This window comes from Protopterus annectens, chromosome 3.part1 (genome assembly GCF_019279795.1).
Source record: "Protopterus annectens isolate FY-2018-M chromosome 3.part1, PAN1.0, whole genome shotgun sequence".
NCBI classification, from domain to species: Eukaryota; Metazoa; Chordata; order Ceratodontiformes; family Protopteridae; genus Protopterus; species Protopterus annectens.
In genome coordinates, this window is record NC_056732.1 from 1,314,481,844 (window position 1) to 1,314,553,932 (window position 72,089).

Here is a 72,089-nt window from a genome sequence, read left to right on the forward strand (position 1 = left end):
GGCTTACCGTATAGCCTCCGTGCCGCATGCTATAACTGCTATAGTGTGACACACTAGTTATGTCAGATTTCCAATTCCAGGTATGGAAACTGTGAAACTCTGTGTGTTTGTGGGGATCTATGCTTTTGAGGCCATTTGACAGTCACTACACCTCACATTGACCTACTTTAGCAAGGATGCTGATGTCATTCACCTTGACATATACCTTTGGAGAAGGGCTAACTCTTTAAGCTCCATTGCGTATGCTAGAATAGCATAGTATGATGGTGTAATGTACCAGTTAGGTAGGAGTTTTTATCCCAGACATGGCACCTGTGAAACTCTGGGTGTGTAGGGATCAATGTTTTTGAGGCCATTCACAGTTACTACACTTCTATTGCCCTACTTTAGCAAGGCTGCTGAGGACATTCACCTTGACATACACATTTGGAGAAGGGCTACTACTATACGCTCCATGTCACATGCTATAACTGTGTATTGCTACGGTGTGATGTACTAATTAGGTAGGGGTTCTAATCCTTGACATGGCAACTAACTCTGTGTGCATGTGTGTTTATAGTGATCAATGTTTTTTAGGCCATTTACAGTTACTATACCTCCCTTTGCCCTACTTTAGCAAGGCTGCTGATATCGTCTACCTTTAAATATGCCTTTGGAGAAGGGGTAGCCCTATAAGCTCTGTGTTGAGTACCATAAATGTGGAACAATGTAGTAGCAATAGCTACACAGCTATGGGTTTTAATCTCATCTGTGGCAAGTGTTTGTGTGTGTACTTCAAAGTTTTTGTCCATATTTACAGTATATACACATCTCTGTCCCTGACTTTAGCAGTCCTGGAGATATCACCAACCTTAACGAAACACCACAAGAAAAAAAATCTCAGAAAAACTCCAACACGTAGCAGAAAGTAAACGCCAACCACAGAGATGGAAAGCCACAACACTTTATTCACATGTCCTGGTACCTCGGCAATTCACCTTCAGTGGAACAATACATCAAATGAAACCCATCTCCTTAAATACAAACACATAAACTCATTATTCTATCAACCAATTATAAAATAATTGATAGAAACTTTTCCCCCCTTTTTACTTAATTACTTTACAAAACATTTAAATACATTTTTTCATAGAAATACCCATAAATTTGCTGTTTAAATACTAATTTATCAATAATCCACATTATCCAACATTTAAACTATTCAATATAAATAAATAAATAAATAAGTAAATGGATATAAATAAATGAATAAATAGTAAAGACTACTCCAAACATTTGATGTTATACACAAAACAGCATTAAATAATGCTGAATATTTTAAATACAAAATATCAAATGCAAAACTTTCTCATAAAGCAAGACAATTCATAAAACATCATATGATATTTCATAAAGATAAACCTACATCTAAATTCAAGCCCCCCGGATGTAAAGTGTGATAATTGAGAGTCAACTTATGTTCTAACTTGTTAAGTTCTGTCTTAAAATTACCACCATCAAAATGTGGTCTGGCTAAAACACTGAAAATAAATCCTTCAGTGTTGCCATTATGAACCTTAACAAAATGGAAAGCCACAGGACTGTCCATATTCTCCCATCTCACATCTCCCAAATGTTCCAAAATGCAAACCTTGAACTTTCTGGTAGTTTGACCAATATACCATAATGGTTGAACACAATCGCACCCCAAAACATAAACCACCCCTTGTGATGAACAATTAAATTTTTCAAACGCCCTATATCTCTTCCCATTAATTTTCATTCTGTCTAAATTTCTAACCAAATGACATACAGAACACCTACCACATCTCTCCATACCTACATTTTCTCCATCAACAGAATGTTCTAGTTTTTTATTTAATAACTCCTTCAAGTTACCAAATCTTCTGTAAGAAAAACTGATATGAGTAGGAAACAAACTCCCCACAATCATATCATCACAAACCACACTCCAAAACTGTCTAACAATCTTCTCTATGCTTTGAGAAAAATCTGAATATCTTGAAACAAAAAATAATTTCTCCTCCTTATCAGCAACTGTATAATGTGTACTAAACTCACTTCTTACTTTCCTTCCACCACACAATCTGCTTTTTAAGCCTGATAGAATTTCTGCTGAATACCCTCTACTCAGAAGTCTATAAACCACTTCATCTAATGTCTCATCCCATAAATTGGGATCAGAAGTGTTTCTCAGAATTCTTTTAAATTCCTGTTCAGGCAAAGCATTGATTAAATGGGGAGGATGCATGCTGCTAGCATGTAAGAAATTATTCACCGAAGTTGGTTTCCTGAAAGGTCTAAATTGTACCTTATAGTTCTCCCCCACATAGAATTCAACATCCAAAAATGAAATTCTTGATCTAGAACATTCAGACACAAAATAAAGCCCATGTACATTCATATTTAAGTCCTGCATGAAATCATCAAACTCGGAAAATTCCCCCTTACACACAAAAATGAGATAATCTAGGTATCTCTTGTAAAAAATAACATTATTTTAAAAAACTTTTTGTGAAACATAAATTCTTTCTCAAATTCCCCCATGTAAATAACTGCATACGTAGGAGCAAACGCTGCACCCATTGCCGTTCCTTTCACCTGAAGATAAAATTCTTTATTCCAAATGAAATAATTATGTGTAAGACTAAACTCTAACAAAGATAACAAAAATGAAGTTCTTGGTCCTTCCCCCATTATTTTTCTCATAGCTTCCAATCCCCACTGTTTATCAATGTTAGTGTACAAAGAAGAGATGTCCACCGTGGCCCAATAAAATTCATGGTTCCATGACATACCCCTTAATGCTCCACACACATCCTGAGTATTTCTAACATGAGAAGACACTCTGGATAAATATGTCTTAAGATGAAAATCAATAAATGTATTGGTTTTCTCAATATAAGAACCTACCCCTGAAATAATGGGTCTTCCCGGAGGGTTAACCAAATCCTTATGAACTTTAGGAATCGCATAAATATAAGGGTGCCTAGGTTCCTTTACCAACAACTTATTAACAACACCACAAGACAAAACGCCAAGCCTCTCCCCTCTTTCAAGTAATTCAACCAATTCATCAGAATAGTGCTTTAATGGGTTAAAACCTAATTTTTCATAGGAATCTTCTCTACGTAATACCTCAACACTGCCTGCGTATTTTTCACTATTCATGACAACCCAATTGCCCCCTTTATCAGTAGGTCTTATAACCACTTCATCTAAAGTGGTTCTAAATTCTTTAAGTGCAAGCCATTCTGCCTTAGAAAGATTAAATGGTCTTTTCTGCCTACAAAAATCCAAATATTCTTTTTCAATTCTACCACAAACCACATTTTCAAAAACATTAATGGCAACAGATCGCTTCGGGGGCAAAAAAGAGCTGTCATTAGACAAGTACGGCATACTTAAACGAGTATAACCCATACCAAAAAGCCCATCATCCTGATTGTCTTCACAAACATTTTCATTTTCAAAAAACAAATCATCGGGGATGTCATAAATGCTCATATTGAGTAACTCATCATCTTCTTGTACATTTATCAAGTTATCATGATCATCAGAAAAATCCTTACGACCATGAACATTGCGTTCAGAAAAAAACACTTTTAAATTTAGCTTGCGAACAAACCTTTTAACCTCCAAAAGAACATCAGATAACATAGGCAGTTTTGTCGGAATAAACTTAGTACCCCTACCTAAAACATTACACATTTCAAAAGACAAACTAACATCAGAAAGATTTACAATATTCATACTATCTGAACATAAGGAAAAACTATTATCAGCTTGAGGTTTCAAAAAATGCACATTAGGAACTGTTATTTCATCTGAATTCAAAGTCCGGGTTGCACTTACAGTTAATTTTTGTGAAAAAAAGATGTTTTCCCCTGATTCTTTTTAGAACGGGTCTGAACATTTGACTTGCTTGCATTTAGATCAGTCTTGCTAATTCCAACCCGTTTGGTAGAACTATCTCTTCCGGCTTCTTCAAATGACACGCTCTTGCGACTGCCAACGGTCTCCATAGAGGAACAAGATGATCTGTCTTCACTTCTGGGCATATGCATCTTACTATTCCGACGTTGACGCTGCTGATGACCCTTACGTGGCCAATCGAAAATCTCATTTCTTTCATAGTCTCTAATGTCTCTGTTGAGCTTGGATCTCTTCCTCCCAATAACATAATTTTCCACCTTACTGATCTTTTCATTTATGACTTTAAAAGTACCTTGGAAACGTTAGGAGAAGTCTTATCCATCAACTCATGTTGTAATTTAATTATTTCTTTACGCAAACTTTCAACAGTTCTGTTGTTTCTCTTAATGAGTATTTTCAACCACCCAAGAGTACAGTCTTGTGCTACCTGCCTCCATTCTGAAAGTAAATCACTTTCATCCTCAACAAAACCACCGGCAGGTAACCTGTCGATGCACAGTCCTCTAGGGGTGATATTTAGTGAAACATATTTTTCCAACAACTTGGAATCATAAAACACAGTTACCTCCTTATACATTAATCTCTCTAGCCGGGCGAAGTCATCCGAACAGGATTCGGTAGCATTATTAACCCACAAGTCAGAAGTAGCAAACTTTCTTTCTCTTTCCTTAAGAAATTCAGTAAACAAAAATTTGTCATCATTAGCGTTGCCTTCTGCCACGACACGATCCATAACGGAACACCACAAGAAAAAAAATCTCAGAAAAACTCCAACACGTAGCAGAAAGTAAACGCCAACCACAGAGATGGAAAGCCACAACACTTTATTCACATGTCCTGGTACCTCGGCAATTCGCCTTCAGTGGAACAATACATCAAATGAAACCCATCTCCTTAAATACAGACACATAAACTCATTATTCTATCAACCAATTATAAAATAATTGATAGAACCCCCCCCCCCTTTTTACTTAATTACTTTACAAAACATTTAAATACCATTTTTCATAGAAATACCCATAAATATGCTGTTTAAATACTAATTTATCAATAATCCACATTATCCAACATTTAAACTATTCAATATAAATAAATAAATAAGTAAATGAATATAAATAAATGAATAAATAGTAAAGACTACTCCAAACATTTGATGTTATACACAAAACAGCATTAAATAATGCTGAATATTTTAAATACAAAATATCAAATGCAAAACTTTCTCATAAAGCAAGACAATTCATAAAACATCATATGATATTTCATAAAGATAAACCTACATCTAAATTCAAGCCCCCCGGATGTAAAGTGTGATAATTGAGAATCAACTTATGTTCTAACTTTTTAAGTTCTGTCTTAAAATTACCACCATCAAAATGTGGTCTGGCTAAAACACTGAAAATAAATCCTTCAGTGTTGCCATTATGAACCTTAACAAAATTGAAAGCCACAATTTAGATTGAATTTAGATGTAGGTTTATCTTTATGAAATATCATATGATGTTTTATGAATTGTCTTGCTTTATGAGAAAGTTTTGCATTTGATATTTTGTATTTAAAATATTCAGCATTATTTAATGCTGTTTTGTGTATAACATCAAATGTTTGGAGTAGTCTTTACTATTTATTCATTTATTTATATTCATTTATTTATTTATTTATTTATATTGAATAGTTTAAATGTTGGATAATGTGGATTATTGATAAATTAGTATTTAAACAGCATATTTATGGGTATTTCTATGAAAAATTGTATTTAAATGTTTTGTAAAGTAATTAAGTAAAAAGGGGGGAAAAGTTTCTATCAATTATTTTTTAATTGGTTGATAGAATAATGAGTTTATGTGTTTGTATTTAAGGAGATGGGTTTCATTTGATGTATTGTTCCACTGAAGGCGAATTGCCGAGGTACCAGGACATGTGAATAAAGTGTTGTGGCTTTCTATCTCTGTGGTTGGCGTTTACTTTCTGCTACGTGTTGGAGTTTTTCTGAGATATCACCAACCTTACAAGTATCTGTTGTGAAACGTATACCATGTCAAGTCAGTGGTGCATGTGGAAAATGTGTAACATAATCGTCCATAAAGGTGGTTAGATAGAGGTTTGAACCTCACCCTTGCATATATAAATGTGCGATTAGGGTGACAATATTTTTGGGATCTCTCACCCACTACTTCACCCAATGCTAGTATTTACAAGGGCTGGTGATGTTCCTCACCATAGGAGTTCCTTGGGACAACATCCCCTCTATCCAATAAGCTCCACTGTGCATGTGATAATTGAGGTGCACTGTAGTAGCAATACATAGCTAGGTAGGGGGTTGAATCTCAGTACTGGCAAGTGTGTGTTGTTTTGTGTGTGTGTGTGTGTGTGTGTGTGTGTGTGTGTGTGTGTGTGTGTGTGTGTGTGTGTGTGTGTGTGTGTGTGTGTGTGTGTGTTGTCAGTATCCTGTGTGGAGGTTGCTGTGATTGTGTAATGACAGGATTCATTGTGGTGTGGGTTTTGCTAAATTCTTATATTGAGGACCTACTATATATCACAATGTCCACCTTAAAGTACAACAGATGTCAAACAGCAGAGAGGCTGGTGTAGACACTTAATAGCCCTACATGTGACATTATGGATCGTGAATAATATAGGCAACCCTTGTATTACCAGAGAACACTCTCAACCCATGTCTCATACACAAACACACTTGGCTAGGCAACAACCACTATATTGGTAGTTCCCTGCATACTGCCCACATATAGTAACCATGGTGTGATTGCAGTGGACTACATGCCTGTTCACCACAACACTGCCACTGAGATTGGAAAGGACTGTGATGTGTAACATCTCCTGACTGTGTGTTATCCAGCAAGTAAAAGGACATGGCACCCTGTTCCATCCCTACAATAGACAAATAATTGCTTACAGTGGTCCTTTGCTATGTTCCCCACTGGACACCTGCAACAACTGTAGAGTCTGCAAATGTAACCCACAAAGGGAATACCATGCCTTATACACACACCCTGTATGGACAGATGCCACTAACTCCACTGAATACCTGTATCATGCTGTCAGTGTAGGTGCAGGCACGACCTCAGTTCCATAGCCAGTTCTCACCACATGAGGTCAGGAATGCCACATCAGATGATAACAATCTGTCCACACAACATGTCCCAGAGACCCCAGGTACACTTCCACATTTCACAGAACATGGATGTGGGACATGTGCACAACCCAGGCACTGTCCATGTTATGGAATATAGATCACATATATGGTAAGCATTGCACAGCACTGGCCACCCACAATAGTAACCCAGATGAGTGGATGGGGAATACAATACCCACCTGTGTGGACCAATCCAGGGACTACACCATTGAGCCACACTGGAGACCATTGTCATGTGGCCTGATGTCAAGGTGTACCCTTTGCCTAGCCTTGTACAGCCTTCTGGCACAGTCAACTACTACACACCTGTGAAGCAATGAACCCATGCATGTCAGTATTGGCAAGTGTGTGTGTGCGTGTGTGTGTGTGCGTGTGTGTGCATGTGTGTGCGTGTGTGTGCGTGTGTGTGTGTGTGTGTGTGTGTGTGTGTGTGTGTGTGTGTGTGTGTGTGCACGGAGATTAATTATTTTGAAGCCATTCACACTCACTACACCTTTCATTGCCCTACTGTAGCATTCCTTCTGATGCCAGCCACCTTGAAGTAACCCTTTGGCCATATATCAGCCTGACAAGCTTTGTGGCGCATGTAATACCTGCGTAATACTGTAGTGTAGCAAACTAGTTAGTTAGGAGTTCGAATCCTGACCCTGCCAACTGTGATAATGTGGGTGAGTCCCCAAGACAGTGTGGTTGTGTCTTCCTTTGACAGCTGCTTTTGTGGACAGACATGTACTATACTTCCCTTATCCCTCCTTTATCACTGTTGCTGTCACTCGCCTTCAAAGATACCTTTGGACATAAGCTCTGTGGTGTGTGCAATAACTGCATAACAATGTAATAGCAATACATAGTCAGGTAGGGATTTGAAACCCACTACTGGTAAGTGTGTGATTGTGTGTATTATCAGTGTCCTGTGTGGGTGTTGGGGTGATTGTGTAATGACAGGGTCCACTGCAGTGTGAGTTTTGCCACATCATCATATTGAGGAGTTACGTGTCCCATTGTCAACATTACAAGGCCAACATTTTCCAAACATTGTAGAGATTCTAGTTGACAGTCCTTGGCCATAAATGTGTACAGCCATGTGCAATTACCATGTGACAGCATGGATTAGTACACAATATAGGGAACCGTCATAATGCCCAGATACCACTCTCCACCCATGGATCATACACAAACATGCTTAGCTCTTACTTTCCTACTCCCTTCATTTTTTACTTTGTCTCTGTCTCTCTCACTCCCTGTCTGGTGGGTTGTGGAAAAGTACACCTGCTTTGCTTAGGCAGCAGCTTGTGTTTTGTAAGTGATACATCCATGATCAGCTGATGGCCTGTGCATGAACTGCAGTCCCTCACTAGCTGATCAGATGTGGTATCATTCCTATAGCCAATTGCATGGAAACACACTCATATAACTAAGCACTTCATGTGGGTGTTGGCCCTTTTCATTTACTGTGAGCAGAACTTCATGTGGGCGTTTGACAAACAGGGTAGTTGGATATACCTCTTACAGCAAACACTGTGGAGACAGGCCAACAAACAGGAGGGGGATGTTCCAGACATGAGGACAGAATGTAAGTATTGTTCTTCTACATTTGAAGTAATGTTGGTTTAACATGGTTTGTGTGGATATGGTTGTTCTACATGATTTAATATCTGTCATGACAGTGTTATGTGGTTGGGGAAACTCTCACCTGTACGGCCATCTGCAGACTGACCAGTGTTTGGAGTCTTACATGTGCTGTGTTACTCACACATTTCCTATCTTTAGAAATGCAGTAGCATACTCTGACGAGTGCAGTCAGTACATGGTGACAGCCATGAGAGTTACTGACTTCATATCCCTCAGTAGACATATGTCACAACAAACCCTGTTACACCATGGGTTTACCACATATTTATATATGGGTTTATTACAGCAACATGCCAATACTGACCCTGTGTTTGTGCCTCCAGCCACAACTCTGTCAACCTTTGTACATATGTCATGCAGTAAGAGGTGAATATGTTCAGTACATCATTATTTACTGACATCATACCTGATAACAAGCCAGTGAGATATCAGACTGCTAGACATGTTATGTATAGTAGGCCATATATTTGAGGACAAAACCTGGACATTCTGTTGTAGTGTGTACAGTAGTGAGGTCTGTGTAGCTATGGTAATTGTCGACAGAGTGTGTAATGTGAATATGTACCTTGGTCTGTGTATAGACTCTGGTAGATGTCATTGTTCTTGGTCCTGTTCTATGTGATGTTGCATGCTGCTGCAGTGTATGGTACCCTATCCATGTAAATGTTTGTAGGGCCAGACTGACACATGTCCCATACCACAGTCAGGCATCAGAATACACTGTGTATTGGCCCAGTATATATAGGGTTAGTGTTTGAGTCGTACATATGAGGATGGTGTTGTTTACACAGTCCATACACTGTAATATTAAGTATGCTTGCCGTATGTGACTGTGGCTGTGTTCAGATTGGTTGTGGGTATGCACTTCCACACAAGTGTCTGTTACTCCATGCTGTTACATGCCTGTAAAGCCTGCTATACTTGCAGGTACATTTGTATTCCCCCATAAGAAATGTAGGCCAGTGTTGTGGCAGTCTGCCTGTAGTTTGCACAGTGCTTTGTGACATGCCCAGCAGCTCAGTGTATTTACCCAGTGTGATGTTATGTCTAGATATTTGTCAGATGTACTGTTGCCGGGCCTCCATAACTGTTGTGTATTTCTGACAAAGCAGTGGGATGCTGTACAGATGTATGTCACTAACTAGTGGGTAGTATGTGGGCTAGTGACCTCTGCTCCACCAGTTATTGTGTGTCAGGAGAGACAGGAGTGTGTGAATGCATAAACTGTGTGAATTTATCTATTCCAGTATTTTCGTGATATCCCCATTTACATGGCTGCAAACATCCAGTTTGTCAGGCTTGGTCCACACGTCTTGCACTAAGGGGTGCTGTGTATACTTCTGGACTGACCAGAGTGTGTCAGACTATCCACATTTATTGGTCATATCTCTCCTATATTCCACAGGCTCATTACTGTGATTTGTGTGGTACTGTACTATGATGATCTTATGATGTCTGTCAGTAACTGATGACGTACATATCAATATCAGATGCGACTTCCCACACAACATTCTGTTAAGACAACCCCTGTTACAGTCTACATGTATACCTGCAATAGTTACATGACATCCCCTTGCACTAAAAGATTGTGACTTTTGGTGCTGAGGTATGACTCCACTACATGTTATGTTATGGACATATGTTATACATATATGTGTATATATATATATATATATATATATATATATACATATATATATATATATATATATATATATATAAATATATATATATTAATATATATATATATACACACACACACACACACACACACACACACATACACATATATATATATATATATATATATATATATATATATATATATATATATATATATATATATATATATATATATATATACACACACACACACACATATATATATATAGAAGTATATATCTTTATATATATATATATATATATATATATATATATATATATATATATATATATATATATATATATATATATATATATATATATATATATATATATATATATACATATATATATATATGTATATGTATATATATATATATACATATATAGATATACATATAGATATATACATATATACGTATACATTTATACACACAAACACACACACATATATATATATATATATATATATATATATATATGCACATATATCCGGATTCACTTTAGAAGCTTGAAATACTGAAATATCGAAATTCAGTATTTCAAGCCCATAAAGTGGAATCCTGAAACAGCGAAAGCTCAGAAGCGTGAAATTCAAAACCTCGAATACCAGCGTTGTGTGTGTGTGTGTGCAGTAGTAGCACGAAAATTCAAAATCTCCGGTGTGCGAGATTTTGAATTTCGCACTTCTGAGTTTTCTATGTTTCAAAAATTCAACTTTATAGCTTCGAAATATGGAATTTCGACATTTCAGTATTTCGAGGATATAAAGTGAATCCATATATATCCATATCCTGGTTATGTGTAAACATGACTGCTGCATATACCTTCCCTGGTGTATCCCACCGTATTTATCTGATATATGTATATTTAAATACAACATACTTTATTCAACACTAATATCACTAACAAGTACTACACAATTATAGAAGTCAAAGCAGTTGTTCACTACTATTCAGTATGTGTACTGACAGATATATTGGAAAAAAATCAGGCTTTTTCACAGCTGTGATGGCTTACTAGTTAAGTGCTGTGACTGTACTGTACAGGGTCCTGGGTTCAAGACCTGCAAGGGCTGTTTATTTTGCTGCTAGGCAGAACAATGGCTGTTGGATACAGAGTGGCTTTGGCAGTTTTGAGCAGCTTGATCACATTCCAGTCTGATGAAATAGCAGGGTAATGACATTTTTAATAAGTGTATTTAATTCCATGTACATAACATGCGTCTATGTGCTATCATTACAGTAGCAAGAGGTGTGACTCTACTGTCTGGGACACCTGAGTATATATGGTTTGTACAACACTCTTTTCCATTTGAATGTGTTACATACATGGGTACTATACCAGGTTATATGCAGTCACACTGGCATGTAGTGTATCACTACGTTACTACTGTTGACAGTGCTTTCCCAAGTAAGAGTAGATTGCAGATTGTAGTACTGGAACCAAACATGCCTGCATGGAGAGATGGACTCTGAGTCCTCACTGTCGTGTTCTTGGTGTGTGAGCTGTGTGTCATTAAGTGTTTCCTACTGAATATTGGTCTGACATGTGGATACTAACTGTAGACTACTGTGTGTATAGGACATGTCATTGAGGGATGCTGTCATGTAGTAATGGCATACCTATCAGTGTCAGACATCCATCTGTCAACACAGTCATCCTAATACATAACCAGTTGGCTAGCTGATGTCTCTCTGTCCTCTGTACAGATGTGCAGATGTCAGGTATCCTTCTTGACTGCTTACAGGCAGTTTATGCTTGAGTGACACTGTCATGTTTGCCCAGCTGTGTTATGAATGCCACAGCTAGGAATTCCCATTCTGTATGCATCACATAGGTTCATAGCTTCATAGGTTGGTACTGGGCTATCTGCCCTAAGGCATATATTAGCCCAACCACATTGTGCGGTATTCACCTCCCCTTTAGTAGTTCCCTAGACCCTTGTACTAGCAGCTAGTACCCTTGGCCCCTATCTAGTAGTGCTATTGGTGTGACCCCCGGTGTGAACTTTCTGTCACCCATCCACTCATCAAGGTTCCTCTTGAAGAGTAATAGTGAGGGGCTCTGTCTTATGTATGCCATGGATACCTCAACTACACTACCACAGTCAACAGAACATGCTTGGGTACAGGTCTCCAAGACAGACACTGACCATGTTATGTAGTATGTGTTGCAAACATGTCAACTGGAGCACACCAATGGCCCTCTGCAAGAGGCAACCAGATGATTGGATGTTGCATTTAACTTTCACCCTGAGGATCACTCCCATTGCATTAGTTGATAGATGGCCTGCTGGCAAATGGCAGGTAGCATGGTACCACTGTACACACATCCCCTACTCTTCCTATCTCTCCACAGACAATATCCTGGTACACACCAATGAACACCTGCACCTATGGACCCCAGTACTGACAAATGTGTCAGTGTGCATTACTAAGAATAACAGTGTCTGTGTGTTTGTAGACCTGTAGCTGATAATACCCTGAGGCCCTTTGCACCCACCGCAACCCCCATTTCCATAGTTAGATATGACTGCTGCTGTAATGGGCATTACAAGTACCTTGTTACACTCTTTACTCTATGGGCTACCCGAAGCTTGCAGTACCCGCACAGCACTGTTGTACAAATGGGTAGATAGGCATGGGTTACCCTCTGAGTTCTGGTAAGTGTCTGTATGTGTGCGTGTATATTTGTAGGATACAGCATTCTGAGGCCACATTCTCCTAATACAATACACCTTGCCACACAGTATAAGGGATAGTGATGTTGCTGACCGTAGGAGAGCCATGACAATGCATCACCTTACGATCCCTGTGGCATGTGCAATAAATGCATATCCCTGTAGTAACACTCTTGAGGTAGACAAGGGGTTGTATTGCAGTCCTGGTCAATGTGTGATGGTGGGTATGTCAGAATATTATCATGGGTTTCAGAGAGTACAATATCCACTGTGAGGTGTGGGTGCTGTGTACATTGTCTTTACACCATGGTAACCCCAGTACATGTCCCAAGGTCCACTGTATGGGGACCACTGTCACCATCAACCATACAGGTAACTGATTACACTATCCAGCCCAGTGATGCATGTGCTGTGTGCAACTTATCTGTAACAGAATGGACACACTGACAAGGTAGTTAGCACTGATAAACCCAGGTCTCTCAGATGTGTGTATGACTGTTATGTGTTTGTAAATGTGTATATGACAGTATGTCACACTATGTATTGTTCATAAACAACCAGTACACCCCCATTACCATACTGTACAGGGCCTGGTGATGTTCATCACTTAACATGTAACCTGGAACACACCTCATCCTAAAAGCTGTGTGGTGTGTGCAATTAAGACCACACACATTAGTAGCACTACGTACCTAGATATGGGTTCTAGTTCCAGTGTTGTCAAGTAAGAGTGTGTGTGTATGTGAAGGGATCTACTTCAGTTTGCAGAATATACATGTCCCAGGAGGTCATCTGTCTGAGAACTGATTGACAAATACTAACATTTCACAGGTATCATCCTGTGGAAAATCATTCCATCACAACTAGTAGAAGATGTGTAAATGCTCTCTTCCCCACTGTATAGCTGTACAGCAATACTGGGGTTGGTATATATAGCTGTGTGTGGATCTTGTGGACACAACCACCATCAGTGCGGTTATTGTTGAGTGTATCCCCCACTTAGTTGAATGTAATACTGTACAGTTCATCTTAACAGGTTAAGTAGTTGTCAACCACACTATCTGCGGTTACATACCACCCCACACCCTCCAAAGGGTCGGGCTGTGCCACCCACACCAGCACACCTATGTTTACCAAGTTGAGGATTGCACTACATCGGGGAAGGGGACATATATCCTGCCAGTACCATTGTCAATGACATTAAACTAGCAGACTGATTATCTCCCAGTGTGTTATTGTGCCTATTCTGTCTTGGTGGAATTACATAGGCTAAAATGGGTTCCTTGCAAAAGTACATACATCTATGTGTACAGTATTCTCTGTGTATTGCATCAACACCAAAGCCTCTGTGTGTGTGTGTGTGTGTGTGTGTGTGTGTGTGTGTGTGTGTGTGTGTGTGTGTGTGTGTGTGTGTGTTATACACAAACATGTGGTGTGTACCACCCAGTACACTTACCATTGTCCACTGTAGAAGGGCTGCTGACATCAGCCACCATTCACTCACCTGTATATTCCCCTCAGACCTATCAGACATGTGGCACATGCAGTAACTGTTATACAGACCTGTGACTTGTGTTCAGCTGTACCCAGGATATGGCACAGTCAAGGTGTCACCACATTGTCATACCCCTGGTAGGAAACAACAGCAGACCAACATCCTGCTGACACATGGACATCTACAATGCAAATGGAATACATTATGGAGACCACAATCACTCAGTGTTAATAACAGCTATAATGCATCATGGCTGGACAGCTACATATCCTGACATGTAAGCATTAAACTTTAGTGCTGAAAACATGTCACACAGCATTACATTGGTACACCATAGTACAGTCACCCTGTGTATCAGAAACATATTGGCCTGTCCCTGCATCGATGTTATGGATGACAGGGATGTGGCACACGTATCATCATATGCACAGGGTGTGTTGTTGGTTTGCCAGAGACCTAGGCTGAGCCATTCATTTGACATCATGTGTGTGTGTTAGGGGGTTCATTATTAATTGGGCTGTTGCAATGTGGCGAGTGTAGGTATGGGGATGCCCTAGCTGTGTTGGTGATGTGTGTGTGTGTGTGTGTGTGTGTGTATGCACAAAATTCTGCCATGTGGCTACCCTATACAGAGCTTTGTTGGACAGTTGCAGACCATACCTGGCAGGGTGTGCAGTTCACCATCTCTGGTCACGGACGTGAGAACTGTGCCTGCCAGGGATTCCACAGGCACCACCAGGTACAAGGCAATGTATTGTACTCTCCACTGATGATGACATATGTCATCTGGATCTGGGTCCCTCTTGGGATCATCCAGGGCAATGTGCGCATGGCCTGCTATGTTGTGATGTAGACAGTGGCCCCCTCTGCAGTGCTGGGGCTGGTACTGCCACTACAGGAGCAGCTCTGACTTCTTGCATGTCCACATCAACCTCCACCTGTTGGTGTTGCTGGCCTATGTCCATGTGGCCATCACATTACTCCCACCAGATGCTCAAGCACAGACATTCCACGGTTGAGGATTCCCACCATCTTACCCTAACATCTATCCAGGACCTCTGCAAAATAACGTTGGGCACCTGCAAGATCATGGATGTTGTCAATAACAGCTAAATGAGTAGCCCTCTGCAGCCTCAGACCCTGTCTGGTATACCATTCTATACATGCATGCACCTCCATGACAGCTTGAAACATGTGTCTGGTGACACCAGCTGTGACAGTTCTGCCAGGGGCATGATGAGTGGTACCTTGCCGGGCATCTGGATATGGCTGCTGTGTCCAGACACACGTGCCATAGACACCACACTGTACTGTTGCATGCCACCACTCACCAACTGTCCCTCCTCTATGCCCACTGGTGATGGGATATGTAGAGGCAATGTGACTGTGTGCTGGGATGGGGTGGATAACAGTGGGATGTCAAACAATGGCACAGCTTCAGCACCTGACAATCCTGCCTGTGCCTCAATACACCTATCATTATTGTCATTGTCTGTATGGACACTAACATCAGTTTGCCTGCAGGAGGGACCCTGACCCATCTCACCACCTGTGAGGGGAAAACAAGAAATGCACTTTAAGACCCATACATCATTGCTTAACTGTACACACATACACACACACACACACACACACACACACACACACACACACACACACACACACACTTACAGGTGAGGTTGCACAAAGATATTACACACAGACCTCTCATTACCCATCTGTCAACATGCATGACATATGGCATTCAACAGTATGCACTGCAGCTGTAGTCAATCAGTGTTACCAACATTATACATCTCTGTGATGCATGGGTTGCGGTAGTAGCTGATGCTGCTTCCCCTGGAACACACTCTACCAATGTACACAGTATTGCTGTGCACCTGTTCAGCACCTTGGCATGTACTGTGCACCATACCTCACAAGTGTGCACACCATTGCTGAATGTGTATATGTGTGTCAGTTATGTTTGCTCTGCTGCTCACAGCCTTTATGTATTTCTCCGACACATACCTAGGATGATATGTGGACAGATGTCATTAGTGAATGCCTGATGTCTGATTTGCAGATCTCATTATCATCAGTGCATGTATAACCAATAAAATACAATTATACTGATAACCTTCAAACCTTAGTGTGGCTATGAGGAGTGTACACACCCTTATTGACATGGCACCCTCTTCCCTGATATGCCATGGGGCCACAATACTGCATATGTTAACATTACTCAAACCTGATATGTGACATATGACCTGTGCAATCAAATGCAGTATCAAACAAATGTGTTATTTGTGCAGATGCTGATTGAGATGCATGCAATTTGTGGGTGCATAAGTGTGCACACCCTTAACATGATCATTTGTTGCACCAACTGTTAAGTGTACTACAGCAGTCACTATTCCTGGAAGGGGAATACTAGCATGGGCCATCTGCATTTGCCAGTATTAGGTCACTCTGCCCTACAATTTTATCTGCTTTTACTGTATTTGTGTTTCTTCCTACTTTATTTTGCTTTTGCGTCATCTTAAAAGTACTCAATTGTATTTATTACTGCTTGGTGTAACTCATTCTAAGCCTTTTAGTTTAAGCACTTGGGCTTCAGACCAGTTGTTTTACATTAAGAAGGTTTGTGGCCTGCACTGTGGTGGCAGGACAGGTAGCTTACATCCTTCTAAGTTGGGAACTGCTGATTGAGGGCTCAGTGTCTGTTATTCTAAAAGTGTATTAGTTCTGGTTTCAGGATAGTTATTTTACATTAAGAAGGTTTGTGGTCTGCACTCTTGTGGGAGGAGAGGCTGGACTCTGCCCTTCTGAGCTGGGAATTTCTGGTTAAAGGCTTATAGTGCCTGCATATTTGAACTGTTTCTTACCGAAATTGGTACACCTTGTTTGCTGTAGCATAGACTAGATCCAGGCCTGCTGAATCTAGCTTTGTTTGTATGTTTGTTGTTTGTTTGCTTATTTCCCTGAAATGCTAATTTCACCTAAAACGCAGCTTTTCAGCACTTCTGTGGATCCCTAGTGATATCTGCATTGCTTACTGTACTTATTTCCTTGTTTCACTTGAAAGAAAGTTACTGTTTGTCGTTTTTGCATTTAAGTTACCTGTAACACATTGCATTTAAGTTACCTGACACTTGCTCACTAAGTCAGCACTAAAAAATTAAAAGCACTACACCCTCACAAACTCCCCTTGAGTACCTTGTTCCCCATTGGCCCTTTTTTCAATTATAAAGGAATTCCCAATACTATTCTAGCATGTCCAAAAGTCAGTTGTCAATCTCCTCTCCGGTCCAGCTGGTGAATCTGGGAATCTTGAGGCAATGTTACAACTGCCTCATGTACACAGACAACCCTCTCCTCCTCCCAACAAATTTCAACACATGTGAGAGATGCAATCATATAGCCAAACTGGAGGCTAAGCTCTCTCAACTCAGTACTGGCGTAACCAGTCAGGAGGAGAAGGAAACCACACTCACTACAATTCCAGTCTCACATAGACCTACCACAACAGCAAACCAAACACATAAACACACAAAAACATACTCGGAGGCTCTAAATAAAAATCTGCCTAAGCAGCAGAGACCTCCAAAGCAGACACCCAAGCAACGGCTACCCCAAAACAAAACACGTGCAACACATAGCTCACAAAGCCAGTGTGCCAAACAGTCACAGCCAACAACACACCTGATACACTTGTAATAGGTGACTCTATCATCAGGCACACTGACTTCCTGCTCACCAGGCTGAACAAGGAGAAGGTCACGGTGAGCTGCCTGTAGGGTGTTAGGATCTGCCACATAACACAAGCACTCAGGTCACTCCAAGGCAAGTACAAATATGACTCAGTCATTGTACATGCTGGTGTGAATGACCTGAGACGTACCTCCCTGGACTACATGAAAAGAGACATAAAGGAGCTCTCTGAGCATGTAGCCCAGGCCGGTATGACCCTGACCTTGAGCAGCATCTTAACCTCACCAAGAATGATGCCACAATCTGAAGACAAGATGATCAATTTCAACAATTGGCTTAAGTATTGGTGTCATTCAAAGGGGATCCAATGCCTGTCAGCCTGGGATGACATGCTCGACAAGCCACGATGCTTCGCTAGGGACAGCTTGCACCTGTCACCCCTGGGCTTTTGGATATTGGCAAAGGCTCTTGCTACCCCCATAGTGCCTTTTTTAGGCAAGGCTCAAAAGACAAACCCACCTCCATAGGTATCACAAGGGATAAGAAACTAAGAGTAATGCTACTCAATGCCAGAAGTCTAAACCTCAATATGCACACACTCAAAACTCTCCTTAGCATGGAGAACATTGATATCTGTGCAGTAACAGAAACCTGGTTCAAGGCTCCCGAGAGCACCCCAGCACTACCAGGTTATACCTCATACCGTGCTTTTCGGCCCCAAAACTTGGACCGAACCACAAAAGGAGGGGGAGTATCAATATTCGTCAAAGATACACACACCTCCAGGTTGGTGGCACAGCACGAAGCATCAGAGACTATCCATGTGCAACTAACTGTGGGTAAAACTGCCTTCCAGTTTATAGCCTGATACAGACCACCCTCCCAAACCCAGGAACCCCACTCGGCCTTCCTGAGAACACTGGAAAATATGAAGGTCTCTCCAAACAATATTATATTGGGTGACTTCAACTACCCAAACATAGACTGGGAGCATTACTCTAGCTCCAACACCCTAGCCCAAAGGTTCCTAGAATTTATAAACTCAAATGCTATGGAACAACTTGTTACCACTCCCACAAGAGGGGAAAACATACTGGACCTGATCATCACCAACATAGGGACTTTATGCTCCAGACCAGAAGTGTATCCCTCACTGGTAAGATCAGACCATAAACTAATCTCACTGGATATTCACATCCCGACCCCACCCCCTGCCCAGAAAACCACAGTGAAAAACTTCTCTAAAGCAAATTTCACACTCCTCAAAACCGAGGTGGAATCCTTCAAAGCCCCCGGGCCTGTGGAAAATACGGCCCAGACTGTAGAATCCTTTATAAACGCATTCTATGAACGCCTTCAGGAATGCATGGATCTTGCAATCCCAAATAAACCCAAGACCCAATCCTCCAAAGGCAGACGTCCTGTCTGGTGGACCCCAGCCATAAACAAACTATACAATAGAAGGAGGAAGCTACTACATGATAGAGCAAAATCCCAAAAAGGGAAGGCATCTCTGATCAGTATTAGCAAAAAACTATGGGCACTCATAAAATCGTCTAAGGCCAGCTTCGAGAGAAAAATTGCACAGGACACTAAGGATAATCACAAGGCTTTCTTTAGTTATGTTAGGAACCTGGGTGGGAATTCCCAGATATGCTCAGAATTAGTCCAAAATGACAAAAAATACACCGAACACACAGACATTGTCAACATCCTAGCTGACAGGTTCAGCACAAACTTCTCCCCCCCTCCCCACCAAAAGGGCAAATATCTATCCCAGCAGAGTGCTGCCCCCCCCCCTGACATCTCAGATGCTCAGGTAAGAGCCACCCTCTCCAAAGCAAAAAACACAGCATCAACGGGACCAGAAGGTGTCCCGGGCTGCGTCCTACATGAACTCCAAGAAGAGCTAAACCCAAACATAAAACTACTGTTCAGTCTCAGCCTTACCACAGGGTTGGGAGGGTGGCCTAATGGTTAAGGTGTTTGCCTTACAAACACAAGGTACAGGGTTTGAATCTCACAGGGGATAATTGGCTAGGCTTAAAATGGCTCACAAGGGCAGGTAGCATAGTACTAATCTATGAACCTATGAATCTATATGTACCCAAAGACTGGTGTACAGCAACAGTGGTCCCTCTCCACAAAGGTGGTGCCTCAACGGATCCTGGAAACTATCGCCCCATAAGCCTGACTAGCTTGGTCTGCAAAGCTATGGAAAGGATCATCATGGACCTCATAAATAAAGATATTGGGGACCTACAGACACTGGATCCTACCCAGTTCGGCTTTGTTAAGGGCAGATCCTGCCTCTTAAACCTGGTCAATTTCTTTGAAACAGTCACCAAGGCCATTGACGAGGGGAAGGTGGTCCACACAGCCTACCTGGACCTCAAAGCCTTCGATACAATACCCCACTGGCATTATAGATAAGCTCACCAGCTTAAATATAAACCCCTATGTCACTAGATGGGTTGCAAACTGGCTCAAGGACAGAACCCACATGGTTAGAATTGCTGGAGCCATGTCAGACTCCAAACCAGTTACAAGTGGCATCCCACAAGGCTCAGTCCTGGGACCTCTCTTGTTCGGTATATATTTCTCGGAGGTACAGGCCAACACGGAAGGACTGTGGCTGACCAAGTTCGCAGATGACTGCAAACTGGGCACCATAATCGACTCTCCAGCTGACACAAGCATCCTCCAAAAGGGCCTCATAGAAACAGACAACTGGTGCCAGAGCCATGGCCTCAAGCTAAACGCCAAAAAGTGTATAGTCATCCCCTTTGGCAAAAACAAAGTGCCCACAAATTACCACATAGGTAGCCAAAGTGGTTAGAAGAACGTTTTATATAGCCCACCTAATCATGAAGGGATTCACATCTAGATCAGGGGAGGTCATCGTGCCTCTTTACTCATCCCTCAAAAGGCCTATAATTGAGTACAATGCCCCTTTTGGGATGTACCTTACCAGACACCTGCAGCAACTGGAAAGACCCCAAAAGTACCTCACCAAGAGGATCAAAGGGCTCAAACAGATGCCATATGCTGCCCGGTTAAAGAAACTCCAGCTCTACTCAGTGGCATACCGCCTGCTCAGAGGTGATCTGTGCCTGACGTATAAAGCCATGTCCAACCCGGAATTAATGGACATGCTGCACCTCAGAAAATCCAAATCCCATCGAGCTACGGCCGAGAGACTTGAACCTCAGCACTGAAATAAATAGGACATGCTGGAGGGACAGATTCATAACCCAGAGGCTCCCTTCACTCTGGAATAAAATCCCAGTCCAGTTTAGGCAGAGTCTCTCATTGACTCTCTTCAAGAGGAATCTTGATGAGTGGATGGGAGATCGTAGGTTTACCCCAGGTATCACTTCTGTGTCACTGTTAGACAGAGGCACAGTATACTAACCTTGAAAAAGGGCATAGCAAGATTAATTTAAAATGGGTGGCGAAAGCCAAACACACTCTGGCTAGGCTTATAAATGCCCTAGGGCAGATAGCCTAGTATGAACCTATGAGCCTATGAAATGTCCCCCAACTCTGCAAGATTGCAAGGTCAACTCATGTGCACAGCCCTTGGAGGTCACACAGTGCCTTCACTATTGCTGTGGAGTCAGGGTTATGTCTGCCACAATTCATGACCTTGACTGTGTGCAGATACGGCCATTCTTACTGAGCTTTGGATGTCTGCTTCAGTTCACTGTTGTGTTTAAGGATGACACCCCTCCCCATCCTCAGCCTTTTTGCAGATGCTTGACAACTATGGGCTACACGAGTGTAATTTTGCAGTGCCCCAAATTCAGAACACCATGTGTATCGGCCTAGTCCCTGCTAATGAATGGCAAACATACAGGTGTACACTGGCACCAGCAAGGTACATATGGGGATGGTGGGCCTGAGGTGGGGTGAGGTGTTGCTTGTGCAGCACATGTATCTTAATTGATACTGTCTGTAGGTTTACAACTTGGTCTTGGTACACCATTACACATTGCAACACATGCCTTTGGGGGACATTTAATGTTATGCATATGCTACCTGTAGAGAGCCCTGGCTGATGTTTCCTGTGGAACAACTGTCCCATCTGAATACCCTAATCAATGTACCATGCCGATTGTTGCCACAGGTACTGCAGAGCAATTACTTGCTAGACATACCTGCAACTCCATCAGTGTTGCAGCATGTTACTAGGCAGCCTGCATGACCAGTTTGCAACATGTGTCATCATCTGTCTTGGATGGCCATCTGTTTATTTTCTACATTAATGTTGTCCCATACATCCTTGTCACATACATGACTGTCTGCACTGTTTGCCATGGTATATGCAATGGTGAGATAAGGCTACATGTCCAACTCCTGCATGCTAGCTGTTGGGTATGGGATCCATTCCATGGCTTGTAAGATGTGTGCAAGCCACGGCTGCTTCTGTTGCAGGTGAGTGGGCACATTTGATGGACAAACGTCTTGGATAGCGGACCATTACTTGGTGTGACATTGAGGACCTGTACTTGCTGGAAGGTGCATAGTCATGAAGAGTGAATGCTGTCAGTACCTTAAAAGCTGCTCCCACAATATGTTATTTGGAGTGTATGCATACATATGCTTCCAGTGTTTGTTAAGGTATGTATTCCCTATATTTACTGTTCTAACATAGGATTCTATATTACACATTCATTGCTCACATTAAGACCACATTACAGGTTGTAAGGGTTGTGGAATGCAGTATTCTGATATGCCGTTGTATAGATCTGTAACAGTTGCCATTGTAATAATGGTATATACACTGTTATAACACTGTATAAGGGTAATGTTTCAGACGTGTTCCTACTGTAGGCCATTTGTCCTACCATTATGTTTATCTCTGTGCACACATCTTGCAATGACAGGTTGTTAGCTATATTGCAGGACTCTTACATACCCATCAGATATGCCACCATGGTGACCACTATGATGCAGTGCAGTTAACAGCAACAATAAGTGAATATGTACAGCATGCATTATGGGTAGGTGTGTTAAATGTGTGCGTGGCAAATACCATGGCCATAACATGGCCGGTATATTGGCAAACCTGAAAAAACAACACCATACTCACCAGCTACAGGCTGCTGCCCCTGAGGTATACCAGAGCGACCTACACAGTTGTGTGAGAGATGTGATGTCAGTAGCCACACCTGTGGCTTTGGTACATGGTGGGAGCAGCATTACAGTACATCAGCAGTACAAACCCACAATACTACAGATTATGCACATCTGTTTATTACTACAACGTGGCAACAGTCTATATATATTTTATCTCACATATGCATGACTAAACTCTACAGATGCAGATAAATAAGCAACAGTGGTCTACTGATGTGCTCTGGGGCCTTACCTGCATGCTCCTCGTCCATTGTGTGGGTAGCACCCACCTCCACAATGTTATTTGCAGGGTCTTGTCTTTGCGGGTGGGCAGGTGCCCCGAGGCTGGCAAGGAGCTCCTCAGCATGTGTCTGGGGGGGCTGGATGGCATGACCCCCCCCTGTGGCTAGCTGGTCCCTCCTAACTGCAGCAGCACGCTGACCGGCAAGGCAGAGTAGGTCAGTGCAACAATGTCGGACCTGCTTAAAACTGCAGTTATGCAGGCCATCATTGTTTACCCTGTGGATGAGCTCGTTCCACAGGGTGGTCTTCTCCTGCAGATCATGGGCTTTACAGCCAAGCAGGGTGTGGTAGTGCTGCACCAGGTGCTGTAAAATAACCTCATTCTCCTGGGGGGAACAGACTGGCAAGCACTGTCTTAACATGGCGCCTGAAAGACATAAAAAGGAAAAAAGGTCTGAGGACTTTATACTGCAAGGATATAATAGTTGCTAATTCACATCTCTGTCTCCCCCACACCATGTCTGCAGCAATAATCTGAACACACAACTCAACGGGTACGTTTACAACAAACCTACTGTTGGGACATATATCGTATTGTACAACAAATCGTGCACTGTGTATCTAGTCATGTTCCATTTTGAAACACTATCATTGGTGGCCTGTTGCGAAATGTCATCTGCATGCCATGGTAAGGGTCCCAGTGGTTCCATAAATGCATGTGTTCTTTTTGCTATGTGACTGCTCCAAATCTGGTGTTTTGTGTTAATGGGGATATCTGTGCATGTTGTTAGACATAATCCTGGAATGTGTGGACTATTATTACCCACATATGTTCTATAACTGTGACACAATAGCATGTTTGGAAAGCCAGTTCCCAGCAGAACCACCTCTACCACCGACTCTGGCCATATTACCAGGCCACAGCACATCTGGGACCCACCCCGGGACCTCATCATCTGCCGGTCCTGCACTATCTTCAGGTGGAACCACCTCAGGGGATGGTGTTCATCCCCCACCCCCCAGGAGCACACACAGACAAGATCCTGTCACCTGAAGTCAGATCCAGGCTCTAGTGCATAGGGAGCCCCACAGAGACTTGGGGGATGTGCTACACCACCTTCAGGCCCTCGGTACAAAATTACAGGGTCTACATGCTCCTCCTGCTCAGCCCCCATCCCAGGCATCTTCAGGGCCATGAAGGTGTAATTGTGACTGCCCATGGGTGAGAACCTTGGTCCCATTCTTTCCATTTGGGGGCTCATGGGCTTCCACATTCCAAACACCACTCCCTATCCAAGGTGTTTACCCACCACATGTGTCAAACTGCCCCTGAATGCTGTCTTCTCTCCCTAAATATACCTACTATCTTTCCCCAACATACCAATCTCACCTTCACAAACAAGGGCAATGTGTTCCCAACATGGATTTCACACCAGACATAACTGTCCATTTTGCACCCCCTTACTACTGTATATATCTATGTGTATAGATGGGTCTAGGACTGTTGTATGAAAGCACTTTTTACCACATTGTGAATGGGCGGGCAAACTTATACGAAAATGCTTTTCACAGAAGCAGCATTTTCACGTAAGTATGCCTGTTGTGCCAGTCGTACTACAGTACGGATAAGGGAAAATTCCCTTTTCCCCACTGTAGTGTGATCTCGGAGTGAAAATATTAAAGTAGGGGTGTGTGGGGGGCACAGTAGATTTCATGTTTTTTTTTTTAACACACTTTAGTGAAAGTGCTTTTTTGGTGAAAGCATTTTCGTTAAAGTGTGTTCGGTGATAGTGGATTCGGACTGTTGAACTTTCGTTCAACAGTCCTAGATCCGTATAGATATGTGTGATGTTTTCTCACACATATCATGCAGCACTGTCATTCAACAGTAGGGGAAATGTATTTTTATATATATATATATATATATATATATATATATATATATATATATATATATGGATCAACTACTTTTGATCAACAGCACATTTGATCGAAACTCATTTGATCGACAGCACATTTGATCAAAAACCAGTATTCATGGCAATTAACAGGGATTTGTTCCCCTCCCCAAAGTCATGCGACCCTGGACTTGATATATAAAGGTAGGGGAGGGTGGGGGCACAGCCCCTCACATTGGAGAGGTGTACGGGTGAAGCCCCCCACCTAATTTCCATTAAAAGAAGAAAATAAAATAAAATGTATATATTTTAAATGAAAATAGGTGGGGAGCTTCGCCCCCCACACCCCCCAATGTGGGGGGTTGTGCCCCCTACATTTATATATCAACTCCAGGGTCACACGACTTTGGAGAGCCGGACAAATCCCTGTTAATTGCCATGAATACTGGTTTTTGATCAAATGTACTGTTGATCAAATGAGTTTCGATCAAATGTGCTGTCGATCAAAAGTAGTAGATCCATATATATATATATATATATATATATATATATATATATATATATATATATATACATATATATTTGTGTGTGCGTGTTTGTATATATGTAGATAACATACACGTGTGTGTGTGTATATATATATATAGATATATAGATATACACACACACACACACACACACACATATATATATATATATATATATATATATATATATATATATATATATATATATATATATATATATATATATATACATATATATATACATATATATATATATATATATATATATATATATATATATGGGGTGCAGTCATACACCAGGTCCACACTTTCTAACTCTCCTTCCTCCACAGCTGCACTGTTCTGCCTTGCTACAAAACACACAGGTGTCACATTTGGACACGGACTAACATTAGGGGGGTTTATATAGGGACAGATTGCAGGTAAGCCTATTACAAACCTATGGCATTGTTGCATGATACATTTCATGTTAACATAACTGTTCTGCAGGTGGTGAGGTCTGAAACTCATGTGTCTATCATAACATCATTACTTCCACCACTAGCTATTTGCCACACTAATATACATGTCTTGAGGCACAGAACACACACTATAATGGCTTACATCTTGTCATTCAGTGCTGATCTGCACAGTTGACAGGTATGGCCGACTGCCCACAGGGCCAGACGGTATGTCCATAGCAGTTGTTCAGCAGGACATCATTACAACAACTCTTGATGGCACATGTAAATCTTTCCACATCATCTATCCCATTATTACAGACCAAGTACTACATTCAATTACATGCATATATGTTTCATATATCTGTTGTAGTATTGTCCTCTCTTCTAGGTACACTTTTATGTGTCACCTGTGTTATATGGGTTTGGTTTGTAGTTTTAGTTGTTTTATTTTATTTTTTCCTCTCTTTCTCTTTCTCTCTTTCTCTCTTTCTCTCTCTCTCTCTCTCTCTCTCTCTCCACTACAGGGATTGAGTTGCTTTGAATAGGTTGCAACATGGATTTTGTAGGTGATGCTCATGATCAGGTGATGGCCTCTGCACCAGTCAGGGTTCAGCTCTTGCTAAATGCATGCAGCCAGCTGTGTAGTACTTCCACTTATCACTGTCATGGCAACCCACTACTATAAATCACTACATCATGTTGGCGTTGTCCCTTTACCTTTCCTGTATGGAAAACAGTTATTTATTTATTTATTTTTATTTATTTATTTTACGTTTGTTAATCAGGTTAGTCTGGCTGAGCTTTTGGCTCATTTTCAGCAGAGACCTGGGGAGAAAAGCTCCTCAGGACTAGAAAACAATTTATTAAATTTTAGTAACATAGTAGTAACAATCAGCTATAGGATCTTACAAGCAGAGACCTGGAAAGAAAAAAGGCTCCTCAGGCAATTCAGTTATACAGACTATTAACAATTGGTAGACAAGTATGTGAGTTGTTACAAACAAGGTTTTAAACAATTAGCAGAAGAAAATTTGACTAGTTACAATATTATTTAAGCTGCTTAGAGGAAAATGAGTTAATAGTTAGGCAGATGCTTATTTAAAGTGGGTAGGATCTAGTTGTATAGGAGTTTGGAAACAAGAAAGGAAAGTAAGAATGGCTAGTAGGAGATGTAGGGGAGGTAGAGTAGAGGAGACAGACTAGACAGGTAGGTTGTTTTAAGACTGTAAGAATTAAGAGTGGCTGGAGCTAGAGGAAGGGAAGAGGTAGAAGAGGCAGGGGAATAGTGTTAGAGATACATTGAGTGAGGTGGTAAAATAGGTGAAAGGATGGTGGTTTAAGGGTGATTGGCTACAGTGGCAAGACCACTTTCTTTTCAGGTATTTCCTTGTGGCTAATTTGAAACTTTTGCTATGCTTGAGGGATTTTATTTCTGAGGGGAGTTGGTTCCAGGATGTAGCTGGGTTATAGTTATAGAGAAGGCAGCCTATTTTGGTTTTGGGTTTGTATATGTGTAATAATTCTTGATTTGAGCTGCATAGTGTCCTAGCAGGGGAATATTTGGATACAATAGTGGAGAGGCTGGGGCAGAAGGAGGGTAGATAGAGGATAGAGTGGATGATTTGTAGTTGGTATAGTTGGAGCAGCTGAGGGAATTCTAGCCAGTCTAGTTGCTGTAGTGCTAAGCAGTGGTGTGACTTGTAGGTTTGGTTAGCTGCAAATCTGGTGGTCTTATTATAGGTAGTTTCAAGCTTGGAAATACGTGTAGAATTTAGGTTTGTGAATATGTGGCAGCTGTACAGGAGTGTTGGGAGTAATAAGGCCTGGGAGAGGGTTATTCGGGCAGTGTTAGTTAAGTATTTCTTGCTACGGAAAAGGTGTCCTAGTTTCTGATGAGTTCTTTTTACAGACTTAATAATATGGAGATCAAACTTAAGCTGAATATCTATTGTACCACCTAGCAATTTAGTACTAGATTCAGCTGAGATGATAGTGTTGTTGCAGGATAAGATGGTAAATGTACTTTTGAGTGTGGTGATGTTTTTAGGGAGGAAGAGTAGGAGCTTAGTTTTTTTTGGATTAAGTATTAGTTTGTTATCACTAAGCCAAGTCTCAATGGTGTGGAAGGATGGCTGAGTAGTTGAGTGGAGGTCAGTTGGGTTGTCAGCAATGGTTATAACAGTTGAGTCATCAGCATATTGCACAAGAGATGGCTGGGGACAAGAGGAGTAGAGCAAGTTGGTGAAAATATTAAAGAGTAGTGGTCCAAGTATGGACCTTTGGGGGACTCCCATTTGTACAGCGAGAGGGGAGGATGGTGCAGAGAGCCATTAACTGATTGCTGGTGGGTAGAGAGATAGCTGGAGAACCAGGGGATAGTAGGGGGCAAGAAATGTAAGTTAGTGAGTTTATCTAGAAGGCGTGGGTGAGAGACAGTGTTAAAGGCTTTAGAAAGGTCAAGGAATAGGCATGAGACAAGTTTATTGTTATCACGAGCTAGGGAGACTATGTTGATGAATGATATGAGTGCAGTAGTTGTACTATGCTTGGGACGGAAACCATGCTGTGTGGGTGTGAGAAGGTTTTCCTGGTGAAGGTAATGCATTACATGCTTGTGAATGCATTTATCTAGGATTTTTGAGAGTGGAGAGAGTATGGCAATCAGTCTGAAGTTGGATATGTCTGAGGAGTTGTCTCCTTTGTGAATGGGTAGAGTAAAGAAATTCTTCCATACAATGGGGACATAGGATTCAGAAATGGATCAGTTGATTAAGATGGATACAGGATAGGCAAGAGGTTCAGAGGCAATCTGCAGGAAGTAAGAGGGTAGCTTGTCAATAGATGGGGAGCAAGGTTTAAGTTTAGAGAGTAATGACTTTACATAGTTAGTTGATACTGCTTTTAGAGAGAAGGAGTTAGGAGGGTCTCTCTCTCTCTCTCTCTCTCTCTCTCTCTTTCTCTCTCTCTCTCTCCTGTTTGTGGGCAGCAGTGTTACAGACAGCAGGTAGCACTACTTCTTACAACAGGACTTGCACACACAGGCCAACTGCATATTTGTATAAGATTCTAGATCTACGGACAGTGTGAGTATTGTTGTTATATGCATTGTATACCACTAGTTTTACAGGGTTTGTGTGTACATGCGAGTTTAGCATGGAATGCAGTGTGTCTGCATAGCTCTCAAATGTAGGACTATCCACATGATGGCCAGAGGATTGGCTGTTATGTTTTGTCTGTTAACCACACAGGTCTTGTCTCTGAGGGTAATGCTATTCAATGCTGGAAGTCTAAACCTTAAAATGCATGCACTTGAGGCATTCCTCAGTATGGAGAAAATTGATATATGTGCAATAAAAAAAAATGGTTTAAGTCTCCAGAGAGCACCCCAGAACTACAAGGCTACAACTCATACCATACATTTTGGCCACAGAACCCGGACCAAAATACAAAAGGCAGGGACGTATCCATATTCATCAAGGATACCCACACCTCCAGGATAGTGGCACAGCACGATGCTTCAGAGATCATCCATGTGCAACTAATAACAGGAAAACTGCAATTCAAATTGTAGCTTGCTACAGATCACCCACCATGTCCCAGGACCCCCATTCCACATTTCTGGAAACACTGGGAAAAATAAGGATCCTATCAAATACCCTAATATTGGGTGATTTCAATTACTCAAACATTAACTGGGAGAACTACTCAAGTACTAACTCTCTTGCCCAACATTTCCTAGAATTTATAAACTCAAATGCCCTGGATCAACTGGTCAACACTCCCACCAGAGGTGACAACATATTGGATATGGTCATTACCAACATGGGCGACCGGTGTTCCACACCGAAGGTCAACCCCTCAGTGATAAGATCTGACCATAAACAAATCACTCTGGATATCCACATTCCACCCCCACCCTGGTCAAGTAAACCACTGTGAAAAACTTTTCAAAAGCAAACTTCACGTTATTTAAGATGGAGGTGTAAAGTTTCAAAGCCCCTATGCTAAATGATAATGCTGTCCAAGCTGCAAAATCCTTTACTAATGCATTCTATGGGCACCTACAAGAATGCATGGATCGTGCTATCCCAAGCAAAACCAAGAATCACTCTTCCAAGAAAAGGAAACCAGTCTGGTGGACCCCTACCATAAACAAGCTATACAATAGAAGGAGGAAACTAGTATAGAAAAGAATAAAATCCCAAGAAGGGAAGACATCCCTGATCAGTATCAGCAAGAAACTATGACCCTTCATAAAATCATCCAAGGCCAGCTTTGAAAGAAAAATTGCCAAGGACTCCAATGATAACCACAAGGCATTCTTTAGCTATGTCAAGAATCTAAGTGTCAATGCTCAGATCTGCTAGGAGGTAGTGCAGAATGGCACAAAATACACTGAACTGACCAATATTGCCAACAACCTGGCAGACAGGTTCAGTGCAACTTCACCCCCCTCTCACCCCCAATGTAGAGCCCCTGAAATCACAGACACTCAGGTTAAAACAGCCCTTTCCAAAGCCAAAAACACAGCATCAATGGGACTGGATGGTATCCCAGGCTGCATCCTACATGAGCTCAAAGACGAACTAACCCCTCTCCTAAACACAATGTTCAAACTCAGCCTCTCCACAGGCTACATACCCAGAGAGTGGCACACAGCAATGGTTATTCTGCTCCACAAAGGTGGAGCCACAACAGACCCTGAGAACTATCACCCTAAAAGGCTGACTAGCTTGGTCTGCAAGGCTATGGAGCGCATCATCATGGAACTCATTAACAGAGACAGTGGGGACATCCAAATACTAGACCCTACCCAGTTTGGCTTTGTTAAGGGCAGATCATGCCTCCTAAACCTGGTGGACTTCTTTGAGACAGTGACCAAGGCTATAGACAAGGGAAAGGTGATATACACAGCCTACCTAGACCTCGCAAAGGCCTTCAACACCATTCCCCATTCTGGTATTATAGACATGCTCACCAGCCTGAACATAAACCCCTGTGTCACAACATGGGTTGCCAACTGGCTTATGGACAGAACCCACATGGTGAGAGTTGCAGGAGCTAGGTCCAACTCTAAACCAGTTACAAGTGGCATTCCCCAGGGCTCAGTCCTAGGATCTCTCCTGTTTGGCATATACTTCTCAGAGGTACAGGCAAGTACAGGAGGACTATGGCTGACCAAGTTTGCAGATGACTGTAAACTAGGGGCTATAATTGACTATCTGTCTGACACAGACATCTTCCAAAAGGGTCTCACTTAGATGGATACCTGGTGTCAAAATCATGGCCTCAAGCTAAATGCCAAAAAGTGCCTAGTCATCCCCTTTGGAAAAACAAAGTACCCACAAACTAATATATAGGTGGTAGTCCCCTAAATACGGAAGACGTAATAAGGGATCTGGGGACCCAAGTAGATAGTAATCTCTCCTTTGATAATCACATTGCCAAAGTGGTTAGAAAATCCTTCTGTGGCCCACCTAATCACAAAAGGGTTCACATCCAGATCAAAAGAGGTCATTGTGCCCCTCTACTCATCACTCATCATTCCCATCATAGAGTACAACACCCCATTTGGGATGTACCTTACAAGACACCTGCAACAACTGGAAAGATCAAAGAAGTACCTCACCAAGAAAATCACTGGCCTCAAACAGATGCCCTATGCAGCTCGTCTGAAGAATCTCCAGCTGTACTCGGTTGTATATCGCCACTCAGAGATGATTTCTGCGTGACATACTAAGACATGTCTAACCCAGAATTGATGAACATGCTCCACCTAAAGAAAACCATATCCCCTCAAGCCACATGCTCTAGGGATTTAAACCTCACCACAACAATAAATAGGATGTGCTGGAGGGATAGATTCCTGTCCCAGAGACTTCCCATGCTTTGGAAAAAGATTCCAATCTACATTAGGCAGAGCTCCTTGTTAACACTCTTCAAGAGAAACCTTGATGAGTGGCTGGGAAACAGAAAGTTTACCCCAGGGATCACTTCAGTGGCTCTGCTGAACAGAATCACAGGGAACTAATCTAAGGGGGCAACGCAAGCCAACACATTCTGGCTAGGCTTATAAATGCCTTCAGGCACATATCCTAGTACCTATCTATGAACCTATGAACCTATATATTAGTGGAATTCTGTCTGGTGAGTGCTATCAGTACATGGTTACATCCATTTGTGTTTCTGACTTCATATTCCTGAGTAAGGGTATGTTGCAACCAATCCTGTAACACCAGCAACCTTCACAGTGTATAACACTAATATTGCAAATATGGCCCTGTGTTCCAGCCTTTGTCCTCCACCTATATACCAGGCTTTGTCCATATGTCATGTAGTAATAGGTTGTTAAGTAGTGGCTAATCATTATGTAGTGCTGGTATTCCTGCCATCATTCCAGTGATGTCATGGACTCCCACACATATTGCAGCTCTGCATTTCTTTGGCAGCAACAGCTGCTTTCAATGTGGGCAATTTAGAATTTGGAGCCTCAAACCCTACAGGGGAGGTGTGTGGGCATCATACAATATGGATGATTGGTAGGATTAGATTGTGTGAAGGGTACATGTCTCTAGGCAAAATGCAGAGCTATGTATGGGAAGTGATTCTTTTGTGGGACAGATACCCCCCTTTTTTTTAAGATGAGAGCGGGATGTTAAGGAAGGATTATTGGTAAGTGTGGTATGGGAGGTTCGGTAGGAGAGGCTGCATTTGCAGACAGACAAGACAGACAAGACAGCATACAGGGGTGGTGTATGACACATGGGGGTAAACACCTTGATGGGGAGGGTGGTTGGGAATCTAAGGCTCATGAGCCCCCCAGATGGTAGTAGTGGCACTGAGGTCCCCACCCTATGGCAGTCATCACTACTCCTTCACAGCCCCGAAGGTGGCTGTGCTGGGGGCTGGGCTGGAGGGACCACCTGCCCCTCTAGCTGTGACAGCCTGCCCTCCACCCAGTGCAAGCGGTCATCCAGCTCCATCTGGAGGACATTGCACACCATGCCACAGACCTCATCCCAGGTGACAACATCCTCACCGTGCCCACTTGCAGGGGGGAGTGAGCCCCATCCCCTGCAGCGGTTCCACCAGAGGGTGGTGCAGGACCAGCAGATGAGGGAGGTCTGGGTTGGGACCCAGACATGCTGGGACCCGGTGCCTCAGCCAGGTGGGGTGGGAGAGGCAGATCCGCTGGGATCTGCCTTCCCATATGTGGTACGGTGTGGAAATTAACAATGAATATTGGTTAGTCATGCACAACACATTACAACATTAGTCAAAACAGCATGCATGGATATTCCCATTTACCCAAAACAGTGCAATTATAGCAGTGCCATAGCAAACAGAACCCATGCATATATGGAATGGCATTCAGGGTTGCAACAGCATGCCAGTTAGTGGTATGTCAGGCAGGCAATAAGATGATTATTCGACAGGGAATATTAGCATGCACACAGTTTAAGCAATGACAAAACAAATGGAACAATGGTCCCAACAATAGGGGTTTGTTTAGGCACATACCCATGTTGGTTTCAGTGTGATGGTTGGATCGGTTGAGTGGTGGGGGAAGGGAACAGATTCAATTGGCAACTGCTATCAAGTATATTTGTCAGTACGCTACTATTCACTACTCTACATTCTGACCACACTTACACTCTACCTGGGCCATGGGCTGCTACAACACACCAACAGCTGTAGATATCAACAGAGCAATTTTACCTTTATTTTAGTTATACACATCAGACCTGTTTCTATACCAATTTCTTTACCTGTGGGCATGTGCAGATGAACTGTGTGCACATTGCATTGCTGTTTCTACACATATTTCAGATTCACATATTAGTTGCAGGCCCTGGAGTGTGTGTCGTGTCTTTCACATACATCTACTGTGACATTTTTTGTGTTCATGTTTCTTGTCAACTGGAGAAACTATCCACAACAGGGTAACACTTGAGGGGTTTGAATGGGCTAGACTTCAGAGTGTGGATGTCTAGCTTGCATCTATTTGTAGGACTGGGGCTGATCAACACAGCAATTGTACACCCTTCATAGTTATACACATCATACTAGTATTTCTATTCAGATTTCTTTACCTGTGTGCCCTGTATGGAAAATGTATGTGTTGCAGTACATTATTTTTCTATTCAGATTTAAAACTGTACAAACAGACTGAGATGTTAGTGGTGGTCCCTGGATTTGAGCCGTGCTGTGTGTGCAAAATTGAACTACAGGCCTAGTCCTTATCAGACTGAGCTACTGGGGAGGTGTTGTTTCTTGCTTGTGACATTTCTATCTAGTACATATTTTGTGCACAGTAGTTTTATTATGACATGTTGCATTATTTGTTTCCCATTTTCAGTACAAATTGTGCATACACAACAGACATTGGTGTCACTGTTTGTGAAACATGTGCACATTAGCTGGATTGCACATTTGACTGTTTTACAACTACATACTGCAATTTAGATTCCTCAGTATGCAGTGTAGGTTTTAGGTCTGCACCTGTTAGCCTTATACATTTTTCAGTACATTCACAGCTGCATACAGCTGGAATTGAAATGTTAACACAGGACAATGCTGGCAGACAAACAAGTAAAACACATTCTGATGGGAATGTGTACTGTTGTTTTTTTCCAATTATTTGACATGCCCATTCTAAAGTATTTAGATAAGCAGTGCTAAATCAGTTCACCTCAGTTAATGCATTCTGCAGGACATACACATTTCTATTTATCAGGTGCAAGTGAGATGACACACACCAGTGTTTGGGATCACCTTTATTAGTTTTGACATACATATATGTGTATGACTCAGAACTCCAAAATTACTATTCCTGCATGATCTGCACAGTGGAATGCTTTTCATTTCTAACTGTTACAGTAGCCCTGACATGGCGCATTCTTGGCAGGTTCACTCAGACACACTCATACATATTCTAATACTTCTCTCCTGCATATTGTACCTTGTTTGCTACTGATATCTGTATTACACAACAGCTGGGAATACTCTACTGTAACACTGGCAGCCTGACACAGGCATTTATTCCTGACTTTTACAGCACAATTATATATACAGGCAGTACTACAATTACTATAATTTTGATTTATTACTGCTAATAGTAGGGGGCATTCTGTACTCACCATACTGCCAACACAGCCAGGCCAGTTGCTAGGCATGAGCCTGCACATTCTGGGACCTCTCTGCAGCAGCTGTATAGGGAGATATCACACATTAATCACACCTGCACAGTCACAAGTTGAACTTTTCCATACTTAGTGATACATAATACTGCATACTTACAGACAAGTGGGACATCCTGCACTCGGGCTTCTTGGATCCACTGGTCCAAGAGTGCACCCCTCCTCTGCTTCAGGTTATTATGGTGATGATGTACCTGCTCACCAGTGCAGGGTATGTCAGTGGAACTGGTGAGATCCCATGCAAGCTAGTCCCAGGCCTCCGCTTTGTACTGCGAGCCCTGGTACTGGCCCTGCATATATATGCCTGCCGTCATGGTTTTTAACTAGGACCCCAACCATGACCCTGGATGTCTGGATGCCCCAATGTTGTGCTCGTAAGTGCACACCTTCTCCAACACCAGCCATTTTGGTCCTGCTGTGTGCAATCCCAAATGTTTATGGCTGTATTCTTGCCTGTGCGGTTTAAATAGAGCAGTTTTCCCACACTTTTTCTTGATTGGCCAATTTTAATATGCTGCACAATGCTTAGCTCCACGCAAATCAGCATAGCAATGCTTACACCAGCTAAGCAGAGCTGACAGCAGGTAAGCAATGCTTACACTAGCAAAGCATTGCTTAAATCTATTTTTTTCATTAAATTTATAAATAATTTTTTACATTTATATTTTACATATTTCCACCCCTACTGTGCTATACGTGAGCCATACATTTGACATCTATCATTCACATTCCTTAAAAGTTTATTAAATAAGTAGCCAGAGGGGGGATTTGAAAGGAGCATGTTCTACATGATATACCATGGTAGTACCACTACGCTACAGCAGCTTGATGACATTTTCTATCACAATAGCACTTGTCTATCATTTTCAGGATTTCAGCCAGGCTAAGAATAGCAGTGCACTGCACAAACAAGCTGCACGATGCTTAAACATCGTATTTATTTCATGAAAAAAATTATTACTTTTTATTTTTATTCCTTTCTTCATGCCCTACTGCTTCCATGCATGCAGGGCAAGAGTGCATACATTTGGGGGTGTGCACTTGAAGGCTGCTGTCTTCTAGGTGTTTGTGGTTTTTATTTTTTTTTCAGTGTCCGTGGACACTGAAATGTTAACTATTTACATTTCAGTGTCTGCAGACACTCGTTTACTATATAATGTTAGAGCCAGGCTCTAGTATTATATAGTTTGACACTCATCTGTGTCAGAAAGTGCTGTACAGCACTTTCAGAGTGAAGGGGTGTGTTTCAGGTGCAGGCACTGCTGACACATGCCCCCTGTGCTCATTCCTGGTTCATGTCCATTTAGTTTAGATAGCAGCATGCCTTTATGCATATGCAAGGTGTACTGCTATCCTAAATTGAGACGAACCACTCCATGCAAGAATAGCCTTATTCTTGCACAGAGCTTCATGAATCCAGGGGAATATCTTCTTTCAGCAGGAGCAGAGACAGGAATTGAGTCAGTTATTTCCGCATTAATACAAGGCATAATTATTCTTACTAGGAACCCTTGTAATACACCTATTTTACCTGCACAAAAAAAAGGTAAGAACACTTATAGATTTGTCCAAGGTCTGAGAGCTGTAAATGCAGTCGTTATGCCTGTTTTTCCTGAAGTACCTAACTCGGCAACTATCCTTAGCTCAATATCTCCTTCTGCTACCACCCTTTTGGTAATAGATATTTCCCCAGTTTTCTTTTCTATCGCAATACACTCTCATAGTCAATATTTGTTTGCATTTACTTATAAAGGGCAGAAATACACTTGGATGAATTTACTCCAGGGATACATAGAATCACCTACTTTATTTTCAAGAGAAATGAAAAACCAGTTCGATAAAGTACAATTACCTTGTAAATCTACATTAATACAGTGCACAGATGATCTTCCCATAGCTTCCAATTCTTATATTGACTGTCAGACTGATACTATTTTCCTACTAACTAAATTAGCTGAATTAGGATTTAAAGTAAACCAATCTAAACTTCAGCTTTGGCAATCACAAGTCCAGTATCTAGACATCCACTTTCTGAAAATTCATGACATATTATATCCTCCCATATTACAGCTATTCAGATGAAACCCAGATCTACTACTTTAAAACAGCTTAGGACATTTCTTGGTCTAACTGGCTATTGTAGACAGTGGATATCCAATTGTGCTGAGACAATTAACCCCCTACTAGAACTACTAAAAAAGGATACACCCAAATCCCTTACATGACAGCCATGTCATGAACAAGCTTTTACTCCATTAAAATCACTTCTTTTAAATCCTCTGGCATTAGGACTGCCAGATTATTCAAAGGTTTTCTTTTTTTTCTGATGCAAACATAATAAGGTAGCATTAGGATAATTAGCACAGAAGAGAAATGATGGCTTTAGGCCAGTTGCTTATTACAGTACAAATCTTGATCCAATAGCAGATGCACTTCCCACTTCATAGGATCATAGAAGGTTACTAGGCTATTGGCCCTGAGGCCCTTACAAGCCTAGCCAAGAATTTAGCCCATGTTCCAACAAGTCAGCACCCTGTGTCACTGTCAAGCAGGGACACAGATAGAAGCCCAGGGGTGTATCTTCTGTTCCCCATCCAGTTATTAAGGTTGTGCTTAAAAAGGTTTAATGAGGTACTCTGCTTTATGTGGAAAGAGAGTCTATTCCACAAAAGGGAGGGGGGGGTCTCTGGGACACATATCTGTCCCACCAACAAGTCCTATTCATGTCACAGACTAGCTTGAGGTCACGCATGTGGGTTACTCGAGTGGAGCTTCACTTGCGGATATGCAACAGTCCCATCAGGGCGGGGTCTGAGATTGCTTTGCATGCCAGACAGATGTCCCCTCTGAGGAGTCTGTAGGAGACTGAGTAGTGGGACAGGGCTTTTAGCCTATCTGTGTAGGTAGATGTTTGAGGCCTTGGATTCTCTGGATGAGGGACCTCTGTGGTTTCTCCAGTTGCTGCATGTGCGTTGTGAGTTACATGCCAAAAGGGGCATTGTACTCAATAATGGGTCTTATAAGGGAAGAATACAGGGATGTTATGACGACCTTGTCCCTGGATGAGATACCCTTACTACTGTTGGGCCATGTAGAAAACTTTCTGTACAATGGAGGCAATATGATGGTCAAAAGTCAGTTTGCTATGAACCTAGGTGCCCATGTCTCTCACGACTGATTGCGTGCTTAGTGCCTTATTATCACTGTGATAATTTGTGGAGATGTCATTCTCCTCAAAAGTGATGATGATGCATTTTTTTGGCATTCAGTTTGTGGCCAGGTTTCTGGCACCAGTCATTTGTTTGGGTGAGACCCACTTGGAGGATGTCCACATCACTAGGGGAATTGATGAAAGCACCCAGCTTGCAATCATCTGCAAACATGGTCAGCCATAGCTCACTAGATTTGGCCTGCACCTCTGAGAAATATATTCCAAATATCAGAGGCCCCAAGACTGATCCCTGGGGTACAGGTTGCTTGTATTTTCTTTTTTTGTACGCTTCCGGAAATGCTGGTCAACTTTGTGTCACACAGAAGACAAAAAAATAAAGACTCAGCACTAAAATAAATAGGACATGCTGGAGGGACAGATTCATAACCCAGAGGCTCCCTTCACTCTGGAATAAAATCCCAGTTCAGGTTAGGCAGAGTCCCACATTGACTCTCTTCAAGAGGAATCTTGATGAGTGGATGGGAGATAGTAGGTTTACCCCGGGTATCACTTCTGTGTCACTGTTAGACAGAGGCACAGTATACTAACCTCGAAAAAGGGCATAGCAAAATTAATTTAAAATGGGTGGCGAAAGCCAAATGCACTCTGGCTAGGCTTATAAATGCCCTAGGGCAGATAGCCTAGTATGAACCTATGAACCTCTTATTATGGGTCTACTACTTCAGGTGGTTCCCCTATTTTGACTAGGTGGGTTCTATCAGTGAGCTAGTTTGCTACCCATCTGGTAACATATGGGTTGATGACTATTTGAGAGAGTTTATCTATTATACCTGAGTGAGGAATAGTACTGAAGGCCTTGGCCAGGTCAAGGTTGGTGGTGTGCACCGTCTTCCTCTCATCTATGGCCTTGGTGACTGTCTCAAAGAAGTCAATCAAATTTAACAGGCATGACCTCCCCTTTACAAAACCAAACTGTGCGGGATCAAGTGCACGGAAGTTGCCAATGTCATTATTAATGAGGTCCATGATAATCCACTCTATGGCCTTGCAGATCAGGCTAGTTAGGCTGATGGGTCTATAATTTCCTGGATCGGTAGACTCTCCACCTTTGTGCAAAGGGATGACAGTAGCTGTCCTCCACTCAGCTGGGACAAAGCCGGTACTCAGGCTTTGGTTAAATAGAGTGCCTAATGGTGCTGCAAGTTCCTGCCTGAGTTCATGTAGGATGCAGCCTGAGATGTTATTGGGTCAAATGGAGGCTGCAATTATTTCCTTTGAGAGGGCAGTGATGACTTGCTTTCTAGAGATAAGGGGAGGGGGGCAGGTACTGGGGATGTCCTGTTTTACTGATTTTGTTTGACAGAGGAGTGAAATTTTCACTGAACCTGTCTGCTAGCAGGTTGGCTACATCTACAGGGTTTCTGTATGTGGTGTGCTTGACCACCAGTGCTGAGCAGATCTGGGTGCTTCCCTGGAGTATGTGGATATATGTGAAGAAAGCCTTATGATTGTCTTTAGTAGATGTGTTCAGTTTGGACTCGAACTTGTCTGAGAGCTGTAGCTGCAAGTGTTCAGTTAGTGGATATGACAGTGGCACTCACTTTAGGTCATGATACTTTTGTTGCAGTTCCATATGTTTTTAAGGCTTTGTTGTTAAGGACTAAAACACAATATATTTCCACTTCTAGGCTTTCCAAATCTGAGTTAACTCTACTTAACAATTCTTCTCTGCAAATTAGATGTTCTTCTTTAAATACAGCTTCACTTTTACTTCTACTTTTACTTTTACTTTTACTTTTACTCCAGAATCTACTCCAACCCTATCGCACCACCAGACCACTAAGATCCAGCAACAAAAATCACTTGCAGATTACTAAAGCCAATAACTCTGCTGGTGAAGCACTATTCTCTTGCGCCATAGCCAAATTATGGAACTCACTCCCACCCACAATTACCTCCATGCCATCATGCACCCACTTCAAAACTTTACTAAAAGTGCACCTAAAAACATGCTGGCTATGCCCTTGCAACTCCCACTCTAATATCATCCACCCCATCCAACCACTACCTTTCTCTCCACTCCACTAACTACCTTGATTATAGCAAGCTCAGATGCTCATAAGCCTAGTACTTATTATACAGCAGGAACTTCTCATTGTAACATTTGTTAATGTCTGTTATGTACTTCACAGATAAAGATTCCAGTTGTCTACTGATGTACTATGTTCTTCATCTGTAAATATGTTGTAAGTAATTGCTATGTTAAATTGTTAATCGCTATGTAATCCAATGTAACTACTGTCTATTTTACTGTGGAGCTTTTCTCCCCGGGCCTCCGCTGAAAATGGACCTACGTCCAGTCGGACACTCCCGGTCAACCAATTTAAATAAATAAAAATAAATAAATAAATAAATACTTACTGCTGATGAGGGTGAACCTCATGATTGTGTTTTTATTGTTCACAATGTGCTTCCTCCTAGATCTGCCCTACAGGACACTCCTCTGCAAAACCCTGACTTAATTTTGCTTGTCGATGGATCGTGCATTAGAAAGGAAGATGGTCAGTTGACAGCTGCATTTGCAGTTTGCAGTATTAACCAAGTGTCATTGACTGGACAATTGCAAAGCAATGTTTCAGCTCAAATAGCTGAGTTAGTAGTGCTAACAGAGGCTTGTAAATGAGCACAGGGAAAGACTATTATTGTATATAGCAATTCCAAGTATACCTGTGTCCGCGACTTTGGTACATTGTGGAGAGAAATGGGGTTTTTAACATCTGCAGGAATAAAAATCAAAAATGCAGTGTTTATAACTGAACTGTTAAAAGCCTAGCTTCTCTCAAGGGAAATAGCTGTTGTTAAATATGGCGCCCACAAATCAGATGATTTATCTGAAATAGCAGGTAATGCATTTGCTGACAGAATGTCAAATAGGCAGGTTTTTTAAATCCTGTTCATGTTTCTGTCTTGCAGCTCTTGAAATTGAATATGTACCTGTAACGTTACAGGAAGTAACGTATTTTCAAAACCAAGCTGATGACTCTGAAAGGGTAAGGTGAATCCGTGATGGCTGCTGTCATTCCCGGCCTCACTTTAGTGCCATTCAGATGGAAGGGTAGTAGCATCATGAACTCTTTTACCTCAGTTGTTGGCACAGGTCTATCATTTGCCTTCCCATCTGGGAAAAATGCTTTGATAAAACAAATTTTGACAGACTGGTATACTCCTTATGTTTCAGAGGTTGTGCAGCATCTTTTACAGACATGTAACATTTGTTTGAAGTTTACTATTTTTAAATCTGTAACTGTTCCCACACAGCATATTAAAAAGCCATGGGAACCTTTTGTTGTATACAGTGTTATTTCATAAAGTTATCATTGTATGCAATGTTTAAGTATGTATTAGTTTTGATTGATGCTTTCATAAATGACACCACCACTGTGGCAAATAATATTTATTTGATTTTATACCTCATTTTTGGGTACCATGTTGTATTCAGTCAGATAGCAGTACTCATTTCTCTAGTCAGATTATTCAATAACTTTGTGAAGTGCTGAATGTATGTGCCTGATATCATTGTACCCACAGATCACAGGCTTCAGGCATAGTAGAAGGAATGAACCAAACCTTGAAAATTCGATTGGAAAAACTTACTGCAGAAGCAAGACTGAAATGGCCAAAAGCATTGCCTTTAGTCCTATTTTCTATTTGCAGTGCAGTCAATACACTAAGAAAGTTTTCCCCTCATGAAATTTTCATGGGACTTCCCATGAGGATGCCAGATACACCCTTACCCATGAATCTTGATTTACAGATAGTTGATGAAACAATATTTGCCTATTGCAAACAGCTTGTTTCTAATCTACAACATTTCCATTCACAAATAATTTCTGATCAGCTCTAGCCCGATCCTAATGCAAAACACAATGTACAACTAGGAGACTGGGTGCTTGTTTGTTCCTTCTCCAGACAACACCCCCCCCCCCCCAAGCCATGCTGGAAAGGCCCATTCCTGGTAAATCTAATTACAGCAACAGCAGTTAGACTTGAAGGATCTCCAACATGGATCCACATTTCACATGTCTGAAAAAACAATGTCAAAAGAAGGAAACTAACCAATTCCTTTCGACCCACCCTATGCAACCTTGTCTGATGATATGCCATGGAGAACTAGAAAGACCGGGAATATAACCAGTGACTAATGCTTTAGATACACTAGAAGGAGACATTTTCCCCAAGTCAGGTGCCCAAGCTCCAGTCATGAAAGCTCATTCAAAACAACAATCTTGTTGGAACTTGTTTGGAGTGCAGCAGCAAACTATTTATCGCAAAGCAAATTTGTGCCTGAATCCTTTTCAACCTTGACCAGTTCATCATCAATGCCTAATTGTTGCCATGATGGCTGAAATTATTGTTTTCATTCTACTACTGCATTTCCTGATCCCTGCTGAAACTCTAAGTACTGTTCAATTTCTTGACAGAAAAATAAAATATAAACAAAAATCAGCAGATTGGCATCCAAATTTTAAGACATTTCCTGAACACATATGGTAAGAATATATGCTAAGAACATATGCTATGTTTCTCTGAACACATATGCTAAGACTTTAAATGTTAGTATCTGTTGGGTGTGTGCTCACATACCCAGTGATTGTGATGGAGGAATACTGTTATTTCCAGTACCAATAAGTGAAACTGAAATTGGGACAGCTTTTTCATCATTAATATTAGGTGAAGATTCATGGCATAATGTCACATCATTCAATAAAATTGCTGCACTTAGACTTTCAGTAACTGTCAAGGGTCAAACTTGTTATGCTAAAAAAGGGACTGTAGAAGTTGGAACAACAAATCCAATATTACTTGGAGAATGTACAGCTGAAGTGCAGTAAAAGGGAAGGTCATGCTGAAAGACTTTTATTTAGGTTCATAGATTCATAGGTAGGTACTAGGCTATTGGCCCAAGGGCCTATGTAAGCCTAGCCAACAAGGTTCCCTGGCTTACACCACTCACGAAAGTTATTTTCCTGTGCCACTGTCGAGCAGAGACACAGAAGTGATCCCTGGGGTGTATTTCTTATTTCCCATCCACTCATCAAGATTTTTCTTGAAGAGTACTAATGAAGAACTTTGCTTGACATAGATGGGTTGTCGGTTCCAGATTATGTGAAGTCTCTGGGACAGGAATCTATCCCTCCAGCATGTCCTGTTTATTGTGGTGGCAAGGTTTAGGTCCCTAGAGTGTGTAGCTCTGAGGGATTGGGATTTCTTTAGGTGTAGCATGTCCAACAGCTCTGGGTTTGACATAGCTTTATATGTTAGGCAGAGATCATCTCAGAGTAGGCAAAATGCTATGGAGTAAAGCTGGAGTTTTTTTAGACGGTCAGTGTAGGGCATTTGTTTGAGGCCAGTAATCCTCTTTTTGAGGTACTTCTGTAGCCTATCCAGCTGTCGCAGATGTCTTGTAAGGTACATTCCAAAAGGGGCATTGTACTCTATAATGGGTCTAATGAGTGTCGAGTAGAGGGGAACAATGACCTCTTTTTTCCTAGATGAGAACCCTTTTGTGATGAGGTGTGCCATGTAGAAGGACTTCTTGACTACTGTGGCGATGTGACTATGAAAGTAGAGACTACTGTCCACCTGGGTCCCAAGTTCTCTTATCACACATTCGGTGTTAAGTAGATTGCTGTCTATGCGGTAGTTTATGGGTAGAGAGTTTATACCAAAGGGGATGACACTGCACTTTTTGGCATTGAGCTTGAGGCTATGGCTCTGACACCAGGCATGTCTCAGCGAAGCCCTTCTGTAAGATGACCACATCATTTGGGGACTTGACATGTCCAACTCAGAATTGATGGACATGCTCCACCTAAAGAAATCCAAGTCACTGCGAGCCACTTGCTCTTGTGAGCTAAACCTTGCCACAACAATAAATAGAACATGCTGGAGGAATAGATTCCTGTCACAGAGACTCCCCATGCTTTGGAACAAAATTCCTAACTACATTAGGCAGAGCCCCTCACTAACACTCTTCAAAAGAAACCTTGACGAGTGGATGGGTACCAGAAAATACACCCCTGGGATCACTTCATTGGCTCTTCTTGACAGAGGCTCTGTTAATTAATCAATGGGGTGGCAAAAGCTGACAAACTCTGGCTAGGCTTATAAATGCCCTCAGGCAGATAGCCTAGTACCTACCTATGAACCTATGACTATGGCTCCTAGTTTGCAGTCATCTGTGAACTTCATTAGCTAGAGGCCTTCTGTGTTAGCTTGTACTTCAGAGAAGTAGATACCCAAACAGGAGAGGTCCCAGGACTGAACCCTGTGGTACTCCACTTGTCACTGGTTTGAGGTCAGATTTGGAGTCTGCAACTTTTACAGTGTGGGTTCTGTCAGTGAGCCAGTTGGCAGCCCATCTTGTGACATAGGGATTTGTACCTAGTTTAGTGAGTTTAACTATAATTCCAGAATGGGGGATGGCGTTGAAAGCCTTGGCGAGGTCAAGATAGGCTGTGTGAACCACCTTACCCTCATCTACAGCTTTTTTGACTGCCTCAAAGAAGTCAATCGGGTTCAGGAGGCATGATATGCCTTTCACAAATCCAAACTGTGTGGCATCCAGAGTTTGGAGGTTACTAATGTCTTTGTTTATGAGTTTCATGATGATATGTTCCATGGCCTTGCAGACCAGGCTCGTCAGGCTAATAGGTCGACAGTTCCTGAGATCAGTGGTGGCTACCCCTTTGTGGAGTGGGATAACTGTTGCTGTGCACCATTCAGTGGGCCCAAAGCCTGATGTGAGGCTATTATTGAACATGGTGCTTAGGTGGGGAGCCAGTTCATTCTGAAGTTCGTGTAAAACACAGCCTGGGATGTTGTCTGTCCCATGGATGCTGTGTTTTTGGCTTTAGAGAGTGTAGCTTTTACCTGCATAGTTGTGATTACAGGGACTCTGCATTCTTCCTGTATAGATATGGGCCCTTTAGGGGGTGGGAGGGTAAAGTTAGCACTGAACCTATCTGCCAGAATGTTGGCAATATCAGTTGATTCAGTTATTTTCGTGCCATTGTGCTGTAACTCAGAGCAGATCTGGGTGTTGCCATAGAGATTCTTGACATAGCTATAGAATGCTTTGTGGTTGTCCTCAGTGGCGGCTGGTGACTTCAAATCAAAGGGAGGCTGCAGGAGACAGCTGAATGGGTGGAGTCAATGGGAAAGGGTGCGGCCAACTAGAACGGGGAGGAGCTATACTCAAAACCACAAAAACGAACTAAATACACTGCCCTGGGTGCCAAACCGTCATTATGAGAGTCCAATCAAGACAAAATGAAGTGTAGAAGAATAAAATTATTTCAATGCATTGGCTGCATGACAGCTTACTTAATATCTAGATGGAAACAAAAATGTTGTGAGGCATTAAAAAATAAATTACTTTTTAAATACATTAATGGAATGCCAGTCAAAATCAAGTATAAGAAAAATAAGCAGCACTCAACTCAAACCACTTCTTGCACTGCAGTTCTAATTATAATTTATATTCAGCTTTATTAAAGTACCAAGTAACATGCTGAAAGTAGAAATGTCTGATGCCCCCACTTGTAAAAATGCTTCTTATCCAAAAAAAGACCTGCTGCCTGACAACTATCTACTTGTTTCATGGGGAAAACATTATCAAAGTAAAAAATGAAAAGCAAACAAGAAATATGCTCAAGATACATTGCTTAAAAGGATTACTGTACAGGTTATGGACCACACAAATGGCATTCTGTTTAGTTTACGGGTAAAGCCTGCAGAGATGACTGGAAGTCTCCAAGTGTAATGAGCTTCTTAAAATAATGTAATCCTGTCCTTTATTACAAATACTGTCATATGCATTTCAGTACCCAAGACTTATACATTATCTAGTTAAGTATTCTCTACATGGCAACAACAGAAAGGCTTTCAATGTTGGCAATTCTTTAACAGTATGCTTATTAAAGCTTACTTGCATCTTACGATCTTAGCCAAGGTTACCTGATGGTAATTAAAGTATTGCTACATAAACACAGAGCAACAGGCACTTTGAGTAGTAAGCATAAATCAACAGTACAAAAAATATGACAGAAACCAGACCATTCTGCAAAAATCAAGGACAGATGAAAAGCCACTCTAGTACTTGTGTCTACCTTGGATTGGGGGGATACTCTGCACATTTACACTGCATAACTACTCCTTGCCTTTCTTTGACGCATCTAGAGTCACTACATGGGGGAGTGGGGTGCAATAAGTATATCACAATTTGAAATGTCTCTGGCTGACTGTGATGGCGCTGACACATTTGTCATACCTCTCAACCTCAGAGCAAGAAATCTGGACAAAGCCATACATAGAAGTGGGACAAAGGCCCAAAATAAGGACAATTTTTAAATATTGCTCTTATGAACTTAGAAAGATAATAGAATAGGTATTGCATTAGTATGGATTTTCTGAATGGTATGAAATCTGAAACTCAAATGTCTGTCATTATTTTCTAACTTCAGTCTTTAATGATTTGTCACTAATTTGCCAAAAAACACAATTTTATGAAAAATGGACCAAAAATGTGATGTAAAAATATAAAATAGCCACACAATACAGCTGGGAACCTGTCAAAGAAGGGACAATTTAATATTAGTACTGCTAACTTGAGCAGCTGACAAAATAAAATAATCTACATGCATTTCTGAGATAAAAGTAATCTATAACTGATTATTACAGTTGTTTCTTAATTGTAAAACCTCCATGTTTTCTTCCAAAATTGCTATTTTGCGGAGGGATTATTAGGGGGAAGAGCAACATTTTGAGCCAGAATCAGGGACAGTTGAGAGGTTTGGCTATGCCTAATTCTATAAAGCAATTTGCATGTACCTCTCAACCTGCTAATGCAATAAATCTGGACAAGGCCAAATATATTGGGGGAAATATAAACAGTACTACAAATTGCTCTTGTATAAACGGAGACAGTTGATAGAACAACAGGTCTTTCTTTAGCATGCATTTTTCTGAAGGTTATGAAGTCTGAAACTCAGTGTGTCATTATTTAGTGACTTAATTCCTAAATGATTTGCCAGAAAACCACACATTTTATGAGGAACAAACCAAAAATAAGAAGCAAAAATCTATTCATTCTTTGAAAATCTGGACAGTTGGGAGGTATAGTTCAGATGGGCTGTCTTTAAGTTTGTCGCCCTTCCCCCTCTCAAAATCATGGTTGAATAGAGCCTCCCCCTGCAGCCATTCCAATGATCCATTACTTGGCTATTTCACTCCATTTACCATAAACGCTAATGTGCATAGTGATTTACTTCTATGATGATTTGGACTTCATTTGAAAGTTTTATTTTGCATTTTACAGCACAAACACAAAGACATCTGCTAACCAAACTTAGCATTAAAACTTCTCTGCCCTTGAAACTTACATTCATTGAAACAGCATTGAAACCCACATTCAAAGAAAATACATTTTACCAGTGGCAGATAAAGATTAATTCTGGGCTGTTTTCAAATCATAGGCCCCTTGCATATAAAACATACATGTGCTCTTTGATACACCTTCCTATTGTTTTGAACATTTTTCCAGTAAACAATGAAACAAAATGCATGCACCAATAATGACAAAACTGCCCAATGCAGAACATCTTTCCAGTAAACAATGAAACAAAATGCATGCACCCATAATGACAAAACTGCCCAGTTCAGAACATTTCCATCATAAAAGTCTACTCAAACTTCTACAGTCACCATTATCAGTAAATATGCACAATTATATAGTCTACCATTATCAGTAAATATGCACAATTCTACAGTCCACCATTATCAGTAAATATGCACAATTCTACAGTCCACCATTATCAGTAAATATGCACAATTTGACAGTCCACCATTATCAGTAAATGTGCACAATTCTACAGTCCACCATTATCAGTAAATATGCACAATCTGTAAAGAAGTAAAAAAGTCATCTAAATAATTCCACATTAAATAAATCTGTAACTAATGAAGAGTTTGCTGCTAGCAAACACCTTTATATTTCATGGTTTCATCAAAAAATAAAGTGTCTGATGCCCCTAAGTAATAAATTGCCTATATTAAATTAAAAATGATAAGCTAGTAATATTGCAATAGCAAATGGATGGCAAACTGATAACAGGCTCATAGTTAGTATCTTAACTTTTTCAGTACGGCAGCATCCACCCCTTGTGGGAGTCGAACCAACAACCTTCTGCATCAAAAGCAAGTACACAACCTGTTATGCTATTAACAATGCAAGCTGACTTAGCATAAGCAGCACTAAACTTCTCTTCCCCTGCAGCTCTCAGCTCCTTGTAAAATCTACTCAATACTCAACTGCATCTCAACTTCGCAGCACAAGAAATCTGGAAAAAGCCAAATTTATCTGGGGGGGGGGGTCAAAAGCCCAAAAACCAGGGACACATTAAACATTGCTTGTATAATCTTGGAAAGTTGCTAGAATAAAATGCTGTGTTACCACCATACATTTTGCTGCCAAGGTCCCTGTGCAAAAGAGTCAGAGCAACATACCACTATGCCAAATCAGCTGCTTCGTGAAAGAAAAATTCTGTGTTACCACCATACATTTTACTGCCAAGGTCCCTGTGCAAAACAGTCAGAGCAACATACCATTATGCCAAATCAGCTGCTTTGTGAAAGAGAGGAAGACTGAAACTTAAATGGCTATCATTTAATGAATTCACTTCTCACCATAGCTGTCAACCTCTTAGCACAAAACACCTGGACAAACCCAATAATGAGGGAATACAGCCCCTCAAACATTCAGTGAATTCAGTTATTGCCATAACTGTCAACCTTAGCACAAAAAACTTGGACAAAGCCAATAATGGGGGTAATACAGTCCCAAAAATAAGGACAAATTTCAAATATTCATCTTATAAAATTAGACTTAGAAAATTGCTAGAATAAAAGGTTGTGTTACTATGTATTTTCTGAAGAATATGAAGTCTGAAATTCAAATGCCTGTCAATTTTACTTCTGACGGAACAAAAACTATTTTCAGCAGAGGCCCAGGGAGAAATACTGCAGACACATGTCTTTGTAAAATGGCAGGACACCAGAGCAAATCCACACAAACACAGAGATGAGATGCAGACTCCACACAGAAGGCACCCCAGCCAAGAATCAAACCAGAAAACCTATAGCTGTGAGGCAACAATGCTACCACTACACCATCAAATATGTAAGGAATTAAACATTCAGAAACCTGAAGTCTGAAATTCAAATGCCTGTCAATTTTATTTAACATTTGTTAATCAGGACAGTCTGACTAGGAACAAAAAAACAACTTTCAGCAGGGGCCCAGGAAGAAATAATGCAGACATGTCTTTGTAACATGGGAGGACACAAAAGCAAACCCACACAAACACAGGGAGAAGATGCAGACCCCACACAGAAGGCACCCCAGCCAGAAATCAAACCTGAGAACCTGCAGCTGTGCGACAACAATGCTACAACTGCACCATCAAATATCAAACATTGCAGCATTTAGAAACCACAGATATTATGAGGAACAGATCAGATCAAATATGAGGCAAAAATCTGCAATTTTTTTTTTTTTTTACAAATGGTCGTGGGTAGGGAATTCAGGTCCTTATCACCTGCATAGAAGGTACAGGGTTCAAGCCTGAGGAATTCCCTACCACACCATGAGTTTGTTCTAGCCACCAGTATATAGCAAGTGGGGCATTTTACACACACACACACACACACACACTCTAGTAACAGCATTTACTTATGTATTTTCTAAAGTAGCAGTACAAATTTGTAATGTCAGTGTTATAGGATGAGAAATTAAATTACATTTTTCTAAGGCCTGAGGGTTTCTTTCTTTAATTCATGTCTGTTGCATTTGCAGTACTGTTTCTTTTCAGAAGAAAAGTAGTGAAATGTTCAGCAAGGTTATGCTGATGATGCAGATTTATTTGAGGCCCCTATCCTGAATGCTTTTTAAGGACAAGTGAATACTAAAGTCTATACATCTTGGCAGACTTTTTTGTTTTCCTTTTCTTTTTGCTTGTTAGTCATATTCCCGGTAAATGTGTGGGGGGGTGTTCATATGAAAGAATACAGAATTTCAAAGAATATCATAACAGATACCCTGAAAATGGAGACAAGTTATTTTCAGTGGGCCTGACACAAAAGTTTAAAAGCAGCAAGTACTTCTTGAGAGTACACTAATGTGTACCACAATAGGCAGTTGAAGGAACTGAAAATGATGCAGTGAATTTTGTGGCATCTCCCATTAAGTTATTTAAATTCTGGGCTCCTGACCCAGATTTCCACCATCAGCACAGAGCATAACTTTCTGATTTTCTCCAAGATGGGTCTTCAGTTGTAGAAGTTGATATCCCTTCTCTTGGATCGGGGGGCTAACACTGGCTGCTGTTACCTGAGAGGAGACTACACTTTTTTCTGCAAGCTGCATTAGAACTTCCATGCAAACCTGCAACCTTCATTGTTTAGTGGCATAGACAGAGAACAGCCCTGTCTGATATCATTGTACCCACAGATCACAGGCTTCAGACATAGTAGCAGGAATGAACCAAACCTTGAAAGTTAGATTGGAAAAACTTACTGCAGAAGCAAGACTGAAATGGCCAAAAGCATTGCCTTTAGTCCTATTTTCTATTTGCAGTGCAGTCAATACACTAAGAAAGTTTTCCCCTCATGAAATTTTCATGGGACTTCCCCTGAGGATGCCAGATACACCCTTACCCATGAATCTTGATTTACGGATAGTTGATGAAACAATATTTGCCTATTACTAACAGCTTGTTTCTATTCTACAACAATTCCATTCACAAATAATTTCTGATCATCTCTAGCCCGATCCTAATGCAAAACACAATGTACAACTAGGAGACTGGGTGCTTGTTTGTTCCTTCTCCAGACAACACCCCCCAAGCCATGCTGGAAAGGCCCATTCCTGGTAAACCTAATTACAGCAACAGCAGTTAGACTTGAAGGATCTCCAACATGGATCCACATTTCACATGTCTGAAAAAACAATGTCAAAAGAAGGAAACTAACCAATTCCTTTCGACCCACCCTATGCAACCTTGTCTGATGATATGCCATGGAGAACTAGAAAGACCGGAAATATAACCAGTGACTAATGCTTTAGATACACTAGAAGGAGACATTTTCCCCAAGTCAGGAGACCAAGCTCCAGTCATGAAAGCTCATTCAAAACAACAATCTTGTTGGAACTTGTTTGGAGTGCAGCTGCAAACTATTTATCAAAAAGCATATTTGTGCCTGAATCCTTTTCAACCTTGACCAGTTCATCATCAATGCCTAATTGTTGCCATGATGGCTGAAATTATTGTTTTCATTCTACTACTGCATTTCCTGATCCCTGCTGAAACTCTAAGTACTGTTCAATTTCTTGACAGAAAAATAAAATATAAACAAAAATCAGCAGATTGGCATCCAAATTTTAAGACATTTCCTGAACACATATGGTAAGAATATATGCTAAGAACATATGCTATGTTTCTCTGAACACATATGCTAAGACTTTAAATGTTAGTATCTGTTGGGTGTGTGCTCACATACCCAGTGATTGTGATGGAGGAATACTGTTATTTCCAGTACCAATAAGTGAAACTGAAATTGGGACAGCTTTTTCATCTTTAATATTAGGTGAAGATTCATGGCATAATGTCACATCATTCAATAAAATTGCTGCACTTAGACTTTCAGTAACTGTCAAGGGTCAAACTTGTTATGCTAAAAAAGGGACTGTAGAAGTTGGAACAACAAATCCAATATTACTTGGAGAATGTACAGCTGAAGTGCAGTAAAAGGGAAGGTCATGCTGAAAGACTTTTATTTACGTTCATAGATTCATAGGTAGGTACTAGGCTATCGGCCCAAGGGCCTACATAAGCCTAGCCAACAAGGTTCCCTGGCTTAAACCACTCACGAAAGTTATTTTCCTGTGCCACTGTCAAGCAGAGACACAGAAGTGATCCCTGGGGTGTATTTCCTATTTCCCATCCACTCATCAAGATTTTTCTTGAAGAGTACTAATGAAGAACTTTGCTTGACATAGATGGGTTGTCTGTTCCAGAGTATGTGAAGTCTCTGGGACAGGAATCTATCTCTCCAGCATGTCCTGTTTATTGTGGTGGCAAGGTTTAGGTCCCTAGAGTGTGTAGCTCTGAGGGATTGGGATTTCTTTAGGTGTAGCATGTCCAACAGCCCTGGTTTGACATAGCTTTATATGTTAGCCAGAGATCACCTCAGAGTAGGCAAAATGCTATGTAGTAAAGCTGGAGTTTTTTTAGACGGTCAGTGTAGGGCATTTGTTTGAGGCCAGTAATCCTCTTTGTGAGGTACTTCTGTAGCCTATCCAGCTGTCGCAGATGTCTTGTGAGGTACATTCCAAAAGGGGCATTGTATTCTATAATGGGTCTAATGAGTGTCGAGTAGAGGGGAACAATGACCTCTTTCTTCCTAGATGAGAACCCTTTTGTGATGAGGTGTGCCATGTAGAAGGACTTCTTGACTATTGTGGCGATGTGACTATGAAAGTAGAGAATACTGTCCACCTGGATCCCAAGTTCTCTTATCACATATTCGGTGTTAAGTAGATTGCTGTCTATGTGGTAGTTTATGGGTAGAGAGTTTTTACCAAAGGGGATGACACTGCACTTTTTGGCATTGAGCTTGAGGCTATGGCTCTGACACCAGGCATGTCTCAGCGAATCCCTTCTGTAAGATGACCACATCATTTGGGGAATTGACATGTCCAACTCAGAATAGATGGACATGCTTCACCTAAGGAAATCCAAGTCACTGCGAGCCACTTGCTCTAGTGAGCTAAACCTTGCCACAACAATAAATAGAACATGCTGGAGGAATAGATTCCTGTCACAGAGACTCCCCATGCTTTGGAACAAAATTCCCAACTACATTAGGCAGAGCCCCTCACTAACACTCTTCAAAAGAAACCTTGACGAGTGGATGGGTACCAGAAAATACACCCCTGGGATCTCTTCATTGGCTCTTCTTGACAGAGGCTCAGTTAATTAATCAATGGGGTGGCAAAAGCTGACAAACTCTGGCTAGGCTTATAAATGCCCTCGGGCAGATAGCCTAGTACCTACCTATGAACCTATGACTATGGCTCCTAGTTTTCAGTCATCTGTGAACTTCATTAGCTAGAGGCCTTCTGTGTTAGCTTGTACTTCAGAGAAGTATATACCCAAACAGGAGAGGTCCCAGGACTGAACCCTTTGGTACTCCACTTGTCACTGGTTTGAGGTCAGATTTGGAGTCTGCAACTTTTACAGTGTGGGTTCTGTCAGTGAGCCAGTTGGCAACCCATCTTGTGACATAGGGATTTGTACCTAGTTTAGTGAGTTTAACTATAATTCCAGAATGGGGGATGGTGTTGAAAGCCTTGATGAGGTCAAGATAGGCTCTGTGAACCACCTTACCCTCATCTGCAGCTTTGTTGACTGCCTCAAAGTAGTCGATCAGGTTCAGGAGGCATTATCTGCCTTTCACAAACCCAAATTGTGTGGGATCCAGAGTTTGGAGGTTACCGATGTCTTTGTTTATGAGTTTCATGATGATATGTTCCATGGCCTTGCAGACCAGGCTCGTCAGGCTAATAGGTCGATAGTTCCCGGGATCACTGGTGGCTACCCCTTTGTGGAGTGGGATAACTGTTGCTGTGCACCATTCAGTGGGCCCAAAGCCTGATGTGAGGCTATTATTGAACATGGGTCTTAGGTGGGGAGCCAGTTCATTCTGAAGTTCGTGTAAAACACAGCCTGGGATGTTGTCTGTCCCATGGATGCTGTGTTTTTGGCTTTAGAGAGTGCAGCTTTTACCTGCATAGTTGTGATTACAGGGACTCTGCATTCTCCCTGTATAGATATGGGCAATTTAGGGGGTGGGAGGGTAAAGTTAGCACTGAACCTATCTGCCAGGATGTTGGCAATATCAGTTGATTCAGTTATTTTCGTTCCATTGTGCTGTAACTCAGAGCAGATCTGGGTGTTGCCATAGAGATTCTTGACATAGCTATAGAATGCTTTGTGGTTGTCCTCAGTGGCGGCTGGTGACTTCAAATCAAAGGGAGGCTGCAGGAGACAGCTGAATGGGTGGGGTCAATGGGAAAGGGTGTGGCCAACTAGAAAGGGGAGGAGCCATGCTCAAAACCACAAAAACGAACTAAATACACTGCCCTGGTGCCAAACCGTCATTATGAGAGTCCAATCAAGACAAAATGAAGTGTAGAAGAATAAAAATATTTCAATGCATTGGCTGCATAACAGCTTACTTAATATCTAGATGGAACCAAAAATGTTGTGAGGCATTAAAAAATAAATTACTTTTTAAATACAGTAATGGAATGTCAGTCAAAATCAAGTATAAGAAAAACAAGCAGCACTCAACTCAAACCACTTCTTGCACTGCAGTTCTAATTATAATTTATATTCAGCTTTATTAAAGTACCAAGTAACATGCTGAAAGTAGAAATCTCTGATGCCCCCATCTGTAAAAAGATTTCTTATCCAAAAAACGACCTGCTGCCTGACAACTATCTACTTGTTTCATGGGGAAAACATGATCAAAGTAAAAAATGAAAAGCAAACAAGAAATAAGCTCAAGATACATTGCTTAAAAGGATTACTGTACAGGTTATGGACCACACGATTGGCATTCTGTTTAGTTTACGGGTAAAGCCTGCAGAGATGACTGGAAGTCTCCAAGTGTAATGAGCTTCTTAAAATAATGTAATCCTGTCCTTTATTACAAATACTGTCATATGCATTTCAGTACCCAAGACTTATACATTATCTAGTTAAGTATTCTCTACATGGCAACAACAGAAAGGCTTTCAATGCTGGCAATTCTTTAACAGTATGCTTATTAAAGCTTACTTGCATCTTACGATCTTAGCCAAGCTTACCTGATGGTCATTAAAGTATTTCTACATAAACAGAGCAACAGGCACTTTGAGTAATAAGCATAAATCAACAGTACAAAAAATATGACAGAAATCAGACCATTCTGCAAAAATCAAGGACAGATGAAAAGCCACTCTAGTACTTGTGTCTACCTTGGATGGGGGGGGGGGATACTCTGCACATTTACATTGCATAACTACTCCTTGCCTTTCTTTGACGCATCTAGAGTCACTACATGGGGGAGTGGGGTGCAATAAGTATGTCACAATTTGAAATGTCTCTGGCTGACTGTGATGGCTCTGACACATTTGTCATACCTCTCAACCTCAGAGCAAGAAATCTGGAAAAAGCCATACATAGAAGTGGGACAAAGGCCCAAAATAAGGACAATTTTTAAATATTGCTCTTATAAACTTAGAAAGATAATAGAATAGGTATTGCATTAGTATGAATTTTCTGAATGGTATGAAATCTGAAACTCAAATGTCTGTCATTATTTTCTAACTTCAGTCTTTAATGATTTGTCACTAATTTGCCAAAAAACACAATTTTATGAAAAATGGACCAAAAATGTGATGTACAAATATAAAATAGCCACACAATACAGCTGGGAACCTGTCAAAGAAGGGACAATTTAATATTAGTACTGCTAACTTGAGCAGATGACAAAATAAAATAATCTACATGCATTTCTGAGATAAAAGTAATCTATAACTCTGATTATTACAGTTATTTCTTAATTGTAAAACCTCCACATTTTCTTCCAAAATTGCTATTTTGCGGAGGGATTATTAGGGGGAAGAGCAACATTCTGAGCCAGAATCAGGGACAGTTGAGAGGTTTGGCTATGCCTAATTCTATAAAGCAATTTGCATGTACCTCTCAACCTGTTAATGCAATAAATGTGGACAAGGCCAAATATATTGGGGGAAAAGTACTAAAAATTGCTCTTGTATAAACTGAGACAGTTGATAGAACAACAGGTCTTACTTTAGCATGCATTTTTCTGAAGGTTATGAAGTCTGAAACTCAATGTGTCATTATTTAGTGACATAATTCCAAAATGATTTGCCAGAAAACCACAAATTTTATGAGGAACAAACCAAAAATAAGAAGCAAAAATCTACTCATTCTTTGAAAATCTGGACAGATGGCAGGTATAGTTCAGATGGGCTGCCTTTAAGTTTGCCGCCCTTCCCCCTCACAAAATCATGGTTGAATGGAGCCTCCCCCTGCAGCCATTCCCATGATCCATTACTTGGCTATTTCACTCCATTTACCATAAACACTAATGTGCATACTGATTTACTTCTATGATGATTTGGACTTCATTTGAAAGTTTTATTTTGCATTTTACAGCACAAACACGAAGACATCTGCTAACCAAACTTAGGATTAAAACTTCTCTGCCCTTGAAACTTACATTCATTGAAACAGCATTGAAACCCACATTCAAAGAAAATACATTTTACCAGTGGCAGATAAAGATTAATTCTGGGCTGTTTTCAAATCATAGGCCCCTTGCATATAAAACATACATGTGCTCTTTGATACACCTTTCTATTGTTTTGAACATTTTTCCAGTAAACAATGAAACAAAATGCATGCACCAATAATGACAAAACTGCCCAGTTCAGAACATTTCCATCATAAAAGTCTACTCAAACTTCTACAGTCCACCATTATCAGTAAATATGCACAATTATATAGTCCACCATTATCAGTAAATATGCACAATTCTACAGTCCACCATTATCAGTAAATATGCACAATTCTACAGTCCACCATTATCAGTAAATATGCACAATTCTACAGTCCACTATTATCAGTAAATGTGCACAATTCTACAGTCCACCATTATCAGTAAATATGCAGACTCTGTAAAGAAGTAAAAAAGTCATCTAAATAATTCCACATTAAATAAATCTGTAACTAATGAAGAGGTTGCTGCTAGCAAACACCTTTATATTGCATGGTTTCATCAAAAAATAAAGTGTCTGATGCCCCTAAGGAATAAATTGCCTATATTAAATTAAAAATGATAAGCTAGTAATATTGCAATAGCAAATGGATGGCAAACTGATAACAGGCTCATAGTTAGTATTTTAACTTTTTCAGTACGGCAGTATCCACCCCTGTTGGGAGTTGAACCAACAACCTTCTGCATCAAAAGCAAGTACACAACCTGTTATGCTATTAACAATGCAAGCTGACTTAGCATAAGCAGCACTAAACTTCTCTTCCCCTGCAGCTCTCAGCTCCTTGTAAAATCTACTCAATACTCAACTGCATCTCAACTTCGCAGCACAAGAAATCTGGAAAAAGCCAAATTTATTGGGGGGGGGGTCAAACGCCCAAAAACCAGGGACACATTAAACATTGCTTGTATAATCTTGGAAAGTTGCTAGAATAAAATGCTGTGTTACCACCATACATTTTGCTGCCAAGGTCCCTGTGCAAAAAGAGTCAGAGCAACATACCACTATGCCAAATCACCTGCTTTGTGCAAGAAAAATGCTGTGTTACTACCATACATTTTACTGCCAAGGTCCCTGTGCAAAACAGTCAGAGCAACATACCATTATGCCAAATCAGCTGCTTTGTGAAAGAGAGGAAGGTGTGTGTGTTGGGGGGTGTTCATATGAAAGAATACAGAATTTCAAAAAAATATCGTAACAGATACCCTGAAAATGGAGACAAATTATTTTCAGTGGGCCTGACACAAAAGTTTAAAAGCAGCAAGTACTGCTTGAGTGTACACTAATGTGTACCACAATAGGCATTTGAAGGAACTGAAAATGATGCAGTGAATTTTGTGGCATCTCCCATTAAGTTATTTAACTTCTGGGCTCATGACCCAGATTTCCACCATTAGCACAGAGCATAACTTTCTGGTTTTCTCCAAGATGGGTCTTCAGTTGTAGAAGTTGATATCCCTTCTCTTGGATCGGGGGGGGCTAACACTGGCTGCTGTTACCTGAGAGGAGACTACACTTTTTTCTCCAAGCTGCATTAGAACTTTTCAACAAGCTAGGAGGAGTAAGTGATGCCTTGCAAAGGGATAATACCTTCCATGCAAACCTGCAACCTTCATTGTTTAGTGGCATAGACAGAGAACAGCCCAAAAACAGATGTGCTACTCAAAGTATTGCAGTGTCTGTTTATTTAGGCATGATTACAAATGTAACTCGTGTCCTGTGGCTTAGTGTAGATTTATATTTAGACTGCTTTCATAAGTCATCTGGAAAAGACCAAGAAAAAAATCCAAAACAGCCTAGTAGAAGGCAGGAAACACACCAGCAAAGGTTCCACTGTTTAATTCCACCAAGTAAGACACAAACATATAAAAACTGCAGATTAACGCTCTTGACAAAATTGCGTTTTCGTCTCCAATGACAAAGACTTCATCAGATAATGCGAAAACTAATTACTTATTTCTTTTTTCCAACAGCAGGTTTCAAGGAGTGATTGACACAGGCTTACTCCCTTGAGTCACAAATTAAAAATACATCCACAGTTTCTTGCTTGTCTCCTTTTATTGTACTCCAGGTATCCTGATGCAGAACTATAGTTTACCTCCAAAGTAGAATATTCTTATAGTGAGGGCATTTACTGCCTTCTCCAACTATAATTTAACACCCAAACCATACTTTCAGACTTGCAAACCTGCAACCTTCATTGTTTAGTGGCATAGACAGAGAACAGCCCAAAAACAGATGTGCTACTCAAAGTATTGCAGTGTCTGTTTATTTAGGCATGATTACAAATGTAACTCGTGTCCTGTGGCTTAGTGTAGATTTATATTTAGACTGCTTTCATAAGTCATCTGGAAAAGACCCCAACTTCCTCTCAAAGAAAACTTTCCATTTGTGAGATGCACTGAAAACAGGAGATGAATACTCATCATTCATTCTCCTAGTTCACTTTTTATATAAGAAAACAAAACTTCAACCAAAACTGCATATTCTGTGTTGCATACACACATGCATAGACTGACACACACACACACACACACACACACACACACACACACACACACACACACACACACACACACACACACACACACACACACCACTTACCTGGAGTGATCCCTTCGTGCCATTAAATCCAAAAAACTTGGTCCCGCATCCCGTCCATTAGAGAACAAATCCACCATGCGAGATGTACGTACCTTGACAAGACTCCAGCCTGCCGACATTGCAGTCCGAGTTTATTTCATTTCCAGGGACAGTCTATGCAGTTACAACTGCATAGACTTCTGGGATGTCTACTCTGAAGTGTTTCCTAATCTGGACTGCTGCTGAGACAGTCTGCACATGCTCCAGACTGTCTCAGCAGCAGTCTGGACTAGTGCGCATGCGCTAAAGTCTGCAATTTTTTTTCTTTTTCTTTTTTTTTTTTCTTTTTTACAGCTGGGGGGGCTGCAGTCCAGCAGTCCAATAACACGGGCCACCCCTGGTTGTCCTTAGAATTAGTGGCGATTTTGTTTTCATAGCTAGCTTTGGATGATCTTATAAGGGATCTCAGCTTCTTACTGAGGCTGACCAGGGAGCTCCTCCACTCATGGGATTTTACTCTCTTTTGCAACAGTTCTTCCTTCTGTTGTACAGTTTGTTTATGGCAGGGGACCACCAGATTGGCTTCCTTTTTTTTGGAGGATAGCATCTTGGTTCTGTTTGGGATAGCACGATCCATGCACTCATGTAAGTGCTTATAGAGTGCATTGTGTAGGATTCAGCAGTTGTAACTGTATTGTCCATCTGCATGGGTGTCATGACGTTCACCACTTCTGTCTTCAGAAGCATGAAGTTTGCTTTGGAGAAATATTTTACCATGGTTTCCTTAATGGGAATTTCCTTAATTCCCTAATGAAAAATTTCATTTGCAGTAGTCTAGTATTCACCCCTGGCTACTAGCAAACTGGTTGGGGTGTTGCTATGTTGAGAGAGTTCGTCCAGATATTTGACATATAGATGCCCTGCCTAGTGGTAAAATTCCTAATGTGTGAGATACCCAGACTGTAAAAAATCCAATTGGAAAAGTAGAGGCTTCATGGATTTATCATCATGATTTAGAGCAAGCAGCTTTTTCAGAATTTTCTCATATGGACCTTGGTGATGATGTTATTTCTGGAGCTGGTATATTACCTGTTTATGGAACTGTGAAGTCAATATGAGAACTGAGAAAACTTTCTAAGTTATTAGAAGTGTTAAGCAGTTTTACCTTTGATGCTATTAACTTGATTACTTTAGAACTTGTAGGACCATGCTTGCTGTAGTACTCCAAAACCAAACGGCACTTGATTTCATATTTGCGTCAAAGGGGGGTATGTGCGTGCTCATGCATGAAGAATGCTATGCATTTATTCCTGATAATAAGCATGTAATACATAATCATTTGGAGATCATCCGAAAAGTGGCTGAATGGTCATAGACTAAAACAAACAATTCAAAATGGAGTTGGTTAACTAATTTGTTTTCAGGATAGGAAGGTGGTTTGTTAAAATGTATTATGCTTATTGCAATTAGTATTATAATTCAATTTTTGCTTTTATTTTTATGTAAAACTTTAATGACTAAACATATTACATCAAAATCAAAAGCATTATTACAAGGTTTGTATATTGCTTATTTTGAAAAAGTATTGTTTTTTGATAAGGTCAATGAAAGTAAAATAGAAAGTGAAGATGAGGAGTTAGTTTTCAAAAGTTTTGGGAAAAGGTATGACAATATATTCAATGATATGTATGTAAAACTTCCTCAGCATCAAACGGGGGATTATAAAGGGTTAAAATGAAATTGCATGTGTATTCAGATTAATGTAAGTGTCACAGTACTATGAGTGGATACATGGAAAAGTACAGACTGTTGTACTTCATTTCCTGTGCCTGAGGCAGCATTCTTTCTCTCTGTCACGATAGAAGAAACTATTTCCATACAATGTTATATTTTAGTTCCTGTGCCTGAGACAGCATTCTTCCTAAATCACATTATCACATGGTAGAAGAAAATATCTTCATACTAAGCATCATAATATAGATAAAAAATAACAAATCTGTAATTAGACTGTGACATATTTTCATTAAAATATTTAGTAAAAGACTTGACTAATGAATGGTATTATAAACTGCATTAGCTAGCCTTTTTCTATTGGATGTTAGCAATGGTATGATTGATAAAGTTTATTACTTTGTTAAAGCTTTCTTATAAGAGATTATAAATTATTTTGTTTGGGGACACATATTTTCTGAGTATGCTCTCCCACACATTATTTTCATTTAATAAATTATTTTTAAAACCTGCCAACTACTGAAGCTTATTTGATAAAACCTTGTTAACTTTAATAGTATCTAATATCTGCTCAAGGTGTTTAGTGTATTGTTCCACATGCACATACTCAGTTTTGCATGCTGCCACCTTGTTTGCCCCTGATGGCTCATTTCTCATCTGGCTGCTATGAAATAGAGTCTATGCTCTGATCTATTTCACAATATCTGTTACACCTCTGCTGCTGTTACTTCTGTTAGTTCTTTTTCTTTCACTCTAACCATTGCTGTAAAAAATTTAAACCACAGTTGCAACACAAAAAAAAAAAAAAAAAAAGAAAGAAAGAAAGAAAGGACCATAGAATAAAAGTAAGGTCAGAATATAGTTTACTTTTTAGATTATTTACAGCACAGATATTTTGTGACATAAATAGGTATATACACGATCTTTATTGGACTCTTTTTATACATTAATTCACTTCTTTGAGACATCGACTAGCCTGTGTTCTTTCTTGACTCTTCAAGCCCATTTTCTAACACTGTTTGGCTGTCCAAATATACACTTTACAGTGCAAATATAAATGACAATTTTGTTTAGTATCCTCGATAATTTCATCTGATGCCATGGAATAGTTTACAAGTCACTGGGTTTTAATATATTGAGTACATATAGAAGTATTGCTTAATTTCATGATTACTGTCAAACAACTGTACGTGCAGTATCGTATACCATATGTACATGGACAGTGGCACTGAATTTTCTGTATCCCACAATGGCATTTCATATCATACCCCTCAATAATGTGCAGATCTGTCAGTTATGAAAATATTTGACTGAAAATATCAATACAAAATTACAAACAGTCAATATCTTCACTGCAGGACATTTGAAATTAATAGCCTTTGTGTAATTTTATTCCTTCCACCCTGCCCTTTCATAAGCTGCCTATGGATATTAAATGGAGTATACAATAGAGTATTATATGAATAAATAAGTTAAGGAACAGTGAGAGTTATTTGAGAAAAAAATTAATGGAATCCATGTCTTTTCCAAGAACATATTATTATATTTTGTTCCATCTTTTAGTTTAACAATATTGATTTTCATATATGTGTTCCACTGTAGCAGTTATTCATTTTTTAGAGTGGGCCATGATGATAACCTTTTGTTCATTTAACATAGCTTGTTGGTTTTCAATCCACTAATCAATAATAGATTTATAGATAATTACTAGGCATGTGATCTGTGACATCATAAAGGAACTTACTCAATTTCACAATTACTACAGAGCACTGTCTAGTTAAGGACTTGCTCAGAGCTGTACAGTACAGAAATGTAGGCTGAAGGAATCAAACCTTGGTCTACTGGAAGTAGATCTTTAATAGCTCATTGCCTTAATCCTATCCAGTAACAGTCAGACAAAATTAATACAAGCATTTCAGATGGGAATAGAGCCCATAGCTGTCTGACACACCAGCATTAAAGTGAAGTACATGACATGATAACAAGTCTTTGCTGATTTAATCACTTATATCTTTAAGCATTTATATATCATGAAGGACGTTGTGAAGAAGAGCTGTAAGTGAGTTGATGGACAATTGGGGAGGGGTCAATGCATCTTATAGTTTAGATTTCAACTTTGGGAAACTAGTGGACCACAGTCATTAGGATAATAACAAATCTTTGTAAAAGACATCCAGATATATCTAACTGCAGTTACGGACACCACTAGAATTTAAAACAAATTCTATAGAGTTGTGAGATAAACGTGCCATTTTTGAGTAAAAAAAAAAAAGTAATGCTTGCTGGACCACAGATCATATAACAGAAATTAAATCCCTACATATGCAAGTTTCTGAGTTCATCCACCAATGTTTTTTTCTTGCTGTTATTTTTCCTTTACTTCAGCAGCTAGTATCTATTAATATTACAACAGTTTTTGAAGGCTTCTTAATTTATTAGTTATTTTATATTACTGCATTGGAGTTTTGTTTTTGTATCTTAGATTTATAAACTCAAATAAACTTGAACTAATGTAAGCCTTTAATATGCCCAGTACAGAAAGGATGGCATTTTTATCTAGTCAAGTACCCAGACAAGCTAATTATGCATTGATTAGGAATCACAGGTTTGCATGTGTATCTCATTCTCTGTCCATTATCAGTTAAGGCTATAAGCTGTCATTAAACTTTACTTTGTTCATATGGGTAAGATTAGCTTTCTCTAGTTCAGTTACTGTCAGACTCTGAGAATGTTGCTTAACCAGACAAAATTTCTGGTTCAACCAATCAAATCACACATATGCTTAATATATATGTATTAAATGTACAAAAGCTTGAGTTAACAAGCTTCTGTCCTGTACCCCACATAATTCTTCCATTCTAAGTCAGACTATACAGTCAACGGGTCATTTTTCTTATTGTCTATTGTGCCTATGAGCAACAGTATAGTCTAATGCCATTTATATCATTACCCATTAGCATCTCATGTCCAGCATGCTGCTTCTCAGTGATGTTCATCCTAACATCATCAAGTAACATGTGTGGATTTTCTGGGGACTCAAGGCAATCTCAAATGCAACTCTACCTTAGGTAACTGAACAGACAGCCTGCAGTATAATTTCATGCTATAGTCACCAAGGCAGGAGATGGCCATTGTGTGTCATCTCACTTCCATGTGCTGTAGCCTATTAGGGTCCTAAGAAGAGTGCAGCGTGCACATCTGTAGAATATGTGACAAGTTCATCTGGGTACAGTATAGCTATGATAGATATATACATGAAACTCCCTTCCATGTAGTAGGCATGCCTGACCCTGCTTCACTTTCAAAATCAGACAAGATTGGTCACATTCAGAGTGGCATGTTGACAGGCATGCACATATAACTCAGTCACAAGATCGTCTTATAAGAGACACATGCAGAGTACAACACCCCACTAACTTCCCATATGTAAATATGAAGCAAATACAGTCTTGTGAACAAGTATGCATGCATGATACATGGCAGATTTGTTGTTGGGTCATTTGTAACTGGATAGTGATGGATTATTAGCTGTAAAAGATGGTATCACCACTGGCCCATGTCATGAGCAAAAACGGTCCAGATAGCCAGTTCACCAACAAAATTATATATGCCATGGTGTGCAAATGTGAATATGCTGTACATACTCATGGGGCTACTGACTGATTGCCATGTCATCATATGTGATGAGGCACAGTGAAGGTGTGATTACTCTGTGGCTATGCACAAGACATGCTTATGACACAACAACAAAGATACACCTATTACTGTTTTATAAACATGTTTAGCATCAGTAGCTACTGAGTTAGGCTCAATAGTTAAACTGACAAGAGTGGTAGTTCCAGAGACAAATATATGAAATGTAAGTTGGTGAGTGTCATGACAGTTTTATAAAAGATAATACAAGAAGCTCTGAAGATGGGGGCATCATTACCTATACATCAACAAATAAAAGTTCAGGCCTCAAGGTAAATGATATGAGACTTGAATTATGTCTGACTAAAAGAATACAGGGCATAAATAATGTGTCCTACATAGACCACCTCAAAGCCCTATCCCTATATTCTGTCTCCTACAGGCGGTTGAGGGGAGATCTATGCCTGCAATATAAGGCATTGTCAGACCCCACCTAGATGGCCCTCCTGTATATCTGCAAAATAAACAGCACCATAATTACTCATTATAAATACGTACACCTTACTTGTGATATAAATAGGATCTGTTGGAGAGATGGGTATGCATCTCAGAGACTACCCTTTCTTTGGAACAGGCTCCCCATCCATGTGAAGCAGAGTTCCTCCCTAACACAATTCAAATGTAACTTTGACAATTGGATGGGGAAACAGGAACGTCATACCTAGTTTGGCACCTATGTCTCTAATGGACACATGCAGCCTGTAAATGGTTCAAATCCCAGGACCCCACTTATAATCCATCTCCCAAAACCCTGCTTACACTTATCAAAGGTACCAGAACTTGTCAGAGATGTGGGGTGCATGGCCAGGCTTAAAAAGGCCCTTGTTATCATTTGCCTATTTAATGCCTATGATCCTATGAACTAACCAGGTGACAAGGACACTAGTGTCACTTGTCCACCTTCTAATTATAAATGGTTTGCCAGCCATCCAAAGTACTTGGGCATTTACTTATATACACATGTTGAGACACTGCAAAATGCTAATAACAAGTGGCTGGCAGAAGTGTTTTATGTGGCAGTCCATATCTGGAAAGATTAGATCTACCTTTATAGGCAGCATAAATGCCTAAAAAATAATGTTCTAATGAAACTGTATGAATTTTTATGTACACCTAGCCCACCTTCTAATAAAAAAATCATAAACTGATCATTACAGCTAAGTGCGCCTCTAGGCATTTCTGCAGTTACCTCCTACTGTACGTCTAGGTGTTCAATATTGCTTGTTCATATTAGCATTAATAATTTCAAAACCATGCTACATACAGGGTATCAGAATATTTTGGCTTGAAGCATACATGATGGCAAACACAATTGTATTGATATTTGACCTCTGTCAGTGAGTATTTGTTAGAACTGTAAGGTGATAACTTCATTTCTTAAAGGTGTAAGCAACACCCACTGGGAGTTAAAGGTACACACTCATAGGTTCATAGGTTTATAGGTGTGTACTAGGTTAATGGCCCTGGAGCCTTTACAAGCCTAGCCCATAGAAGTGCCCTGGCATTGTGCTGCCTGATGTTAGTTCCCAGTGCCTCAATCAAGTAGATCCACTGCAGTGATCCCCAGGGTGAACTTTCTATTTTCCATCCACTCATCAAGATTTCTCTTGAAGAGGGCCAATGAGGCTTGACATGTATGGGAAGTCTATTCCAAAGCATGGGCAGTCTCTTGGTTATGAACCTGTCCATCCAGCATGTTCTGTTGATTGTGGTAATGAGGTTGAGGTCTCTTAAGTGTGTGGTGTGGAGGGATATGGATTTCTTTAGACGTAGCATTTCTAACAGAGCTGGGTCAGACATGGCTTTGTAAGTCAAGCAGACATTGCCTCTTAGTAGATGATATGAGACAGAGAATAGCTGGAGTATTTTGAGTCTATCCATGTAGGACATGTGTTTAAGCCCCAGGATCCTCTTTGTGAGGTACTTTTGTGACCTTTCTAGCTGTTGCATGTGTCAAGTGAGGTACATGCCAAATGGGGCATTATACTCAATGATTGGCCTAATGAGGGAGGAGTAGAGAGAGATGATGACCTCTTTCTTCCTGGATGCAAAACTCTTGGTAATGAGATGTGACACATAGAAGAACTTTCTGCCCACAGTGGCAATATGGTGGTCAAAGGAGAGGTTGCTGTCAACCTGTGTCCCCAGATCTTTTATAACACCTTCAGAGTTCAATGGGCTCCCATCGATGTGGCAATTAGTGGGAACTGAGTTTTTCCCAAAGGGTATGATGATGCATTTTTATGGCATTAACTTAAGGCCATGGTTTTGACACCAGTCATTGGTCTCTGTCAGACTTTTCTGTAGGATATCTACTTCACTTGGGGAGTTAATAATGGCTCCCAGCTTGTAGTCGTCTGTGAACTTAGTCAGCCAGAGTCTCTCTGTGTTGGCATGGACTTCTGAGAAGTAGATGCCAAACAGGAGAGGACCCAGGACTGAACCCTGTGGGACTCTACTCATGACTGGTCAGCAGTCTGACTTGGAGTCCACTACTTTCACACTGTTGGTTCTATCTGTGAGCCAGTTTGCAACCCACCTAGTGATATAGGGGTTGATGCCTAGTTTGGTGAGTTTATCAATAATTCCTGAGTGGAGAATGGTATCAAAGGCCTTGGCCAGATTGAGGTAGGCTGTATGAACTGCCTTGCCCTCATCCACAGCTCTGGTGACTGACTCAAAGAAGTCAACCAGGTCGAGCAGGCTTGATCTACCTTTCACAAAACCAAATTTTGTGGAATCTAGAGTTTGGAGATTCCCTATATCCTTTTTAATTAGGTCCATGATGATGTGCTCCATAGCCTTACATATCAGACTCATCAGGCTAATGGGGCGACAATTCCCAGGGTCTGTAGTTGCCCCCCCTTTATGGAGAGGAATGACTCAAAAGAACTGTACTGGAGGGAATTAGTTAACTATGTTTGGGACATTATGAAAATATGCCTCAATAGAATCTCTTTGTGCTCCAGTAAATAAAGATGAAATTAGATTTCCCAGTATGAAAAAATATTCAGTACCCTTTACTTTAGTTAAAAATTTGACTTAAGCTCACCCTTTCCTAAATGATACTGGAGTCCACGATTCTGGGTAAAACTTCAGTCTTCAGCTTGCCTTGGCTCAGATCAGATGTTCCTAAGCATTTAAAGCAAAGGCACTGTATGGACGTCTCATTTATTGTTATAAAAGCATTTAGGATAGAAGTCTCTATCCCTTTGATAGGGCTTTTAGAGACACCCATCTGGGACCACCCTGTGTTTAAGATTAATGAGAAGCCAATACTATGGCAGGATTGGCTCCAAAAATGAATGTCACTAAGGGCTCTAAGAAGAACAAGTCAAGAACTAACATTTGCTTTCCGTAGGCCAGTATATTAACATAGTAAGATAAAGTCCTAACTATGGACCCAGCAACCTGGGCCTGATTATTGACTCAGGTGTCTGAGGTGCTTGCAGTGAGGGATGGATGTTCCTATCCTGGAGGGAGGGTGTTTGTTTAAGTATTCTCTGTAGGGATGTGCGGTCCATAGAGGACAGTAGCCCTCAGATGTAAGAATAACATGCGGGGGGGGGTACAAAAGGGTAGGTCATAAAGTAAATTACCCCCTCCCCCCCGAAGCAATCAACAGCATAACCACTCAGGCTGCACATAGGTTTCTCCTGCCTTTGCATAGAGATAGTCCAGGGGCAGGAGGAGTGGCTGGTAGACCTGACAATAGACTGGGGGTAACTGGAACGAATGAAGCAGAAGGAAATAATATGCCTTCTGTGAAACATTAAGAGAGAGATTTAATCTGCTAGCTAGGGAATTTACATTTGGATGTTAGAGGTGGATCAGTTTGACCTGTTTAATATGGTAAGAGTGAAAACACAAGTCAAGATGCACCCAAAGCTGTTACTAGCATCCCTGATCTATGTCAGTCCTCTAATTCCTCATACTGCATATACTGAAGCAAGCCGAGATATAATTATATCAGAGCAGAGCTTTTTAGAGGAGGCTCTGGGTTGACTCGAACATCTGAACTATTGGTATTAAAGTAACCTTTTCAATTTCCTCCAGTTTTGGAGCATCAGTTAAGGTTTATGTATGATGGATTTTTGACCCCCAACCATGGCTAAAAAGGAAGAATATGTACCTAATGGGTCTATTATTACATCAGCGAATGCTAAAAATAGCAAACGTTGATATATCAAACTTCAAAGTCCAAAAGCTGAAAACAGCAAAGGAACGAATCAGCTAATTTTTTCCCAGGGAAAAAAAAATCCCTGAGCCATTCTCTGGGCTTTGCTGTTTTCTCCACTGTGGTGTGATCTCAGAGTTGGCATATTTAAGTTGGTGGGGTGTGGGGGGCACAGCCCCACATGGGGGGTGGGGGGGCAAAGGGGACTTAATTTTGACTGTATACCCTTTTTTTTTTTTGGATCAGTGGATTTTTTCCCTGGGAAAAAATTTGCTAATCCGTTCCTTCGCATTTTTCAGCTTTCGGACTTTAAAGTTCGATATATCAGCATTTGCTATTTTTAGTGTTCGATGATGTGATATAGACCTGCACCAAATACAATTTAGGAGAGGTGTACCAGAGAGAATCCTGATAATAAATGCAAGTAGGAGAACTGCTCAAAAGTTATTGTTCATTTAACAAATGTCATTTGTTATGTGGTAAAGGCAGTTTACTTCTCATATTCATCTACAAGTAGAAAACTGACTTACATTCACCTAAGTGGGCTATCAGGGTCTGCAGAATGTTCATAAAATTTTTATAGCCCAATTCTTGTGTATCCTCAGGAAAAATATAGTCTCAGACTGGAAATCTTTCAGTTACAGGCTTGGGGTAGTTTATTAATGCCTACGAGGTGCACATGCTAGAATTCATTAAAAGGATAGTGTACCCATCTTTCAGTAATATGCCAACAGTTCTTTTCTTCTTGTACAAAGATCCTGACAACTAGTTTTGTCTACGTTTATTTAGTTGCATGATACCTTATTACATTTTTATTGCTGTAGCATGGCCTTGGTCTCTAGTTTCTTTTTTGTATGCCCATTATGGGTTCTTGGAAATTTAGTGTTATTGTGATATTTAATTTTCTCATGTTTATGTTTGGTGTGTAAATTACAGAACAAAAAAGTGTAGCCGCCAGTGGAATTTAGTTTTATTGTCAAATTTGATGAAGTTCCAGATATACTAGAAATGAAAACACTTGTTTGACAATGAAACTATGACTTCCACTGGTGGCTACATCCTCCCTCAACTCAAAGCTAAGTAAAAAAGGTCTTCTCAAAGTTGAACACAAAAAAATAGTCTTGTCTACTGTGTAGCAAGCTGCTTGCTGCAAAAATGTTATAAACTGCTTACTTACTATAGTTAAATCAATTCAAACTGAACTCTTCAGCTGTAACTGTAAATGACAGATCAACATTCATGTACGACACTGCAATATCCTCAAAGTTTCATAATGTAATGCTGGTATTGTACTACAACATGATTCACACCTGCAGATCACTCCTTCCATCAGCTTGCGGCCATGGAAACCATTCCTTTTACTCTGCACTTAGTTACAACTCTGGTAATAACCCAGGCAGTTATGATAAGAGTGGGTAGGCAAAACAGCGACACCTTCAAATTTGTCACTGCCTCTTTATAACACCATGGCTAAACTTCTAACTTTGAACTCTGATGCTAAACATTGCAGTCTATACTAGTACAGAAAGTCAGTATACAAAGTAAATGAATATCCCACAACTAAATCCTGTATGCAGGGAGTTAAAATGCTTACTATGATATATTGTTTTGTATGGACCAAAAGTCTGCTGTTGAATAATCCTACAATTAGTGATAGACCTCTTTTAGATGATGCAGAAAATGATTGTGTATTTTATTTTATAAATCACTTGCCCTTTTTTATATTTTTGCTTTCTAGTTTTTGTTTTTTTTAAGTTTGTCATTTTAGTTCAGGTTTGGGTGGGTAGTATTACAACGCTGGTATTTGAATTTATTTACAGTTTTTATTCATTTTTTCATTTTTGTTTTTGTTTTCTTTTTTATGTATTTTATTGAAATTCTGGAAGTCCATAACATTTCTTAGGCATACTAAGTTATTTCATAAATCACAAACTACTTCTCTCCTCTTTCTAAGCCTTTCAGATAATATTACTGTCAATACATCTTCCCTTCCTACAGTCCCTCCCTCACTATTCAATATTTCTAATAACATAGTTCATTCGATGTCCCTCCATAATTTAAAACAATAATTAGCAAACTGAATGAGAAACATCTGGAAGAAATACATTACAAATGTAACCCAATTTTTCAATGTCTTCATGCTAAATTACTGAGCATCAAACCTATATTCTTTCTAAACCCCTTGTTCATATTTTTAACTTAACACTTACCAGGTGGAAGTTTTCATCTTAGTTTCACTCTCACCCTAATAATCCTCTTACCCAGTATATTTTTATCAAAAACTGCCTCAGATTTCATATCTACAATTAACTTATGGCTTTAGAAAAACTATTTGAAAAGCTTTTTATAAGCAAATCCTTAAATACATTCAAACATATGATCTCCTTTTTCTAGTAAACAATATTATTTCAGACCAAAATATAGCACTCAGACTGCCATCTTCAGAACTATATGCAGACATGGAAAAAAGTTATTAACTGGGGCCACTTGTCTCAAACTAAAGGGAGTTTTTGAAACTGTAAATCATAATCATCTTATTGCCATTTTAACAGACTGTGATTTCTCCTTTGAAGTGGCTCA